General features: G+C 35.4%; 1 protein-coding gene across 1 annotated transcript; it reads left to right on the top strand.

Moving 5' to 3' along the window:
- Window positions 1–41,281: 41,281 nt before the first annotated feature.
- Window positions 41,282–49,043, top strand: LOC149568187 (leucine aminopeptidase-like). Its single transcript, XM_089821191.1, has 4 exons — window positions 41,282–42,333; window positions 43,101–43,334; window positions 47,867–48,193; window positions 48,530–49,043. Exons 1-4 carry the CDS (start codon window positions 41,350–41,352, stop codon window positions 48,824–48,826), a joined length of 1,842 nt encoding a protein of 613 aa, XP_089677317.1. The 5' UTR covers window positions 41,282–41,349; the 3' UTR covers window positions 48,827–49,043.
- The last annotated feature ends 23,046 nt before the right edge of the window (window positions 49,044–72,089 follow it).

Genomic DNA, 72,089 nt, shown 5'->3' with positions numbered 1-72,089 from the left:
GGATGATATCAAAAAAGTAAAGGAGAAAAAGAAGTAGAGGTGAAGGATACCATTCTCATCCTCGTCATCATTGAGCTCAGAAGATGGAGGAGCACTGCTTCCAAAAGATGCCCAAGTAGAAGGAGATCTCCTCAAAATTTAGGCAAAAATAGACATGGGTGTTGGAAAACTAGGAGAAATGAGCAATGAAGAACTTGACCAACATTTCAAACTAGTCAAGCAGTCCAAAGATTTAAAGAAGTCTAGAAAGAAATAACAATGATCTCAAATGATCATCAATTCATGAGAAGTTATCAAAGCATTGGTCATTGCTGCCAATTACAATAAAGATATAGATCTCATAAGCCAACTTGAACAACTTTTCAAGACGACAAATTTGGACAAGATACACAAGGTGATTCTCTTGAAAAAAATAAAACATCACACAAAGGAGATTATAGTTGAAAAGGACAAAATAGTGAATCTACTAGAGCATATTTCAGCTATTATATAGAAAATATCCAATCTCCAAAGTTACATCCTAGATTTAGAAAGTACATTGAAGAAATCTCATGAGCAGCTATATGATACACATATTTTATTTGATATCATCACAATTTATACAACTAAGTACATCCGTCAACTACAAGAAAAGTGAGACATGATCAAGAGGATCCAAATGGAGGAACATAAGAGAACCTTCACCTTCTCGAAGATACAATTCTTCCTATCCCCACTTATAAGAATCATCAAAGAACATGTAAAGGAAAGAAAGGTACAGTTCTCCATGGGGTCCATGGATACCATAGATGACATGGAGAACAGGTTAGAAAAGATCAAATCCTTTATACTATCTTTCCAAAACCTCCAGAGCTCATGATAGACAAAGTTGGATGCTACAAAGACATGGTACCCAAATGTTGACTAGGTGTCATTGATGAGAAAAGGGGGAGATGAAGATGAACACCGAGGGGAGGTGAAGATGAATACCTTGATATGCAAAGGGGGAGATATGATATGCAAGGGGAGATACAAAAAGAGGAATGAAAAAAGGGGGGACATATATAAGGGAGATATATGGGATACTCAAAATAGAAACAACATATTTAGAAGAAAGGGGGAGTATGAAAGATAAGGAGAAGATTGCCATAAAATACACAGATACAAAGAAATTCAAGCAAGACAATGTTAAGAAGAACACATACAGAGATAAATAAAAATAGAGGGAGTCACAAGGATAGTGGTAAAGAAAAGTAAGTATTTTTTATTAAGTCCATTTATCAGTGAGGATTATACCAGTCTCATAACTTGCACACTAAGATGATCAAATCAAGAAGGATTATAGTTTTTTCCATCAATACCAAAGGAAGGGATTGTTGACCCCACAGGTCTCATTGGTATTACAAAGGTAAATTTGTATTGTGAACATTATACACACCAAAGTATTTTCATTGTTTGGGAAGTGTTCAAGTGATGTATACCATCTCATGGCTACCAATAGACATCTACACTGGTATGCATGGAGATTAAAACAAGAAAATGTAGTTATAGTTAGCACGATAAGTCATCATTGTAACAAGGTAGAAGTAGACATGGTTTGCATTGTGATAGGATTAACATTCTAACAAAATGAAAGAAAGAAGAAAGAACAATGTAGTTGAGACAAGACCTAGTGTAGATTGGAAGGGCTACCAATTTAGGACCTATGATATAAGTGGCATGGGTTGTACATGAACTACTCAGTAGAGCAATTCAAATTTTGAATTCACCATTTTGAGTAGGATTTTGTTTTAGGGTTTTGACACCTAGAGAAGCAAGAAGATATAATATTTTAAAAAATCATTAAGATGTGTATATGGAGTGTGTAGAAAAAGACAAGAAGGGAAAACAAAAGGGAGTAAATATGATAAGTGTTATTGTGCAATAAAAAGGTGAACATCAAGCTAATGCAACTTGTTGCACTACAAGCAGGGAAATGAAAAGAAGGAATGAGGTGATACATAATACATCATAGAGAGCATCTACAAGGAAAGAGAAGATTAATACTTCTTCTGGATATGGGCTAGAGATCTATTAGGAAAAATGTGTCATGTATTTTAGCTCAACACTTTGATTGATTTCTAATCACTATGTAAGATCTTAATTAGACATGCATTAGTAGTAAGCATGTTGTAAATCCTCTAACTAGGTGCCTCTTAGAAGGGGTACTAAAATGTTGACATTAAGGTCAATTTGTCTATATGTGACTCAACACTTAATCAAAATGGTTACATTTCTACCGAGCTTATCATTCAATTCACAATTTTTGCCAAGCTACACAATGCTTACCAAGCTTCAAAGACAAAGTTCAGTGCAAAACAAGCGTACCAGAGGCTACCAAGCTATTTAGTAGAAGTGAAGAATATTGAAGTGTTAATTGAGCTCTATAGTGTTAATGATGTGAATCTAGTGTTGACCAAGTCATCTAGTGTCAACCAAGTGATTCAACAACTACCAAATTTCTCAATGTTCACAAAGTTGCATAGTGTTGATCGAGTTCAAGCTACTTGGAATTGATTAGTATGGACCAAACTTCAAATTCAACTGAGTGCCAAAGTTTTTCGAGTATTGATAGTGTTTTTCATGTATCAAAGTATCACTGAGTTTGTATTCAGAACCCAAGTTACAACAATTGGGCAGACTTTGTGAATTATGATGAAATTGGTATTGTATCTGACTCCAGTAAGTTATTATTTGGATTGATATATATGCAATGCATTGTATCATATCTAAATGTGTAATTGAAGAATATTATGAAGTGCATAAGTGTGAATTCAAGAAGGATACAAGTAGTATAAGAGACAACAAATATTCATTTATCACAGTCAAGTGATCATTGTAATTCAAGGAATCTCAACTAGCAAATCAGAGTTGCAAATTAGAGATCAGCCACTAGTTCATCCTAACAGGTGCATCAGCCAAATCCTTTAACAGGGTAGACTTAAAAGTCTTTTTTTAAATCTCTTAACCGAGTGCATACTTCATTGTATGTTTGTAAATCCTCTAACAAGGTGGACCTCACAATCCTTATTGCTCCTAATAGGGTAAATCATTAGAAGTGGTCAATTGTAAGCCTTAACAGGTTGAACTTTATAATGTTGTACTAAATCTTGTGGGAATCATCCCCACCCCAGTTTTACTTTCTAATTGGAAGGTTTTTGGGTCACCATATCTTGTGTCAAAGTGTTATGATTGTTTTATTGCTTTCATTCTTTCATGTATGCAATTAGATCAAAATATTATATGAAGGGTTAATTGGTGAAGTAAGATAAAGTTTTATTGGTTCCTGATTCACCCCTCCCCTCTCAGTAACCTTGCATACCTTATATTTCCAACAATTGGCATCAGAGCTTTTGGTTCTCACATCAGAAGTTTAACATTTTGAGAAAAGATCAGATTGTAAGCCTTAACAGGTTGAACTTTATAATGTTGTACTAAATCTTGTGGGTATCATCCCCACCCCAATTTTACATTCTAATTGGAAGGTTTTTGGGTCACCATATCTTGTGTCAAAGTGTTATGATTGTTGTATTGCTTTCATTCTTTCATGTATGCAATTAGATCAAAATATTATATGAAGGGTTAATTGGTGAAGTAAGATAAAGTTTTATTGGTTCCTGATTCACCCCTCCCCTCTCAGTAACCTTGCATACCTTATATTTCCAGCAATTGGCATCAAAGCTTTTGGTTCTCACATCAGAAGTTTAACATTTTGAGAAAAGATCAGAAGTAATGGGGGTATACAAGCTAGATAAGGATATTGACAGTGAAAATTTGGATCTAGAATTGGCCATTGGACAACTCAAGAAATAAAAGGAGCAACTCTCTCAATCATTGAAAAGAAGGAAAGATCTTGCAGTACAAATGAATGACAATCTCTACATGAAGAAAGAATTGAAGATATATGTCCAAAAAGAAATTCAGATGAAGTTGATGAAGCAATCAAAGACCTGTTAGAAAAGAATTCCAATCTTCAAGAAGAAGTCAAAAAGCTGAAAAGAGAGCAATAAATCGAATCAGTCAGATTATGTGAAGTCATGGAAGAAAAAGACAAAGCCAAAGAAGAGATAGAAGAAAAGAACAATGAAATTCAACAACTATCCCTTCAACAAACAAAATTTATTGATCAACTCACGAATGCAAATAAAGAGCTTGTGAATCTAAGATTAGAGAATGAAAGACTGCAGAATGGTCTTAGCATTGAAAAGAAAACCTATGAAAGAATGATGAAATATCAGGAAAGCATGAACCAATTGAATGAACAAAGACAATATAGACACAAAGGAAAAGCTAAAATAGGATACACAGAAGAAGGTGAATCATCTCAGCAAGGAGCTCAAAAGAATAAAAGACCCACTTGTAATCATTGTGGTAAGATAGGTCATACATCAAACAAATACTGGAGTAAATGAAAAGAAAAATTTAGTGGAAAGTGTTAGATTTTCAATAAGCATGGTCATGGAGAAAATGAATGTAAAGAAAAACCAAATTTTGAAGGTAATAATCACAATTGCAAGAAACAAGGACACAAATCTTCAAAGTGCAAAACCAAGAAGTGGAACCCAATAGAAAAAAATGTGAAAACAATATTTGGATGGGATTACAATACATGGTGTAGATGTCACTACTATGGTGAATTTGGGCACATTGGATCAAACTATGTGAAACATCACATGAGGAAAAGAGATACTACAAAAAGATATTTTTTTTGTACAGAACTTGGACATCTTTCGGAATTGAAGATGAAAAGAAAGACAAAGCTAACAATATTAGAAATAAAATGAGGCATCAATAGGTACCAGAATCTCCAAAGAATGCAAGCCAAGATCATGAAGTGAATGACACCCAAGTCAACGAGTTGGGTGGCTCAATCATTTTAACATAGTCCCTTATGGAGATCACTGGAATTGTGATTCAAAAGAAGTCATCTAACATCAGTTCCAGTCAGCAACAAGAAATATTCACATTACCATTCAAGATGTATAGGGATCACCAAGCATGATAAGAAGCAAGAGACCTTATCGAGTAAGGCTGGGTCGTAAGACCTTACCGAGCAAGGTTGGGTTGCACATTGTTTCTGGTTATAGACACAGATTTGATAGTTCCTACCAAGTGTTGGTGACTCTACCAAGCTATAGATGTCTCTCAAGCATTAAAGAATAAATTAAGTGGAGGAAAACCTATCATCAAGTGAGTATGAAGTATGAAGAATTAATGGTGATTGAAAAGAGGAAATTCATTCAAAGGAAGAAATCAATTGCATTATTTCACTGCAAATTTTTAGAGCTATTTGTGAAGAGCAAATTTAGAGCCCCTGAGTGATTTAAAAAAAATTTGTTGAGCATTCTCACATTTTCAAAAACCCTACCAAGCAATGGCATCTTCAAGGAGTGAAGTCAAGCAAGGTTCTAAAATTTTGGTTCGTGGAGTCAACTGTAAGGCACCTAATTTCAAGTTGAATCCAAAAATTGTAGTGGCTCTCAACCAAACTGATGCATAGTCTCAAATTTCACCCAAGGTATTACTCGTGCATGACATCTATTCATTCTACCACTATTCTATTTAGAAACTCAGAACCCTAGAGATGAATGAAGCATTTAATCAATTATGTGTGGATGGTGTATCGAAGCCCCAACATCAACATTTGGAAACCAAGGGTTTCACGCATATTTCACATATACCAAGAGATTTTTAAGTCAAATGGATTAGATTTATTCTAAGCCATGTTCACAATGGATAGTTGTGGTTGGACCAACCCATTTATATTATGAAGAAAATGATTCATAGAATCATTGTACTTCCAATGCTAAACAAAACAAAGACAACTAAAACCCTAGGTCAAGTCAAATTGGCTAAGTAGACTCTTGACGAGTAGGATAGATGAGGCATGAAGCTTAGTGGTGTAATAGACATGGAGCTAAATTTTGGCATACATATGATTGCACACAAAATATATAGTTCTAGTCGGTTGAACATCATATCATGTGAAGTTGTTGATCTTGCATACAAGGTAGTGAAGAATAATCTATCCTTCGACCTTGCCAAGTTATTGTTGAACCAATCCAACAAGAAGATGGAGAGAATCTAAGTGTCAAAGAATAACCCATGTAAGTTTGGTTCACTTTTGACATGTTTATTCTTCTTTATTCAAAATTTTTTCCCTTCCAAAGGTTCAATAGTATAGAGGAAGGATGTTCTTGTTTTATATCAAATCAATGAATATATAGCAAAAATGGGTAAGAATTTTGACAACATAATGGATAATTATTTTGAAATCATTCAAAGAGAAGATGCAAAATAGGTTTAGGATACCCAAGATTCTTGTGGAAGAATATGATTAAGATATATGTTTCATGGCTGACTGTGACAAAGTATACATTTAGGCAATCAGACCTAGGGTAGCAAGGGTTAAGCCTCTAGACTATGAGGTTAACATTGATGACACCAAGGATATTATAGGAGCTTTGTCGAATGAGCCTATGGATCCTAAAGCCACCTACTTTGAAACATATGATAAAGGAAAGGAAAGAATTGAGCTTGAGATCAAGCTACCTCAAGCAGTAAACAAGGGAAGGAAAATGATAGAAAATTTAATGACAAGCACAAAGCAAGCAAGTTCTACTCTCATGCTAACATAAGGAAAAGGAGATGATGTAGAAGATGATGATAAAGAGGATGAGGTAAAGGAATCTAAAGTTGAGAAGGAATAACCTCCCAAGAAGAAGGGGAAGGTCATCATAACCAGATCTACCAAATCCCCCCCTACTGTATTTACTAGAAGGGCAACCAAATCTTTAAAAAAATTGAACTCAGGTGAAGATCAAGCTGAGCAGATAATCTTCAAAAGATTCACACCTACACTTCAAGAAAGATTGAAGAAAATGGAAGAAGGAACTAGCATGGAATTTTTCAAATTTCTCAAGTATAAGACAAGGAATGAGGAAGAGAAAAGGTAGATTGAGGATAATATTATGACTAAATTGGGCAAATGGAAGTATTCACCAAATGAGCTTGCATAAAAAATTCCTGATGAGCTTATGAAAGTAGTGAAACCTACATGGGAAAATGCAAAGAAGACTACCAAGGACATCTTTGAACAAACTTTGAGGCAACTCATGATGAGTCTTAGTGAGAAGGAAGTGAAGGAATCCTTAAAGAAAAATGAGAAGAAGTTCACTCTCAAGTTAAATATTTACATGATATTGCTTAAGGATATTGAATCTATGGTGAAGATAGCTACAACTACATGGAAAAACATCTATCAGTTGCATCAACCTAGTGACTTTTTTGTACATGTTGATGACAAGGAAGGTGAAGATGAGGAAGAAGAAGTAGAAATAAAAGATTATGTCAATTTGGATGATGAGGAGGAAGAATAAGAAGCTATTGGGGGAAGCCTTCCAAAGATACAAAGCATTGAGGAAACTAATGCAGAGAAAATTGCAGTAGCAATCATGGCCTCATTTCCTCACTCTCCAAACAAAGCCTTAGTGCAAACAAGCTCTGAGAAAGATTCTACCACGTTGGTTGTGGATACCACTATACCAAGCACCCAACCAAGCTTTGGATTTGTTATACTAAGTGTTACACTGACTAAAGTGTCCAACACTTCATCTACTAAGCAACAAGTTCCTCCATCATTAGGCTTGATTGAGCAACAACAAAGGTATTCCTGTTGTTAGTGTCATTTCTACATTTGTTGCTAGTCCATCAATTTCTATAGTTGTTTCTATTCCAAGTATATCCATTGCTTGTAAAATGAAAGCTGAGAACCAATCTCAATTGAATATTGAAGTCTTAGAGAAGGGTAAACCAATTGATTCTACCATTCTAAAGGAAAAGGGTAAAAAAGAAGTAGAAGCAATTGATCTGGATGAGGACATAGTTATTCCAAATTTGGATATCTCTACCCTCAACCCTGATCAAATGGATACCATGGGTGAACTAATGAAGAAGAGAGCTAAACAACAGAAGTATAGAGAAGAAAAGAAGAAAGAAAATCAAGTTCTTGAAGACATAAAGAGCATATTTATTGATGCTTTCAGTATTGAGGTTGATGGAAAACAACCCATTGTGGACCAATTAGAAAAAATTGTCCACAAATACAATGAAGACTTAAATGGATAAGATAAACTGCTACACAAAGAAGAAAGAAAGTTTGAGAATAGAGTGTTGGAACAAGTTTCATAGAGAATTGCCATAGATCAAGTAGAGTTATCTACTATTCTTGGTTCGCTAGAATCAACTTTTAGTAATGTTGTTTCATTATTTGTCAATTTGAGTGACACATCTATCTTCACAAAGGAAATCAGGGATAAATTGTCCAAGATAGATGAAGATATGAAGGAAAGTGCACACCAACTGTCACTTGACCCAAGACATAGATCTGCACATTACTCAAAGATTAGATATCTGACAAATTTGCAGGCAAAATTATTTAAGGAAGAAGCCAGAACCCAGGCCACACTTGCAAAAATTTAGGGCATGATTCTTCCAAACATGGATGCATTGCAGAAATACATTACACATGCAAAGACACTCATCCATGATAACAACTTCTCTATAGTTGATCACATGATGGAATTATCAACAGAAGTTCATATTGCTTTGCATGCAAGTAAGGTATTATAGGAGAATTGGGACAAGACTATGGTACTAATTTTGAAGGTTCATTCTGATTTCTTGTCACATTTTGGTATTAACATATAGATATTATACACCTTTGGAATTAATGTCAAAAAGGGGGAGTAGTAATATGTAAAGAGGGAGAAGATAATCTAAAAGGAGGAGAAGTATACTATACTCTAGTTGTATGTATATAGGAGAGATATATGTATGGGGGAGTAGTATAGTAGTATGTAGATACTTGTATAGATAAGGAGAAAATATCTTTACAAAAGGAATTTTGAAAAATCAAAAAATAGAGTATGTTACTGAGCCACAACAACTGGAAATCAAAATCAAGTTGAAGACACAAAATGATGTTAAAGGAAATTTTGACTTATAGTTTTGAATGACCATATTTTTGTTTTGATAAGTGTTTTTGTCACTAATGCCAAAGGGGGAGATTGTTGACATTAAGGTCAATTTGTCTATAAATGACTCGACACTTATTCAAAATGGTAAGATTGCTACCAAGCTCTATAGTTACTACCAATATTATCATTCATTTTGTAGTGTTTGTCAAGCTACACAGTGCTTACCAAGCTTCAAAGACAAATTTTAGTGCAAATCGAGCATAGCAGAGGCTACTGATCTATTCAATGGAAGTAAAGAAGATCATATTGTTAACCGAGCTCTATAGTGTTAACAATGTGAATCTAGTGTTGGCCAAGTCATCTATTGTCAACCAAGTGATTCAACAACTATCAAATTTCTTAGTGTTCACCAAGTCACACAGTGTTGACTGAGTTTGACCTACTTGGAAATGATTAGTATGGACCGGGCTTCAAGTTCAACGCAGTGCCAAAGTTTTTGCAGAGTTGACAATATTTGATGTGTATCATAACATCGTCAAGTTTTTCTTTAGAACCTAAGTTACATCAGTTGGGCCGACTTTGTAAATTATAATGAAATTGGTATTGTAGTTGACTCCAGTAAGTTGTTATTTGGATTAGTATATATGTCATGCATTGTATCATATCCAAATGTGTAATTGAAGAAGATTATGAAGTGCATAAGTGCGAATTGAAGAAGGCTACAAGTATTATAAGGGACAACAAAGATTCATTTATCAAAGTCAGGTGATCATTGTAATTCAACGAATCTCAACCAAAAAATCAGAGTTGTAGATTAGAGTTCACCCACTAGTTCATCCTAACAGGTGCATCAGTCAAATCTTTTAAAGGGGAAGACTTTACAGTCTTTTGCTAAATATCTAAACCGAGTACATACTTCATTGTATGTTTTTAAATTCTCTAACAAGGTGGACCTCACAGTCCTTATTGCTCCTAATAGGGTAGATCACCAGAAGTGGTCAATTGTAAGCCTTAACAAGTCAAACTTTATACTATAGTACTAAAGCTTGTGGGTATCATCCCCACCTTAGTTTTACTTTCTAATTGGAAGGTTTTTGGGTCAACATATCTTGTGTCAAAGTGTTATGAATGTTTTATTGCTTTCATCTTTCATGCATGCAATTAGATCACAATATTATATGAAGGATTAATTGGTGAAGTAAGATAAAGTTTTATTGGTTCCCGATTCACCCCTCTCCTCTCAATAATCTTGCCTAACTTATATTTCCAACATAAAATACTTTAACAAGTTAGTCTTAGTTAGCTAATTGTAATCCTAATGAGTTACAAACATTCCTAACTAGATGTTTTCTCAAAAGAAACAAATTTCAGCTCTTAACCGGGTAACCTTTTATAAATAGTAAAAGGATAGTGGGTACATTATTCCCACTATAGTTTTCATCCTCTCATTGAGGGTTTCCACGTGCAAATATGTGTGTCTTTTGATGAGTGATTTTGTGTGAGTTTACATATTTCTATATTACTGGACTTTTATTGTGTTATTAGTTAAGTAGTAGTCATTCAGCTTGGTTAGAATGATTAGGGGGTTAACTAGTTTTGGAGTTTGTACTTATTCAACCCCCTTCTCAGTACCAAATGGGACCATCAATGTGTCCATACTTATTGCATGTGTGGAAATAACCATAAAACTTCTATTGCTTTGGAGATTTTCTATATTTGGATCTACACTCAAATGCTTAATGACCATACTTGTTGCAGTTATAATAGTGACCATCAAATTTAGGAGTAATGGATGACTTATGACTTTACTCATACACAAATTTATTTTGTGGTCCAATTTTCCATAGTGATAGCATGTTGGATTCTTAGGTTTTAAAGTGGCATACACATTTCTCTTTTCTACCTCCTTTGATGATTTTCCCTTCTTAGTTGTAGAGTTCTCAAAATATCCTAATCCACTAGTATCCCTCAATTTTCCTTGATTTCTCAATTGTTCATCCAATTTCCTTATGCGTTCCTCATATTCCTTCATCATTTCATTGGTTTCTTTTTTAGTTTTTAGCTCATTCTCGGGTCGTTCATTTTTTGATCTCAATCCAATGATCCCTTCCATATTCATTTTAATCTCATGATTAACACCAAACTTAACTAATTTGTCATATCATAGTGATTTTGTCTCAAACTCTTTATTTCTACGTCTTTCTCATCTAGTCATGCACTATTTTTTGTTTTCACCTTCTATCATTTTCTTGTCATCTTTACCTTTTCTCTTTTTGTACCAATACTTCACATTTTCTCACCAAGTGAGCTTCTTATTCTATCTTCAATGATTTTACTTGCTTAGTTAGGGTTTTTTTCTTTTCCATCAAATCTGGTATAGAAAATTTTGATTCACTAGACATGCTTCCCTCTAATTATTCTTCAAATTATTCAACCTGATCTTGAGTATCTTTCAGTTGATAATCTAAATAATTTCTTTTTCTTAGTGAATTCTTCAACTTCTCTTTAGTTCACCAATATGACATTTTACAATTTTCATATCTATGTTCAAATTCTAAATCATCATTTCATATCTATAGCTTTCCATCTCTTTGAATCTTTTCTCTCAAGTGGTTAAAATTCTCAATAAGAGAACTAGGCTTTGATATCCATTTTTGGAAAGTTAAGGTTTTGGAAGGGGGTGAATCGGTACCTTCTAAAAAATTTAACATTCAATGGTATATTATCCCTCAAATATTTGAAATCAATTTGCACAAATAAACCTAATAACATTTGTTGAATGAAAGTAAACTTAAGTAAATAACTTCAACCATGAAGACATTATGCACATCCTAACATTTGACACAAAATTTTGGTCATGCAATAACCCTTGGTCAGAGGGAAAATTGTAGTGGAGATGAAACCCACAATCCTTCACTACTCCAGCATAAAGGTTGCTCAATTAGAACATATAATTATGTCACTTTTGATGACTTACCCTATCAAGAGTAATCACCACTGTATTTCAAGTACTTACAAAAACTATTAAAGTCTACCTTATGAAAGAATTTTGCAACTCTCATTAAGTGTACACTTAATTAATAGATTTACAACATAAAGTTTTGTTAAGGTCTACCCATGCTTTGGGATTTATGAATACAATAAGCAAAATATATTCATGCAATATATGATATGAAATAGTGCATCTACATGTATTCTTGATCAAACTCTCTATGTTATGTATTGTTTCTTCACCTTTCAGTTAATTGATTTCACATTTTCATTTGTCTATATTGCTCGGTAGAACTATTTTCTCTATCTTCTATTTTTCTCATGCTTACTCCCACTAATCTTGACTCAATCAATACTTATATACTACTTTATAGATTGACCTAATTAGGGTTTGAATCCTTCTATAATGCTTGGCAGATTGGATCTATGATCCACATTTATCTATATCTTCCAAGAAGTGTATTCTTAATATCATTCATTCAATCCTTTCATTGGGATCATATAAAATGTGGTTTTATTCCCAATAAATCTTACCTAACTCCTCCTCAATCTTCATAAACTATTTTTTAGATTTGCAAACATTTGCATTCATCCCATGTCCCTTAGTTGCCTTTGTTCATCTAATTAATACATGTTGTGCTTAGTAAAATTATGCTTGATTAGCATACTACTTGGTAACCATTCTTATTCAATAATATTTTTTCTCGGTAATATTATTCACTGACCTATCATGTCTTGTATTCACTGAATGACTTCTTATTATTCTAAGTTGCTTCATCGACCTATATTTTATCTTACCAACCAATACTTATTGATTTCTTTCACATTCACTTACTTGATTCTTTACTTCATCATGGGATAGCTTTTCACTAATGATAACATTAATTTAATTAGGAGTAACAAATATTAATAAGGACTCCTTATGAGAGTTACCCATTAATCTTTGTAGTAATGTAAAGGGGTCCATTATGCTCCTCAATAATCTCTTTAGGATCAAAATTAATACAAAGTTTAGGCTTAGTCTTAGGTTTGGTTTTGGGATTAGGTTGGTCAATAAGATTGAAAATTTTGTTAAGCATACCATGCATAACATAAGCATTAACAATCACAAGGTTGTTAGGTTCAACAATATTGGTGGAAGAGGAAGGCAATAAATTGGTTGGCTTGGTGACATTGGTAGAATGAGAAGGAAAATTATTGGTACTAAAAAAATTGAAGAGGTGGTGCAAAAAAATTATTTCCTTTATCATTAATAACTTTAGAAATTATAGTATTGAAATCTATGAGATCTCCGACAAGATGTTTCAACCTATAGAAAAAGGCTTTGGGATCATAGGAAGTATACAATTATTTGGAAAGGTCAATTGTTTTGATAAGAGGAATATTAAAAATATTATCATTAATCAAATTCAATATTACATAATACAATGATTAAAAAAGAAGTGTAAAATTAAGACTTGTTTTAAAAATGTAAAGGGGCCACAACAAGTAATGTAGTCGCCACTTGTGAATCAACATTCTTTAATTAATTATTATTGATCCTTATGAATCCTTTGTTTGGCTTTGAAAACTTTTTTAATAATTTTTGAGTGAAATCATTCTTATCAATAAGAGCAACTGAAGTGGATGACTCAAACTAACTCACTTGAAGCTGATATTATGGAACATTTCCCACAATTAGGTAAAAGAAGTAAACAATTAACTTATCTCTAATGTATTTTCACAAATTAGAAATAAAAATTCTTTGAAAATTCATATCAAGAACATGATAAGATATTTAAGCATGAAATTTTTTAATATACCAATAAAATTGGTCACTTTTTCCTTAGCACCTTGCTTACAATGAATCAAATTAGTTAAAGAAATTTGAGGACCAATGTTATTTTTAAATTGTTGAATGAAAACATTAGAACTAGTTATTTTATAAAGAGTCAATTAAATTGGGGATACAGAAGAAAACCATTGCAACATGAATTTTTTTTAAAGAGACAATTGAATTGGGGCTAAAGAACAAAACTATTACATCAACTTATCACTAAATATCCTAGAAAATAATTTAGCAATAAGTCTATGATTATTTTACAAATCAATACGCAATGTTTGAAATATTTTCACATGATTCAAGGATCACATTTTCTATTCTACATCTCTAATTATAGAATTTCCATGTATTAAGGAATAATGATAAAATGATGCCTTGGGAAAAGTGGGCTAGCAATACCACAAGAAAGAACCGTGTATTTAGCTTGAGTCATGGAAGTTAGTTGTTGTTGTAAAGGTGAAACACTTTGGGATAGGTATTAATAGTTTCTTTGGTAGATAGGTTGGTATTGGACATATGGGAGGGTGACAAATATGAAGTACACTAATCATCAGAATATGAAGGATGAACATTATGATAAGTCATGAAAGGAAGTTTGATAGAATTCCTTCAACACTATAATGTATACATGATTGATGTTTTAAATAGATGTCGCCATTATAGTGGTGTATGAGTAGGAAAATTATGTAATAACTTTGGGATAGGAATACAATTTTCAACATGTCGATCATTGGGGTTAGAGATATTAGGAGATTTGGATAAGTATAACATGAGATATTTCATGCAACAAACCTACACCATTTTTATCATTTGAACCATCCTTCTCAACCCTTCAATCAAACATATTGCCTCACTAATGTTATTGACATATCCAATATTCAATATTTTTCAAATTATTGACATGATTTTTCACTTGGCTAGGAGAGGCTCATGTTAATGAGTCATCCTTATCATATAAAGTATGAGAAGAGTGATTTTCAACAATTTTAGGTATTTCACATTTAGACATAGAAATTTTACCTAAATGTCCGTGAAATATGCTAGTCGTCTTATGTTGTATGCCTTTAAGGGAAGCCATAAGCATATGACTTCTTCTCACATGGATACTAGATTAGGGTTCATGGTCATAAAAATCATGCAAAAAGATATAAACGAAGAAAAAATCCAAACAAAAAAAATTCTCAACAAATTGACCATTTAAGCATTGTACAACATGAAGTATATTTGAATCTATAAATGCATAATTTATAACAAGCATATAAATCCAACTAATTATATTTAGACATTAAAATTAGATTCTTAGATGTAAGAAGCATTAGGTTCACCAAATTTGATACAGGAGCATCTTGGGTTGTTTGATTATCTTGCTCATTTGGGTAGGAGTTTCTCAATTACTTATGTGGACCTTTTCGGTAACTATTGTTGTTGTTGGCTTGGTGGAGTCATTTTTCCTACTTTTACCAAGTTTTCTTGTCTTGGCTCAGTGTACATATTTTCCAAGTGATCTATTGGTTCATTCCCTAAGTGATTATTTCTTCATTCATCAAGTGTGCTTAGTGGCTTATCTAAGTCTATTCGGTGATGTCTTATTTCTTTATTCACCAAGTTGTCTATTTGGTTCTTCTTTGAGCACTAACTTATGCATTTAATTTATGGTCCAGAACCAATATGTGGATCGATCATTAGGAAGTGTGTGGACCTATTTTTGGCTTGTTGCTTTCTCCAATACAGATCTAGAATCTTCTATAAGTTATCTAGGAAATTATAAATAAGGGGATAGAGTCTTAGGTTTAGGGTGTACTTTTAGGGTATGATTTTGGGAAAGTTTAAAAGTTTCAAAGATAGTAGATTATGCATGATTCATGAGGAAACTATTTTGTAATTGAACCTTTATATTTGGTTGCAACCAAGAAGGCCTTTAATCTTGGCATGTATGGAGTAAATTGCTAAGTCAATAAAAGATGTATTATTGTCTTGCCTTCTGGTGTTGTCTCCTAGTTATTTTGCTTCAGTTGTGTTAACTCAGCAAGGTTGCATGGTAACTGAGTGATCCTTTGGCCCTAGTTATCATCCTACCTTGCATCAAGTGGTATCATAGTGAAGTTTTTATCCTTGTGGAGTTTGGGATTGTGTAGAATCCTAGTTGGATTAGTTTTACAGTGACAAATTTAAGTTTTGATCTATATCTTATAGAGGGTTATGGTCTTTTAGGAACATATTGTCAAGATGGTTCAAGGTAGAGGAAATGTAGACAATGTTATCATGGACATGTTGAGATAAGTTGCAGCTTGATTAGATGTTGTTGAAATAGCCCAAAGGAGAGGAGTACATCTTGGTGATGTTAGCGATGATGAAGCAGTGGTGGCACCTAATCCTAAACCTAAAGTAGAAGAAGATGAAGAAATGATGATAAGGGTTTTGTCTAGGAAAATTTAGAAGCCTATTGTTGAAGTTGCTAGTTATGATGAGAAATTAGATACCAATGCCTTGTTAGATTAGGTTTTTAAGATGGAGAAGTTATTTGAGTATGAAGGAATCCCTAATAATAGGAAAGTGAAGATAATCGTCACCAAGTTGAAGGGTCATGCTTCACTTTGGTGGAAACATTTTTTCAAATAGATAGACAAAGGAAAGGAAAGGAGAAGATCAGAATTTGGATGAATATGATAGGTAAATTGAAGAATAATTTCTTCCTTGCAGATTACTAGGTTAATTTTTTGACGAGAATGCATAACTTGAGGTGGAAAGGCATGATTGTAAAGGCTTATACTAAGGAGCTCAACAAGTTAGATATCAGATCTAGACATGTGGATGACAATGTTGAGAAAGTTTTCAGATACCTAAATGGATTGAGGATTGTGATTCAAGAAGAGATTAATTATGTAAAAATGGATAATGTGGAGAAAATGTACAGTATGCTTTGAAGGATGAAGAATATTTGACAAAGAGACAAGAACAAAGACACAGAGGTAGAGGAGAAAGATTTCAAAGAGGTGGAGGTAGATCTTATGGAGAAAATAATAGATCTTATAGTGTAGTGAAAGATAAAAGAAAATGTGGATGAAAGGATGAAGATAAAAGAAAAATCAAGTGAAAAGCTCATAGTTCACACCAAGGAAGAGGTGGTTCTTACCGAAGAGGCTATAGTAGAGAAGGTTTTCGTGGAACTTGTTTTAAGTGTGGAGAAGAAGGGCATAGGGATTTTGAATGTACTCACTCTGAAAATAAGATTGGAAATAGTAGTATAAATACCTTTGAGTCCACCTAATGAACTTGAAAAATGGAAGGAATTTGATGATGAGGAGAACTTTGGGGGGTGAGAAGGATAATGTGGAACCCCTTTTAAGAAGAAGTCTATTCAAAACTAGATGAAATATTACAGATAGATGTTGTAAGGTAATCATTGATAGTGACAACTCAGATAACTTGGCATTAGACAAATTTGGTTGACAAGTTGTAGCTACAGAGGCTAGAGCATCCTAAACCATACCATATTGTGTTGTTCAACAATGAGCATAAATTATTGGTAAGTGAAAAATGCCTTGTGACATTCAAGATTGAGAGATACTATGATGAAGTCTGGTGTGATATCATACCAATGGATTATTGGCAAATTCTTTTGGGTAGATTTTGGCAAGTATGATAGACAAGCAGGGTAGAATGGAAGATTGAAAAAGTACAACATTTGGGCTAATGGAAAGTGATAAGTATTGCTACCTTTGATAGAGAAAATAGAGGAGGACCATTATATGACAATTAGGGTTTTCCTAGTGAATGAAAATCATTTTGTCAAAGATGTGAAAACTCAAAATATTTGTTTTGTTGTGATTCCTAATAAATCAAGTAGTGATAATATTGATCGAGTTCTCGCAAAAGTTGAAGAGTTACTCATTGAGTACAAGGAGATTATTAAAGAGAATATACTTTTGGTTTACCACTAGTAAAAAGTATAAGTCATCACATGGCCTAATTCCTAGAGGTAGTTTTCCAAATAAAGCACTTATAGATTGGCACTGACTGAGAATGAAGAAATTAATAGGTGAGTGCATGCATTATTGTAGAAAGGTCTGATCAAAGAGAGTTTGAGTTTGTATGTAGTACCTACTATATTGGCACATAAAAAGAACAAAAAATGAAGAATCTGTATTGGTTCCATAGCAATCAATAAGATAATACTAAAGTATAGGTTTCCTATGCTGGGGATAGATGATATAATGGATTGTATGAGTGGTGCAAGATATTTTACAAGGATTAATTTGAAGAGTTGAAATCATTGGATTAGAATTAGAGAAGGTATTAAATGGAAGACTTCTTTCAAGACAAGAGAAGGTTTGTATGAGTGGTTGCTTATGCCTTTTGATTAAACTAATGCATCAAGTACTTTTATGAGGTTGATGACTAAGGTTTTAAAGAAATTCATGGGTAAGTTTGTGATTGTATGCCTTGATGATATTATGATATTTAGTTTGTTTAGAGAAGAACATTTTTCATATTAGGTAAGTATTGGAGAGATTGAAAGAAGATGAGTTGTTTATCAATATGAAAAAGTGTTCAATCATGAAGGAGGAGATTGTGTACCTTGGCTTTATGATTTATTCTAATGGTTTAAAGATGGATCTTGAAAAGGTAAAATAAATTCTTGATTCGCCTACACTTGAGAATATTAGGGAGGCTAGGTCATTTCATGGATTGGAAAGTTTTTATAGATAGTTCATTAGAAATTTCAATTCAATTTGTAATGTTATTATTGAGACAATGAGAGGAGATAAAAAGGAATTCAAGTGGATACATGGAGCTAATAGGAGTTTTGAGATTTTAAAACAAAAGGTTGTTGAATTACCTTTGTTGGCTCTTCCTAATTTCAATAAAGTATTTCAAGTTGAATGTGATGCAAGTGGTTGTGCAATTGGAGATATGTTGAGTCAAGAAGGTACACACATTGCATTCTTTTGTGAGAAATTGAATGATGCTAAAAGGAAGTATTCTATGTATGATCAATAATTATATGTTATTCTTCAATCTTTGAAGAAGTGGAGACATTCTTTGGTACCTAATGAGTTTGTGTTGTATATTGATCATATGTCTTTACAGTATTTAGGAGATCAACATAAATTGAATCAAAGGCATATGAAGTGGGTTGAGTATTTGTAGAATTTCACATTTGTGATGAAGCATAAGAGTGGAGTCACTAATTGAGTTGCAAATGCATTGAGTAGAAGGAGATCTTTATTGGTTGAGATGAAGATTGAAGTTCCTTGTTTTGATGAGATGAAAGCTTTGTATGAAACCGGTCCTAATTTTTTTGAGCAACAGAGAGCATGCAGAGAAATAACTTTATTGATCAATCGAGTAAGTATGAATATTATTTCATTCAAGAAGGTATGTTGTTCAAAGGAATTTAGTTATCTATAGTAGGGGATCTATGAGAGTAAATTTGATAAGGGAAAAGTGTAGCAGTGGCTTGGATGGACATTTTGGTATTTATAAGACATTTAGTTTCTTAAGGAGAGGTATTATTGGCCTTAGTTGTATAAGGATGTTTAGAATTTGTAAGGAGTTATCAAGCTTGTCAAGTTGCAAAAGGAGCAAGTCAAAATACTGGATTGTATACACCTATATTCTCACCTAAGAAACCTTGGAGTGATATCAGCATGAATTTTGTTCTTAGCTTACCAAGGACAACAAGAGGGAATTATTCAATATGTGTTATTGTGGATAGATTTTTTAAGATGGCAGATTTGATACCTTGTAAGAAGACATCAAATGCACTACATATTGCAAATATTTTCTATAAGGAGATTGTCAAATTGCATGGATTGTCAAGGAACATTATCTCTTGTAGAGATATTAAGTTTGTTGGTTATTTCTAGAAGACTTTGTGGAAGAAATTGGATATTGTGTTCAAGTTTAGTTCTATATTCCATCCATAGACTGATGGATAGAAATAAGTTGTAAAAATAAGTTTGAGTAATTTGTTGAAATGTTCAGTTAGAGATAAACCAAGTAATCGAGATTTAGTATTTGGCACAAGCCGAGTTTTCTATAATAATTCTTTGAATATATAAGAGTATTTGAAAAACACCTTTTGAGATTGTTACAGGAATAAAACATAGAGGTATATCAGATTTGAGGGATATTGTTGGAGAAGAGAAGAGGAGTTTTGAAGGAGAAGAATTTGGCAAAGTTATGAAGTCTTTGCATGAAGAAGTAAAATATAAGTTGGAACAGAGTAATTAGAAATATAAGGATAATAAAGATAGATCAAGGAGACATAAGATTTTTGAATTTGGTATGAGGTGATAGTTCATTTGAAGAAGGGTATATTTCCTGTTGGAAGATATAGTGAGTTGAAGATGAGGAAGTTTGGTTCTTGTAAGATCTTGAGGAGATTTTCTAGTGGTAATGCTTATGAAGTTGAGTTACCTAATGACATTGATATATCACCTACATCCAATGTTGTTTATGTGTATGAGTATTAACAATCTAATGAAGAAGTTGTTATACCAAGTGATTATCCCAAGAAATAGATGGAAGAGGTTGAACAAATTCTAAACCAGAGGGTTGGCAAGAGCATACAAGGAAAATATTACATGGAGTATTTGGCGAAGTGGAAAAATGGACCTATTGAAGATGTTGCATCAATTTCTCAATCTTAGTTGGATTCAAATTGAATTTTGATACCTTTATGATTTAGAGAATCATTTCTTTCAACCCCAGGTGTCAGATGCAAGAGCATCTTGGGTTGCTTAGTTATCCTACTCATTTGGGTTGGAGTTGCTTGTTTACTTTTGTGGACCTTCTCGGTAACTATTATTGTTGTTGGCTCAAAGAATTTAGTTTTCATTCTTCCACTAAGTTTTCCTATCTTGGATTAATGTGCATGTTTACTGAGTGATCTGTTGCTTCATTCTTTGAGTGATTCTTTCTTCATTCACTGAGTATGCACAGTGGCTTATTTGAGTCTATTTGGTGATGTCTTGTTTCTTTGTTCACTGAGTTGTTTGCTTGGTTCTATTCAAGATATGGCTTATGTATTTAATTTATGGTCTAGATTCAAAGTGTGAGATTGATCGTTGGGAAGCGTGTGCACCTATTTTTAGGTTGTTTCTTTCTCTAATGCAAATCTAGAATCTTTTGTAAGCCATTTTGGCAAGAATAAATAAAAGGGTTGAGTCTTAAGTTTAGGGTGTTATTTTATGGTATTTTTTGGGAGAGTTTGAAATTCTATAAGATTGTTGATCACGTATCATGCATGAGGAAACTATAATGTAATTGAACCTCTATACATTTGCTCACAATCAGGAAGGCCTTACATCCTGGCATATATGAAGTAAATAATTGAATCAATAAAAGATCTATTGTTCTCTCTCCTTCTGGTGTCATCTCTTGGTTTTTCTTCTTCTATTGTGCTAACTCAGTGAGGTTTCATGATGTCTGGGTAAGGCATTGGCCCTAGTTATCATCCTCCCTTGCATAAAAATTGTAAGCTTTGGTGATATAGGTCTCAAAATGCCTAAAACATAGCAACGATATGATGTAAATACATGTTAATGAAATGCATACAAATTATATCTAAACATCCAAAACAAAGTGACATAAAACATATTAGGTTCACTAAACCTTGAGTTCAAAAAAAGGCAAAATAGGATCCACAAGGTTATGCATGCAAATGAGAATTTTACTTCATATGTATCCTACTGCATTAGATGGAGAATGATCCACTAATCTCAAGATAACTCGATTAAGCGGTCTCTAAGTGTGTGTGGACTATGAATATGCAATTATAAATGAAGAATGAAATAATTAAGGCAAGCCTATGTGGCTAATATGCCTAATATGCATGTGACCTTCATTGTATGGATAATATGCATGTAGATGCATATGATTTTCATTGTGACAATTTCAGATAATAGATTCAAATTTATTTTTAAACCAATAATGATATCTTTCTACATGTAATACACAACATTTTGGGGATGGATTCTTTAACATTGAGCATAGGTATAGGATTAATATTGACATTGCTTCTTTTTTTTTAGTAATGTTTGACTTGGAAAAGGAAAATGATCTACTATAAGAGGAATAAAAAAAAAATGATAATGAATAGTTTTATAGGAGAATTAGATGATACAATCATTGAGGTAATCTATTGAGTAAGCCTAACAATGGTTGATTGGACAATGTTATTCAAAACCAAAGTAGTTGTTGTACGTGACAACCCTTGATAGAAAGAAGGTGGACAAAAAATGAGGAAATGAAAAAGAAGATGGTAATGAAGGGTATCAAATTCTTAAAGTATTTGAAGACCAATGATGACAATAAATGAATGGAAAAAATGAAAGATCAAATAGTGTTATTGGCATATAAGTAATATGATAATAAAAAGATAGTTGTAAAAAAATGATAAATCATAATTTATCAAAGATAATATTTTGAAATGAATATAATATATTAATATTATTTTAAATATGATTTTTTTGTTTGATTTACTAGTCAAATAAAAATTTGATCAATTAATTTTAATAAATTTTACCAATTAAATTTCATTTATGTATCAATTAAAAAGCTTTTTTACCTTTTCCATCCTAGTCCATTGGACATTTAAAAAAATTTCCCCTTCAACTTTCACAAATAGGGCAAGAGCACCATTTTGCCCATCTTTTAACCATCATTCATTTTTTTCTCACTCAGTGCTCCAATTAATAAATTTAAGGAAATAATAGGATATAATCATAAATCTATTGAAAAATTTCACATGTACAAATAGTTTCTCACTTATACTCCAAACTTACAACATTTAAACTTTAATTGGAAGAGTTGTGCAATTTTTTTGGTACCCAAAACAAAGGACTACTTGGATGTTGCACATAATTATTGAGGTGGTTGTAATGCACTGTAATAATTGGGACATCTTTAAGTAGGCATGAAATGGCACTTTAAAATGACCACTTTTTAACCCTTGTACACAGATCCCACATCATCCATTTTTTGGTTCACTTTTTATAAGGATACTCTAGTTCCTTTATTCATAGGACATTAGAAGAGTGTAAGAGAATGAGACCCAAAAGAAAGACATTAAATACCTCCTTAAAAACCTTTGTTTTGATGATGAATGCAAACAAGCTATAATGTTCTGCCATAGAACCTGACTAGACTTTACCTAAGTTATCATCACCTTTTATCTAACTCACAATTAGAGCCAGCCTACACAAGGCTCTGGTCTATAAACATATGATCCCTTGGAAACCACTTCTTGGCCCCAACAACTATGGTGAGCCACTCACCTAGGGTTTCTATTGTACTCAAAGAAACTAAAACACAAACATGTCTCAAATGAAGAAAAGCATCACATCTCAAGGAAATAGCATGCCCCTAGTCTAAATTGAAGTAACAACAAAGTTATATTGAAATCAAACTCATGTGACTAACCAAAATATTCAACTCTATGCAAAATAGACAAAAACCCTTAAAACTGCACTTTTGTTCTTTATTCCTACGTATACATAATTTTTGGCTATGCTTTTGCTATATCTATCCATATGTTAAGAAGATAGGCACATATGTATATTAAAGTTATGCATTCATTACTCTTGTGCTTATGTCAAGCAAACCTATGCATATATAAAATAGGGTAGCGCTTTCATATGGTTCTCACTAGATTTGTGCTTTAATCAAGTTGAATTTAATATTTGTGTGATATAATTACACATCTATACATGGAAACTGACAATGGGTTGACAAATGGTCATGCACAAGGTTTTTCATTCGTACAGTATACATGTGCATTGGTTCCAAAAGACTCAAAAAAATATAAGGCATGTTATGGGTTAAATTTCCAGATTAGACATAGGAGAGTTACTTTTCATAGATTCTCATGGGTTGAATCTCTAGGCTCAAAATCTTTCCCATACCCAATATCAAGAAATATAAACCATAGAAAACCATCCATCATATCTTCCCTACTTGTTTTCCTAAGAAGGTTACAGGATGTCAGTAGGTAGTTGTCCTATGGCTCCAAGCTTCCCTAGTTCTCTCCTTCTTCCTAAACTCTCTGAAGATTCCCTCATCCAGATTTCCTTTTGAATGATATTTTTTACTATAGTTCTGCCTTATATTTTTCTATGTTTCCATTCTTGGGAAGGATCCTATTTTATGGGAATCAAGATGTCATTGCATTGGTTTCATCCATTGAAATCAACATCCTAACTAAGGTCTAATTTATTTAATCAACGTATTTATTTATTGTTTATAATTTGTTGTCTAATTTCCAACTAGTTTCTAGTTAACTTTGTGGTCCTGGTGTTCAAGCTCAAACATATCTCATGGTGTAATGGCTAAGTCTTCCCCATCACACCCAAGAGGTCAAGGGTTCAATGCCTATGGTATTTTACCAATCCTAGCTATAATTTAATCATAGGTTGGAATACACTTTCTTCCTTTTAGTTCATAAAGTGTTAGGTGAATGAATTGGTTGAGGGTGAAATCAAAAGGTAGTAGGTTATGGGTTCAAACCTCACAAATACTTTTGTTTTACTTTTTTTTCGTTCTATTTATTTTATTTGTTTTATTTTATATTATTTAATTTATAAGACTTTTATAGAACTAAATATACAAAAGCAAAAACCACACACATATAACAATCATATACTCATTTGGGTATATATGTGTGCACCCATATATACTTAGATAAATATATTTAATAAACCATCATCATGAAACTAAAATCACAATTATATCACAAATAAGGATATCATTAAACCAATTAGAGATACAATCTCAAGTCCCTTGATATGGGTAGTTGACTCACTAATAGGTCCTCTAAGCCCAAGGTGTCTATATGGACCATGATTTCATCTCTAAATCAATAGATAATATAGAGTATTTTAGTACCTATTCTTGCACACACCTACATCATCGACCAAACCAACATGCATACATACAAGTAAAATAGTGATCATATAAAAGCACATCAAATAGTAATGTAGACACCTGATAGGCTAGTACAATAAGTTTTAGAAAACCATAGAAACCCATATCTATAACATCATAAGTAATATCTATATCACACCTAATAATAGTATATACAATGTATAATAGAAAATATAGTTCATCATGTGAAATATTATCTAGCTTCCTATAACATGCATAAAACATATGAAGTAAATCTAGTGTCTCCAAATCATGTTGATAGGGTGGTATTACACAAGCAAAAATAAAATTGAGAGGAGAAATGAATAAAGAAAAAAAAATGTGTGAAACTTGCTAAGGGATTAAAAAAATGCAAACATAACAAGATTGGAGCTGATTACTTTTGAAAATTAAAATCCCTTTTATTTATGGGAAGAGCTACAAAAAAAGAGGAAGAAGATAGAAATTAACATCATATGACTTTAGCCTCCATATTCTTTTTGGGATGGACTTGTTGATAAATTTAATAAGAAGTTAGTTAGTTGGAAAGGCGTTATCCTTAGCCAACCTAGTAAGGTCCAGCTTCTCAAGTCCACTTTCCAAAATCTTCCTACTTATTGTCTCGATCTTTTTCAAATCCCACACAAATGTACAGAGGCCATTGAGAGGATCTAGAAAAAAAAAATTATGTAAGGTGTTGAAGACCGCCAAAGGCTACCTCTTATATCTTGGGACAAAGTTTTCCTCCCTAAAAGATTAGGAGGCTTGGGGTTAAGAAAGATCATAATGTTCAACTAGACTTTATTGGTTAAATAGATTTGAAGAGTTTTTCAATGTTATAGGGAATGGAGAAATTTTTTTAATTCTAATTATTTATTCAATAACCACTCTTTTCAAAAATAATTGGTCTCTAATGATATCCCTAAGGGATCTTTCATCTAGAATTGTTAAATGGAAACAGGGTAATAATATTTCTATTCTTTTTGGGAGGATAGTTGGTTGACTTATGGCATCTTGGAGAACATAGAACTTTTCAATGTATGGAAGGATCAGTGTGTGACTATATATGGGACAAATGGCTAACTATTGGGAATAGGGTGATTAGATTAATTTAGGTGATATTCTTCCTACTCTTCAGCCTCTAATGACTTTTCTTTATTTTGTTGTGTTAAATAATATGTAGGATTCACTGGTTTGAGAAGCTACAACCTCTGGTGATTTCTTTGTGGCTTTAGCTTATCAGGTGATTTTGGGAGACTAGGGGGATCCTCCTTGTTGGGATAAGGCCTGGATTTTGGCTTTCATTCATAAAGTGAACATTTTTTCTGGACTCTTCTTCATAATATAATTCTTACTATTGATAATTTGGATAAATGTGGATTCTACATTCCTAATATGTGAATCCTATGTTGTCCTGAGATAGAATCTATGAATCACCTCTTTATTCACTGCTCTTTTTCTAGAGAAATTTGGTCCCTTTTCTTGGGAAGGCTTAGCCTCTCTTGGATTTTCCCACATGATATCAAAGTGTGTTTCCTTCAATGGTCTTTTCCTTTTAATACTTTCAAGGATTTCAAACTCTTGTGGTCTATTTCTCTTCCACATATTCTTTGGGGCATGTAGAAAGAAAGGAACAACAAAATTTTAGGGACAAGGCTTTTCCTCCTAAGGTGGTCTATTCTAAAATTAAAAATGCCACTATGGAGAATCTTAATGCTAAAGGGGTTAGTGGTCTCAGTATTAGGATGGTTATTGAGAATATGCAGGCTAGGAATCTTCTTGATAAGAGAAGGTTGGAGATCAAATGGGCATTTCCTCTCGAAGATTGGTGCAAGGGTAATTTTGATGGGTCAACCAAGGGTAACCTTGGGCTAGCTAGGTACATGGGAGTGATAAGAAATCATTTTGGCCATTGTCTAGCTATGCTATAAGTCCCCTTGGCAATCCAGACCAACCACTTTGTTGAGGAAATGGTCATGCTTCAAATTACCAAATTGCATAAGGATAACGGGGTTTCTAAGATTTGGCTAGAGGGTGATTCTGTGAATATAGTTAAGTGTCTTAATGGGTTGTCTACTCCTTCATAGACTATTGAAAATATTATAAGCGAGACTATTGGTATCCTTAAGTCTATGGAAAATTATTATATAACACATTTATATAGGGAATCAAATATGGTATCTAATTCAATTGCCAATGTGGTAGTAAGGTGTGATCAAAAGATGAAATGGTGGGGTAATACAAATATGCCAAGGTTGTCATGTTGAGCATTCATTATGACATTACTAATGGGAAGGAAAGAACAATTAGTAATGAAAATGGAGGTACACAGAACTGACAGATTGTGTTACGCCCTTAATATTGGTGTATATAGGGTTATGAATAGTCAACTTGTGTCTATCTTAATCCTTAACTAATTCATGTTATCATTATTATATTATTATTTAGGTAGGTAGGTCAGCCTAGGTGTTATGTAGGGTTGTGTCTATTCAAACTAATCATAATTAGGTATATATAGGAGGTTGTGAGTCTTATTTCAACATCATAGTGTGAAGTGTGTTCTCATTGGAGATATTTGGAGGTTTCCCCCTCGAAGTGGCCTATTACACTCAATTATTATCAATTATTTATATAATATTCCATATTATTTCTTCTATTGTGCAAGTTATTTCATTACAAGTGGTATCGGAGCATGATCTTGGCACCATAGAGGCAAGATTTTTTTTCAACATTGGGGCAATTATGGGAAGAGCATAACTTTTAGAATTTAGCAATTTTTTCAAATATTTTTAAAGGGTTTTTGAAGACCATATTAAATAATCTATAGTCCAAAATGTAGAGGAATTGGAGCAAATTTGAGGAAATTATTGCATAATTACTATTTCTACACAATTTATTAAGATCTTCATATCTCTCGAATCCTACTGAATTGGAGTATAACTTGCATTGGGTTTTTGAATAGATAGTAAAGGAGCCTAAATTTTAAACCTTGGAGAAATTGGAAAAAAAAGAAGCAAGATACTGTAAAATTAGGAAAATTCTCTCTAAAGACAGCAAATTTGCTAATTTTTTGGGGATTTTTTTTCCGAGTAAGGGTATCTTGGCCCTAGTAAGTTACAATAAAAAGTTAATTACATAAATAGAGAATTCACATTTCATTTGTGTGATTTATTTTAAAAATATTGGTTTCCATCATGATGGGGCCTTCAACAAGAGGCAAAAAGAATGCTACCACACCAGGGAAATCCTCTAATCAAGATTGGGAAGCAACAAAGGATAGTAATTTGAATGAGGAACTTAGTAAGTTCAAGGAAGAGGTTAAGAGGGATATATGTGAACTACGAGGAGATATATTAGATATACGAAGCATGTTAAGCACCTATATGAATGAAACAAGGAAGGAGCTCTCAAGCAATCAAGGTGAAACCTTCAAGTTGACTAATAATGACACAAATTTTACTAATCCTACAGGATCTAGGAATTTTTTTCCAAAGGTGGATATGCACAAATTTGATGGTAAGGATCCTCTAATATGGATAAATCAAATGGAGTTTTTTTTAAAGTACATAATATACCATATGGATAAAAGGTCATGATGGCTTCCTTATATCTAGAACTAGATCAATTCATTTGGAATTGTTGGCTTTGTACTCATAGGAGGAAAAAGGGTCTCACTGTATCATGGTCAATTTTTACAGAAGAACTCCAAGCACAATATAACAATAGTGAGATAGAAAACTTCTTTAACCAACTTGCTAAGCTTCAAAAAATAGGATCAGTCAAAGATTATATTCAAAAATTCCAAAATTGATCCTTAAGAGTGGATAAAATTACAGAGGAGAACTTGAATGATTTATTCTTGGGTGGTCTCAAGGATCACATTCAACATGAGGTACGCATATTTTTTCCTAGCTCAGTAAATGAGTCTTTTATATTGGCACGTAGGGTAGAGGAGAAGTTCTTGATTCATATAAAGCAAGGGGCTAATTTGACAAGAGAAAAAAGATATTAAACACCTTCTCTTCCTCAACCTACTAGGTTGACTCCACAACAAATTGAGGAGAAAAGAGAAAAAGGGTTGTGTTTCAATTGTGATAGAAAATATAGTTGAGGACATAAATGTATTGAAAAGAAATTGTTCTATATTGAAGGTCCAAGTGAGGAAGAATAGGATGAGCCCATATCAGAGGAGGATAGAGAGTCAAGTGAGGAATCACATGATTCTCAACCAATCATTATGCACTTTCAAGTTTCAGTGCACCACAAACTCTCAAGGTAGTGGGTTTCTTAAAGAAGTAGAAAGTAACAATGTTGATCGACTCAGGTAGTACTCATAATTTCATCAACAAAAAGTTGGCAACTCTTATAAAATGTTTTATATATCCAGTTCCAGGTTTTGATTGCAGATAGGGGCACAATTAGTTGTTCAGGGAAATATCATAGCATCAAATTATCCATGGTAGATTATCAACTTGATAGCCCAATGTACGCAACATCCATGGGTGTAGCAAATATTGTTTTAGGAGTACAATGGCTTACTACATTGGGAACAATTGAGATAAACTTCTAAGAACTATTCATGTGATTTCAATCAAAAGGAAAGGTAGTGGAGCTAAGGGGATTGAAGGAAAAATCCCCACAAATGGTAAGCTCTCATCAAATGCAAAAGCTTCTTAAGAAAGGTGTGGATGGATTTGTGGCCCGGCTATGTTCATTAGAAGTCTCTCAATCTAATGCTCTTACTTATCCAAATTTACAAGTAATAATAGATCATCACTCAATGATTCTTGGAGATATGCCTAAAGGAATTCCTCCTAAGAGGGATCATGACCATGCCATACAACTAGTTCCAGGGAGCCAACCACCAAACATCAGACCTTATAGGTACCCACACATACAAAAACGTGAGATAGAAAAATTGTTGAGGAAATGCTAGAGGCAGGAATTATCAAGCATAGCCAAAGTGCTTACTCCTAACCTATTGTGATGATGCATAAGAAGGATGAAATATGGCACATGTGTCCAGATTATAGAGTGCTCAACAAGTACACCATTAAAGATAGGTTTCCTATTCCAGTCATCGATGATATTTTAGATGAATTAAATGGAGCTATGTATTTTACCAAGTTAGATCTTAGATTGGGTTATCACCAAATTTGGATTAAGGATGAAGATATTTGTAAGAAAACATTTTGAACTCATGAGGGTCATTATGAATTTTTGGCAATGCCATTTGGTCTTACCAATGCACCATCTACATTCCAAAGTTTGATGGATTCCATTTTTAAGAAGTTCTTGAGAAATTTTGTGTTAGTGTTTTTTGATGATATATTAATTTGTAGCAAGACTTGGGAAGAACATTTGCAACATGTAGATCAAGCATTACAATTACTCGAAGATCATCAACTCTATGCTAAGTCATCCAAGTGTGCTTTTGGTCTTAAGGAGGTGGAGTATTTGGGACACATAGTTTCACATGAAGGAGTAAAGGTGGACCCTAACAAAATTAAGGCTATCATGGAATGGCCTATTCCAAAAATGATCAAGAAGTTGAGGGGTTTCTTGGGATTGACATACTATAGAAGATTTGTGAAGAATTATGGTCGTATAGCAGCACCCCTTAGCACTCTATTGAAGAAGGATTCTTTTCATTGGAATGAATCTGCTAATGTATCATCTAAGCAATTGAAGAAGGCTATGCATACAACTCCAGTGCTTTCCACTTCTGACTTCAACAAGGAATTCATTTTGGAATGTGATGCTTTTGGAAACGGGATAGGAGCAATTCTAATGCAAGAAGGTTGACTAATTGCTTTTGAGAGTCATCAATTAAAAGGTAAAAATCAACTCAAACCTATTTACGAGAAGGAAATGCTAGCAGTCCTTCATGCAGTTAAAAAATGGAGGCCTTATTTAACAAGTCGACACTTCAAGGTTAAGACAGATCATGATAGCCTAAAATATTTTTTGGAATAAAGACTATCATCAGAAGAGCAACAAAAATGGGTCACTAAGATGTTGAGATATGACTTTGAAATTGTATATAAGAAAGGGAAGGAAAATATTGTGGCTGATTTACTTTCCAGGAAGGATGAAAAGATGAAGCCTTATTGTGTGCCCTTTCAATATTACAAGAAAATTGGGTGGCAGAAGCCAAAGAAGAGTGGTAAACTGATGTTACAAAAAGTAATCTCATCCAACAAATAAAAAGTGACCCTAGCAGTTCAAATAAATTTTGTTTAAAGGGGGATATTCTTTGGTATAACTACATGATTCCCCAATTGGTGGTCATTTAGGATTTTTGAAGACATATCATCAGGTCAAGCAAGATTTTTTTGGGAAGGGATAAAAGGTGATGTTCAAAAAATTGTGGTTGGATGTTTGGTTTGTCAAAGAAATAAGGGGGAAACAATTAAGGCACCAGGTCTCTTGCAACCTTTATCTATTTCTAGCCAATGTTGGGAAGAGGTATCTATGGACTTCATCATAGGGCTTCCCAAATCTAAAGGTCATAATGTCATCATGGTAGTGGTTGATCACCTCACTATATATGCACATTTCATTGCATTATCACATCCTTTTACAACAAGTATAGTGGCAAAATTTTTCTTGGAGAATATCCAAAAACTACATGATATGCCTAAGGTTATTGTTAGTGATCGTGATCCTATCTTTACTAGTCACTTTTGGAAAGATTTATTCTCATGTTTGGGTACTCAATTGGCTCATAGTTCTTCATGCCATCCTCGACCAGATGGGAAAACTGAGGTTGTTAATAAATGTTTGGAAGGATATCTATGTTGTTTCACTTTAGAAAAACAATCACAATGGGTAGATTGGCTTCCTCTTGCAAAATGGTGGTACAATACTTCTTTTATAGCTCATCAAAAAAGTATCCATTTTTGGCACTTTATGGATATCATCCTCCTTCCATCACATCATCATTAGAGGTGTCACCAAGAGTTTAGGCAGTAGAGGACCACTTGCTTCATCAACAATAGGTACTTTTAGGACTCAAGGAGAATTTAGCTATGGCACAAAATTGAATGAAACAACAAGTAGACCAACATCATAGTGAAAGAAATTTTGAAGTTGGGGACTGGGTCTCCTTACAATTGCAACCTTATAAAAAAATATCAACAAAGCAACAAAAAAAGAATAATAAGTTGTCTCCAAGATATTATGGACCATACCAAATCATGCAAAAGATTGGTAGTGTTGCCTACAAGCTTGAGTTGCCACCAACAACAAAGATACATCTAGTTGTTCATCTTTCTTATTTGAAGAAGGTAGTTGGGCATAATATTCCTACTCAAACAATACTACTAGAACTTGATGAAGAAGGAAGAATAATTTTGGAACCAGAGTGCATTCTTCAAACACATATGAAGAAGTTGAGGAACAAAACCCTGATTCGGTATCTCACCCTATGGAAGAACTTACTAGTTGAAGAGGCCACATGGGAGGATGAGGAGCTCATTCAAAAGAATCCACACTTGGTTAGCATTGAGGAAAATACTTCTTTCAAGAGAGGGGGCATGCTACACCCTTAATATTGGTGTATATAGGGTTATGAATAGTCAACTTGTGGCTATCTTAATCCTTAATTAAGTCATGTTATCATTATTATATTATTATTTAAGTAGGTAGGTTGGCCTAGGTGTTATGTAGGATTGTGCCTATTCAACCTAATCATAATTAGGTATATATAGGAGGTTGTGAGTCTTATTTCAACATCATATTGTGAAGTGTGTTCCCATTGGAGATATTTGGACGTTGCCCCCTCGAAGTGGCCTATCACTCTTAGTTATTATCAACTATTTATATAATATTTCATATTAGTTCTTCTATTGTGCAAGTTATATCATTACAGATTTTTGATTACGAGAAGCCAAATGGGGAGTAAGGATGGGATATGTAATTAGTTCTCCATTTCTTTGCATGCTTTTTGGGTATTTTTGAGAGCCATAATGTTTATTTGCATATATCAGTCTCTACTTTTTTGCTAATATCATTTTCTATAGCTCTTTTGTGAGTAAGGATCATAAAAAGAAAATGGGCAGACAACGAAGGAGGTAGGAACCTTCAAACTGTGAAAAATGGAGATGATGCACTAAGGTTTGGAATATCTTAGAGAGAGGTGGTGTAACCAATCTCATGGAAAGACTCCATGGTGGGAATTTGAAAGTTACTAAGTTATTTCTGAGAAAATAGAATGAAGGCATGTTGAACGTGGGAGGTTAGAATGTTACTATCACTGAGGAACTTATTTCCAATGCGACTGGCATTTCAATCATGAGAGTGAGGCCCTAGTCAAGACTAAAGGTAAAATTTATTTTTAGCCCAACCATATCAAGAAGCTCTGGCAGTTTTTTCTACATGCTATTGTATACTATATTACTTTGGATGGTAGATTTAGGAGGGTTTTCTCACACCACTTTGCTATTCTGAATCATTTTGGGCATGCTATTAATATTTCTATTCACTTCTATCTTTACTCTCTGTTGAATGCCAGTATTAATGGTATGAGGGAAACAATTATTTCCAACCCTCCCCTCCATGATGGTTTAATGTTTCTTATCTATGAACACATTAAATTTTAGTTTCTGGGGAAATTTATTGGGGTGAAGGGTTTGCCGAATGATGAAGAGGAGGGCTCAAAGGAATCGCAGGGCTTCGCTAAAATTGGAGATAGTGAGGACATGCATTTAGAGGATGATAATGCTCCTAATATCAAGGGGAAGGAAAAGGGGTATGCTCCCAAGTCTCTTGTGATGTCTACTAAAAAAAAATGAAAGCTTCTCTGGGTATGAAGCATGACAAGAAGGTTGTGGGTTATAATGATGATTACTATGATGATGATGAAGATATGGAGACTAATGTTGAAGAGGTGGGCTATAGTAGGAAGAAGCATGGGAAGGCGTGAGAGAAAAAGAAAAAAAAGGTAATCCCGACTAGGAAAACCAGAGTGACAAAGAAACATCCCAAAGTTGTTATCGCATCTAATGATTACGATGAGGATGATGATGATATGGAAACTGGTAATGAAGAGGAGGAAATAGTAAGAAAAATCAGCCTTTAAGAAAAAAATAGAGAATCTAGAAAGGTGACGATGGAGTCAACAAGGTCTTAGATTCCCCATTGAATCTTATAAAAGACTAGTACAAGGATGGTTCTCTTGATGAGTAAATCAACCAAGACACTAATGTCACCCATGCTGCTAAGGTCTCACATTTTATTCCTTCTAAAGGAAGAAAGACGGTTTAGAAGAGTATGAATATGATCTCAATGAGGCTCAACATTTCTAGATAAAAAAATAATATTTTGGTTGATGAGGTGAAGCCAGATAAAATTAAACTCCATGAGCTTATTGATCCTTCTATGCTAATTCTTAGTGACTATAGCAAAGAGGAAAATATGGATGTGTTGAACAATACCAAAGAAAACATGTTGGATAATTTTAGATCCATCAAATGGTTATTTTATTAGATCATGGATTTGAATGAAAAGATATGGCACAATGCAAGGTAGGATAATCTCCAAAAGAGATGTCCTAGCCCCCAACAAATAACCACACAACAGAAACACAATAATAATGCAACACAAATGCAAGATCTGATACCCAATCACAAGTCTTTATTCATTAAAATAATTGATTACATGCAATATGCCCAGCTGTAAGGCCTTCTGGGTTAGGGCTGAATACAACAACAGTTACAATAATAGTTCTACAAGATCCCACAATATCCAATTCACAACACTAATCCCAGCTAGTCTAGATCTACACTCTAGAAGAAAACCACCAAGGAAATCTCAACTTGTGCTCGCAAGCCCACTAAGCAATCTACTAGCTTTCTAAGCCACAACTACTAACCCTTCAAAGTTTGCTCCTCTACTTCATCCTCTTCTCCAAGCTAGATGATAATGACTAAAGACTCCATAAAGCCCCTTACTTATAGCCAACTAAGCCACAAGTCGGCCTAGTATGTTAAAAATTAAATAAAACCCCTACATTAAATGCATATTTAAGCCACAAGTCAACTCACAACAAACATTAAATACAAAATGTTAACCCTCGTGTTTGTCACAATTAACACGCAATACAACCACACAAAATACTTAGGACAAGCCCAAAGTTTACAACCATGACTAAATGCACATAGGAGAGATAACCAAGACCACACATAGGTCCACAAAAACTCTCAGATCACTCTACGTCATGATCACACACTGTATACATTGAATGTGTCAAATCCAACAAGAAGATCTGCAAGAACTCAAGTCAGCACCAACACACTATCAAATGTCAGCAAACTCCCAAGCATTTTTGTGAAATCAACACATGCTGAGAAACCAACACATGTTGAGCAGCTAACACATGTCGAGCACAATAGTGAGTGTCAAGTAATAGTATCTATTGAGCTCTTTAGCGACCAAACCCCTTCAATGATCGAGTACCTCGGCTAACACTACACCCAATAGCAACCGAGCACCACTCCTTTAGTGATCGAGTCCATAACTCCAAAGCCAAAATCCCTCCAACATGTAGGATTGCAAGCAGGCCTAGGATGCTCCTGCATCAGACACCCTGGGTTCAAAAAGATGTTCTAGTAGCTAGAAGAACATCTTCTGTGATTCAACACATAAATCCCAAACTGGTTATTCACATACATATCCTCCAAGTCCTCAACTTGTACACTCTTTTCTTTTCTCTTCTTTTGATTATCCATTTTCGGTGTACCATAGATCTACCTTCCATGTTGATCTCTAACCCTCTCACAATCCTTCAACTCAACTCGGTTACCAATACTCAGGTTCCTCCTACCAAGCTCTTCATTCTACAAAGGAATCAGGGAATGCTTCTTGCCACCTTTCTCAACAGTAAATACATTCTTGACACAATCATGCACAACCCTACAATCATATTGCCAAGGTCTACCAAGTAACACATGAGAACTATTCATGTCCACGATATCACACAACACTTGATCCTTATACTACCCAATCTAAAAATCCACAAGGCATTGCTCCCCTACTTCTAAAGCATGCTCAAGGATAAGGATGTCTCACTCTCTTCAAACCAAGTTTCTGAACCATCTCCTCAGCAACAAGTTTATCAGTACTACCGCCATTCGCAATCACATTGCAGACTTTACCACCAAACTTACAATGAGTCCTGAAGAAAATAGTCCTTTAAGAATAATCCAGTGTCCTCTAACTAACCCGTACTTGTCGAGCTAGAAACTCTCCTTGCTCAGGTTGACTATCATGGCCTTCAACCTCATTCACAACAACAACTCTTATGTCACTAGCCTTAGGACATTCATAAAATCTATGTCCCACATCTCCACATTTGTAGCAAGTACCCTTAAAATCACCTTTACCTATCCTCTTCTTCTGATCAATAGGTTTTGGTTCATATTCATCACTCAATTTAGCTTTTGCCAAGCTATCCTACTTCTTTCCTCTAGCATTGCTTTGACTTTTCCTCTTCAACTTATATTATGCCTTCAAGGCATACTGATAAGCATCCTCAATCGTGTCAATCTTCAACATACCAACCTTATCTTGGATATTGAATCTCAAACCATTAATGTACCAAGCTACCTTCTCCTTTGAAAATTCTATGTGCCCAGACTGAATAGTCAACTTGTAGAACTCCTTGATATAGTCTTTCACGGTCATATCCTTCTATTTTAGATTCTACAATCTCTTAAACAACTCAAGTTCATAATCTACAGGATTGAACTTAGCCTTCAACGTAGTCATCATCAATCTCCAACAAGTGATCTTCATTTCACCTTCCTCCTCTCTATCTATTTTCAGTTCTTTCCACCAAAGAGTAGCATGTCCTTTCAACTTAGTTTGTGCCAACCTTACTTTGAGTGGATCCTCAATATCCTCAAGCTCAAATTAGTCTTCCAATTCACCATTCCAATTAATCAGGTCTTCAAGATTCAAAGTACTCGAGAAATTAGAAACCTCCATCTTATGCTTCAACTTCAACTAAGATCCAGGTCTAACAAACTGACTAGTCCTAGTTCCAATAGGTCTCTCCACATGATCAGTTTGGTCCTCACCACTCAATCTAGCAACTTCCTCATAACCATCTTTAATACTTGCATGCCTAGGTACACCACCTAAAACACTCACAATTTCAACAATTGTGTCACTCTTCATCAATGTTATCTAAGATCTAAAACTGGCTTTAACCTTCTCCATTTCATATCTAAAATCTACTTTAACCTTCTTTGAGATTCTTTCTTCCACAACATCACTAAGATCATCAATTATCGTAGGGTCCAATTTTCTCAGAGGCATGTTCCAAGATTTTTGCAAAACCTAAGCAAAAAATCCACAAATCTAGAAGATCAATCAACCACAAGATCAACCTTCTCTTCCAGTCTTCACCCAAGTCCTAGTGTAAATTGCCTCAACTTCAGTGATTAGTCCACACACTTAGGAACAACCTTTGCTCTGATGCCACCTGATGCAGTGCAAGGTAGGAGATGTCCTAGCCCCTAGCAAATAACCACACAACAGAAACACAATAAAAATGCAACACAAATGCAAGATCTGATACCAACTTACAACTCTTTATTCATAAAATAATTGATTACATGCAATATGCTTGACTGTAAGGCCTTCTATGTTAGGGCCAAATACAACAACAATTACAATAATAGTTCTGCAAAATCCCACAAAATCCAACTCACAACATTAATCCCAACTAGTCCAGATCTGCACTATGGAAGAAAACCACCAAGGAAATCTCAACTTGTGCTCACAAGCCCACTAAGCAATCTCCTAGCTTTCTAAGCCACAACTACTAGCCCTTAAAAATTCGCTCCTATACTTCATCCTCTTCTCCAAGCTGGATGATAATGACTAAAGAATCCACAAAGCCCCTTACTTATACCCAACTAAGCCACAAGTTGGCCTAGTATGTTACAAATTAAATAAACCCCTTGCATTAAATGCATATTTAAGCCACAAGTCAGCTCACAAAAAACATTAAATATAAAATGTTAACCCTCGTGGTTGTCATAGTTAATGTGCGATGCAACCACACAAAATACTTAAGACAAGCCCCAAGTTTACAACCATGATTAAATGCACATAGGAGAGATAACCAAGAGCACACAAACTCCCAAATTGCTCCATGTCACAATCACACACTATATGCATTAAATGCATCAAATCAAACAAGAAGATCCATAATAACTCAAGTTGGTACCAACACACTGCTGAGTGTCAACAAACTCGCAAGCATTGTCGAGCATCAAGAAACTCCCAAGAATTGTCGAGCAATCAACACATATCAAGCAACCAACACATGCCGAGCAAATAGCACATGTCGAGTAACCAATGCATGTCGAGCACAACAATGAGTGTTGAGCAATAGTATCTGTTGAGCTCTTCAGTGACCGAGCCCCTTGAATGACTGAGCACCTCAGCCATCACTACACCCAATAGTGACTGAGCATCACTCCTTTGGTGATTGAGTCCACAACTCCAAAGACAAAATCCCTCCAACATGCAGGATTACAAGCAAGCCTAGGATGCTCTTGCATCAAGATGGGTACCTTGGAGGGTAGGATGGTTAATCAAAGGAACCTTGATTCTATTGAGAAGGAGAGTCCTATGATGGGCTCCTTGACTAGTATAGCGAAGTTTTACAAACTAGAGGCCAATGCATTGGAATTGGATAACAAGGTGAATAACATTAAGAGAACTCTAAGAGATCAGAGCGACAAAATTTTAAAGGCATCCAATGAGCACATTAAAATTCTCATTAGTAAGTTAGAGAATGTTATAGGGGAAAGACCATTATTACTATTTTTGAGGATCAAAGGGGTGTTGTTGGCAACAAAGATGTGCCCAATAAAAGGACCAGAGCTAGTACTACAAAGATGGTTGCAACTGCCCCTATTGATGTTAGTCAACTCAACGATGTTGAAGAGAAGATGGATCACCTCAAACTATAGGTTGTGGAGCTTCTAAAGAGTATGGGTTAGGTTCCTCTTGGTGTCCAATGTTGTCTATATTTTTTTTGTGTTTTCCATTGGTTGGTTGGTTGGGATGTTGTCCCTTTTTGGCTGGCTTTTGTTCACATGTTGGCTTTGTCTTTTTTGTCTGGTTTTATCTTTAAGGTTTCGATGTAAAGGGTTTCAGGGGCCCTTCAAACCCCATTAGTTTAATAAAAAACATCATATGACTTAATGATTTGAATATGCAAAGATGTTATATGAGTGTGGGCACGATAAGCACAAACCTTTGATAGTCAAGGGCATGACAGGAGTTTTTAATGCAAAAGATATTAGGTTGGTAGGTAGAAATAGCTAAGACATTTCAGAGTTGTAATTTGAATGTCTGAAATGGGGCATTGATGTCCTTGTACCTCACATCAATCATATTTTTTCAATGATGTCTATGAAGAGGGTTTTTTTGAAAGTTGGACATCCAACATTGTGATTCCCTTCCACAAAAGAAATGACATAAACAATCTATCAAGATACCACACTGTTATAGTTAAATTTCTCCTAGGGAAACTCTTTGGTAGTATGATAGATTGCAAATCATCAAGTGAGCATAAATATAAGGTAAAAGAGCTAAGGACATGTTGGTTTTAGTCCATAATTGATCGCGACATTACCCTTAGATATTTGGTTTATTAAAAATGGAATATTCAAGGTGATGAGGCCTTTTTCTATTTTATAGACTTCAAAAAATATTTTGACAGAATAATATGCGACAAACTTTGGGATAGAATGGAAGAACTAGAAATTCCCAATGAGCTCACAGTAGCAATACATAGACTTTATGAGCAAGTGAAAGCCAAAATCATAACATTGAATGGGATGTTTGAATGTTTTGGTAATGATACTGGTGTTAAAGGAGGGTGTATGCTCTCTTTAATTCTGCTTAGTTTCTATTGATAAGCTAGAAGACTGACTAAGCAAGACTAATGGAGAAGGAGTTCAAATAGATAAATATGTGATAAAATTACTTCTTTATGTGGATGAGCTCATCCTCGTTGCTAAAATTGTTAATGGATTATGTTAACACTTGAAGACACTTGAAGCCTTTTGCCATGAGGTTGGGATGCAATTGAATACTAGCAAAACCAAAGTAATCATCTTCTCTTTGAAAAGAAACAAGAAGATGCAAAATATTTTCCTTTTGAAGGCAATCCTTTAGAGATAGTGAGTGAGTAGAAATATTTGGGGATCGATTTTGATGACAAACTCAACTGGAAAACATGTAAAGCAAAAAAATTTCAGGGAGGTTGGAAAGTGCTACATTCCTTACAAAGAAGATGTAGGAATGTAGAGTTATTGGATTGGAAAACCCCATAAAAGTTTTGTGGTTTTTTGGTCACCCTGATAATCCTTTAGGGATGTGAGATTTTGGGTAGCAACACGTCAGATCAGAAATGAAGACAAATATAAAGAATCTAAAAATATCTAATCATCAAAAACCTCAAAATTAATAATATTGTCCCTTATGATATCCTATTGACATAAACAAGTATTTTCTCATTAAAAGCTTCATTGATAGTATGGTTGTTAAGCTACTTAAAGAAAACACAAATTATGAAAAAATACTATGAGCCTAAAATAAATTATGTAGGAAAAACTAGATAAAGAAATAAGATGTAGATGAAGTAATTCGACAAATTGATGGAAAAAAAAGATAATTAGCACACAAGAATGTTCAAATACCAATGAAGAAATATAAAAGTTTGTAAAGGAAAAATTCAGAAATATTATATGGACAAAGAAAATTGGACATTTAAAAAAACATATTATATCAAAGAATTTAACGCCACAAAGATCATAAGGAAAAAGCATAAATAGAAGTAAATATCAAATGAAGAGCAAAAACAATCATAGCTCAACTTTAGTTCTCAACATTTGAGGTGTGAAACAAGTAGACAAATGGTACTTAAGGAAGAATGAGAAGAAATGGTCTACCTATTTTACAACAAAGGTGTGGTAGAAACAAAATGACATTTTATCAAAGAATGTCCAACTTACGAAAACATTTATTCCGACTATATGAATATTTTAAAAGTATTTTATAAATAGATAATTTAAATATTCTATTTGAAAAAACATAACAAAACTTTGTGATTAAAATAGGTACATTGTAAAAAGAAAATCTAAGAAAAAAATTAGAAAATACTTGGAACTTGACACCCTCACACCCTATTCTCCAATGTATTCCACTTGAATAGTCCCTTACGCCTGACTTTCTTGCACTCATTCATTCCTCCTAAGCCACCTCGAGGAACAGAATCGGAACTTGACACCCTCACACCCTATTCTCGAATGTATTCTACTTGAATAGTCCCTTACGCCTGGCTTTCTTTGCTCGTTCATTCCTCCTAAGCCACCTCGAGGAACAGAATCAGTCTCTCCACTTCCAAAAGTAGCCTATAAACTAAGCAGAATCTGCTCTCTCAACTTCGAAAAAAACGATCAACTTATTCGGTGTTTTGCGGCGACAACTTGCTTGGCGATACATTTCTATATATATGTGTGTGTATATATATATATATATAGATGTTTTAATTTTTATCCTGGTGGAGTTTTCGTTTAATGAATTCGAGTCTCTGCCAGAGGAGAAATGGCTCCGTTTGATCCACACTCCTTCACAGACTCGGGCCATCCCTTGACAACCCACATTGATCTGTCTCTGTATTTGGATTTCGAGACGAAAACAATCGATGGGTCTGCAACATATACTCTCCAACATCCCCACACAGGAGATCTCTTCATGGACACCAGATCCCTCACAGTTCACACTGTCACAATTACAGACACACCCTCAACGAAGCCTATGCCTTTTTCTCTACAAAAGCATTCAGACCCCATCAAAGGCACCCTTCTCAACATCGTTCTCAATGACCAATCTTCTTTCCGTATAACATTCAAAACCCATGAATCTGCCTCAGCTCTCCAGTGGCTGAATCCATCACAGACTGCGGGGAAAAAGCTGCCTTATGTCTATACCCAATGTCAGTCAATCCACGCTCGTTCAATATTCCCTTGTCAAGACACACCCAGAGCAAGGATTCGTTATTCTGCTCTGCTCAACATTCCCCAACAAATGAGTTCTGCTATGTCCGCTGCCCACATGGGCAGAGCTGAGCCCTGCATTGGAGAAGCCAATAGAGCGTGCTCTGATGAAAAGTGGGTTGCTCATGGAAGAGTAGTTGAGCGTTTCTCCATGCAGCAGCCCATTCCTCCTTATCTGTTTGCATTTGTGGCGGGAGATATTGCTTCTAGGGAGGTCGTTCCCAGGACTAGGGTTTATTCTGAACCTTCGCTTATTCTCGAAGCTGCGGAAAGGGAATTTGTTAACACGGAGGAGATGATTAAGCAGGCAGAGAATCTGTTTGGTGAATATGATTGGGAAAGATTTGATCTCGTGGTACTGCCCCCCAGTTTTCCTTATGGTGGCATGGAGAACCCTAGGTTGGTTTTCTTGACACCCACTGCAATTGTTGGGGATTTAAGCGGGGGGCATATTGTGGCACATGAGCTTGCTCACAGCTGGACAGGAAATCTTGTCACCAATGCCACAAACAATGATTTCTGGCTGAACGAGGTATGCATCATCATCCTCAGTCGATTCCTTAATGATTGTCGCACAGCCTGTACTATGATCTTGCTTTCAGATCAGCTGCCCCTAGAAGATGGTTCAATTCTCTAATTTCAATTGCACAGGCTCTCTCATCTGAGCATCAACAAGAGTGCCTAGTTGACCATGCAAGCTCATGTAAGATGTGTTATTATGAGACAATTTTTATCCATGTTAACACAACTGATTCCCCTTAGTTATCTTCTTTCATAATGATTCACTGCAGAAACACTTTCTAAAGAAAGTGTGACATTAATACGCGCACACACAAACAAAAACAATCATTTATTCACAAATCTCTCCACTCTGAGTTCACCTGTAAATCTGCCCCTCGATTCCCAAGTTAAAATCCTGCTTCCGTCCGTGTCATCTCTCAATCTTAAAGTATCTTTGTTGATTGCCTTCAGCCTCTTTAGACAATTTGTATCGCGTCTAGTTAAACACAACCCTAGAGTGTACTTTCTATCCGACATCGTCATCTATCGCTATCTTTCAAAGTTTCTATACTTCCTTTCCTGAGCCTGTTGGTAGAGGCCAAAGTTTGAGTACTGTGAAGGACTACCCTGAACTCTAAGCACGGTAGGTTAACTGGGCACAAAGAATTATGGACCTTTCCTTTCCAAGAAATATTTATTTTATGCAAAAACATCCACCCAGTATAATAATGTTAACTCCCGTTCTGAAAAATGCAATGTTTGTGTTTTAATTGTTTACGTTCCGGGGGGTTTGTGCAGGGGTTTACAAGGTATGCAGAGCGAAGGATTGTAGAAGTGGTACAGGGCAAGGAACATGCTGATTTGAGCATTGGGTTGGGATGCGCTGTTTTGAGGGAGGAGGTACAAAAATTCAAGGACAATATGGAGTTTACAAAACTGAAAACAAATCAGGAAGGGATCGATCCTGATGATATTTTCTCCAGCGTGCCTTATGAGAAGGGCTTTCAGTTTCTGTGGCGTATTGAGCGGCAGGTACATATTCCGATCCTTTTCTTTGGGTGCTTACATATTTATCCTCTTGGCAGGAATTTGTGAATTTTTACCTTGAAAGAAGGACCTTCTATTTTTAGCAGTTGCCACTATGGCCTCAAAAGCAATCCACGCTTTACTTAAGCTGACATGACTAAAGCCAACACCAATAGATGATGTCAAATCCTCTTACCATGTATTCGGGAGTGAAACTACTAGCCTAGCAATGTCAAAGTGTTTCCTTCAGTTATTAGGTTTAATTTCTAGGTCAAGAGGATTTCATGGCCTCTTATTACCTGTGATACCCCATCTCAGAATAGTGTTTTTGCCTTGAACCTCAGCAGCTCAAAACAACAAAAAGAACCGTTTGTCTTTGGAGGGCATGTACTGAAGTTTAGGAAACAATTTCAATGTGAGGGAAATCATACCATCTTGCCAACAGTTAAAGGTATGAGAAGCATCATGCTATCCAGCAATGATGAGATCTATGTATGATGCAGGAGCATCGAATCATCGAATTTTCTTTCATAGGTGTTTTAACCTATGTTTGGCAAGATTTGACATGTAACAACCTTATCATATTTAAGTCGATAGGCTTCACTCCTTGAAAAACTTTGAACGGTTTGTTCGGATTTTCTGGCAGTCAGACGTTGGAAAGAAGGAACGACGTTGGGAAACATTGTGCGAATCAGCTCATTTCGTAGTGCTCTTACCATGTCAGATGGCGGTTTGGAAAACATGTCCAATTTACCGCTCCACTGAAAGGCGTTCTTTATTAATCGAGATACGGGGGTCCAGTATGGTGAACGACGCCAGGACTGGAGATACGGGATGAAACCTATGGAGGCTCTATAGAATGATGCCCTCTGAAACAAATGGTTGCTACGAACAAATTTGTACATAAATGACATGAATCTGATAAAAAGATTTCACCGGTAATCTTATACTAGACAAAAGAAAATATCGTTCACTCCTATCTGCATATCTCTAACACTCAAATCACAGTCTTCTTCCATCTACCAACATATAAAATGAATCGGGTCAGTTCATGTAATGCAGATGGAAACACACAGTAGAGATTGTTTAATGTCTTTGGGTTATAAAATTTAAACAATCTAAGTGAAAAAAAATTGAAATTTTATTGGCAGATTCTAAACTGTCCTTGAAAATCTATTGAGAATTGACATAATTTTTTCTGACAAACAAACAATCTTGTGACACAATAGAATTGAAAAGCTAAAAGATTGAACTTCTATTGAAAAACTATTAAAAACTAATTGAAATCTATTTTAGAAACAATCGTGTGATCGTAATTGCATTGTAGATGTGTAGTATTTGTCATGAACTGTGAATGTGAAGTCCAGGGTTGTCTCTGTGAAAGATATAATGCTAGCATTCATGACAGTGAGATTAAGCCTTTCAAGCTCTACAAGGAATTTCACCAGCAACCCTTTTCTCCTTTTGCAATGGATTCGAGTTAGAATGTTTTTATTCATTTCTCGAGCCTCGATTTCGGGTATAAATACTCTTATGCTATCTTCCATAGCTAGGGATGAATAAGAAGAGTAAATGAAGATAGTTTGTCATCCTCGGGAGTTAGAATGTTTTTACTTACATATGATAAATTAGTATATATCTTAAATACATCAGTCGAATAGATATTCACATATATCTATTTCTTAACGTGTATATTAAATACACTACTTAAATATATTAATAATAATAAGAATTTAGAAATGCTTTATAACCACCAGCTATATATTCCATAAATTAACTCCTCAACCCTATTTCATCTCCTTATCTTGGATCCAATTGATCTGCTAGCTTTACAATTGCATCTTAATGAAGTTTATTTCATAATGCAGACCTAATTCACATTGACCAAAAATCCAAAGTAATGTTTTGTATCATTAACGCTTATGCAGCCTGCAAGATTCAAAGAAGAAAATGTAGAGATAAATGCATGTTAGCTCCTTATTTCTATCAAACGATCCATACAAATTCTTAGTTTTACACAAATTACTTGGAATAGGAAACATCACAAATTTCATGTGGAGGAGCTTTGCTTCATTACAAAGTACACTCTTCCATCAAAAAGCTTTTGGTCCCCTATTTGCCCATCACCCCATTTGCCTTTCATGGTGGAACAACTTTAAAAATTTCAATGTCAAAGGTGGACCAATATAATTATTCCTAGCTCGGATTGTAATAGCAGCCACTGCAGCCTTTCGAGAGCTCATAACAATAACAATAACCTTTCAAAAATTTATTTATTCTTAGCTTTCTTGTTCTTATAAAATAATAATAAACCAAATCATTTAGTCTCTATTTTTTTCTTCATTTTAATTAATAATTCAATTTCTAAAAACTAATACCTATTATATTAAACATTTATTAGTTTTATATTCTTTGTGTTATAAACTAATTTAAAAGTATAAGATAGTTTAATTGTTGAATGTTATACATGTCTAAAAAGATTAATATGGGGAGAGAAAGAGGTGATACAAAAGGAGAGAGGGGGTGAGAAAGAAAGAGGAGTATATTAGATAGAGAGAGATAAAGATCAATAGATCAATAGATGGGAAAGATGGGTGATAGATAAATAGATCAAATAGAAATAGACAAAATAAAGTATAGAAGTAGAGGCTAAAGGTCAAGAGATGGGAAAGATGGAACTAGGCAGGGAGAAGTGAGTGCCTATGTGTGTATGTAAGGAAGATATATAGGGATGGGGAAGAGGATGTGTGTATGTAAAGGTGTGTATGTGGGGATGTGTGTATGTAAGAAATATATAAAGAGAGAGTGTAGATAAATGGATCAAAATCAAATATCAAAGTGGAGAAGAACAGAGAGGATGGGGAGATGAGGAGATAACGATAAAGATTATGGGATGATAGATAGATAAGTTGAAGAGGAACAGACAAAATAAAGTATAGAAGTAGAGAGGATAAAAGTCAAGAGATGGGAAAGATGGAAATAGGGAGGGAGAAATGAGTGCCTATGTGTGTATGTAAGAAATATATAAAGGTAGGGATAAGGATGCATATAGAGAAATTATAAGTCAAAAAGAGACAAGCGGATAGAGAAATAGAGAGGGATCTAGATCCAACAATATGTTTCAATATAATCCTTTGATATATATTTCAATATTGGCATAACCCTTGTACCCCTCAAAGGTGCAAGTGCTAGTTATATTTTATTATAACTTTGGGCTGATGTAAGGAAAGGAAAGTAGTTGCCATTACTATTCTCTTAGTCTGAGGTAGGATAAGAGTCAGTAATTCTTCGTAAAATATGGACAGATTTTTTAGTTTTTTTATGGAGGTCCTCTACGTATTTGTAGCTATCCAATATAGGAGCACAAACCTTATGGCTGACCCTCTTCGGCTAAGAGCCAAGGACTAAGGGGTGTATCCATTCCACCAGATTTGCTCGGGGCACGATCCCAGCCTCATCTCTTTTCAATGTCAGAGCTACGCACTCAGCGAGATTTGATCCCTAGTGGGTTCTTTAAGAACCTTTCAACTTTATTGATAAACCAAGGGCCCATTGACAAGAAGAGATATTTTGGTGCGAGACTTGATCCCTAGTGATTTCTTTAAGAACCTTTCAACTTCATTGATAAACCGAGGGCCCCTTGACAGAGAGAGATATTTTGGTACATGCAAATAATTTAATTTCAGAGTCACAGCTGGCGTAAAGTCCTTAGAATGGTAGTAATTATGGTGGCGTTGGAAGAAAATTTTGAAGTCCTATAATTGTGGAAGGAAGTATGGGTTTACAGTGAGCATTCTGTGGGGATATTTTGTTAACTTCTCTTCAGCTTAATGTGTCATGTTGTAGGAGAGTTGGGTGGAAATTGAGCAATCTGAGTGTTGGGGCTGGGAGTTAAAAGTGAAAAATTATTTGAGTAGTAGTATTGTTGTAAATATCTCTGAATCTTTTATTTAATATAAATTTTATTTTGTTTTTGTTTCTCCGTTGTTTTGATCTCTATTGTTCTTTAGGTGAGCTGCTTGCATCATCCACCCTTCATTCGGGTCATGATTCAGGTCTGCATCAATCTACCATGGAATCCCATTCTGTGGTGCGTTCAGGGGAGGACAGGCGGCGGATGATATGGATTTCGTGGTGGAAGACACAAATGGGATGCCTAGAAGTAGTCCTTAAATCCTACAAACAATAGGAAAGGTGGCCGCGGATGGGCAACTGACTTGTGGTTACGTCTCCTTAGAAGAGTAAAAGCTCAATAGAATCCCTCACGCATACCTATGTTTTGCTTGAGATAACATAGGGTGTACCCAGTTCTGAAGGAATGGTGTAATTTATTACTTTAGGGAGATGCAGTCATTATAATCGGACACACAGAGCTTCATGCCTTTGTTCACTAAATATTGTTTGGTATTAATTTGGCAGTAAATGCACTTGATCATGGATGCACTTTGGTCTATCTATTTTTCAAACAATGCTAAGAAGTTTGGTTTTTGACTTTCTGTTTAAGTGTCTGAAAAGGTAAAAGACAATGTGAGGTGCAGGTTGGACGCTCTGCTTTTGATGAGTTCTTGAAGAAGTATATTGCAAACTTCAAGTTTCAATCCATTGACACAGAAACATTCTTAGACTTTTTGAAGAAGAATCTGCCAGGCATAGAGAGGGAAATTGATTTGGATGTTTGGATATATGGCACCGGTATTCCCCCAGATTTTATGGAACCAATTTCTACAATCCACAGTAAGGTTTTGGCTGCTTCGCACAACTTTGTAGTTGGAAAAATGCTCTCTGATGAAGATGTTATTGATTGGAAAGGTTCCGAGTGGCAGCTCTTCTTAAAGAACCTACCTACTAAGCTTGAAGAATCCCAGGTGTGCATGTGCCTTATGTTCTACCTACTTGCTTTTGTGTGCTCTGGATTAATTTTGTCAATGTAATCATCTATATGCATAAACCTAAATAATGGCAAATGATTACTCGAATGTACTCCAAAACAAGTAAAATCAGAGGAAACAAACCAGCATTGCATTCTTAATTCGCTTGGTTTTGTTTCTGAGTTATATATATATATATATATATATTTCCAAATAGAACTCATTTTATAACCTGATATAGAGTAAATTGGTCTGATGAGAAGTCAGAGACACAACTTTAAACATTATTGGAGCCAGTTGTGGTCATCTAACCGATTTCTTTTTCGAATGCAGATATCAGCTCTAGACGGACGGTTTCAACTTAGTGAAAGCAACAATTGGGACGTCAAAGTGTTATTTCTAACAATTGTTGCATATTCGGGGTATACATCTTTATTTGGGAAAATTGAGATGTGTCTTAAAGAAGTGGGAAGGATGAAGTATCTTAGGCCACTATATACAGGACTGTTGGAAAGCAAGTCTGGGGAAGAAGGTAAAAAGATTGCTCGAAAAGTATTTGAAGAATTCAGAGATTTGTATCACCCTATATCACAGGGAGTCATTAAATCTCTTTTTGACAAATTTGCTTAAAAATAGTTACTCTCTGAACCTGGCTACGTTTTAGTATTTGTCGTAATGATATTCTATCTGATTAGATTTGGCTTGTAGTGTTAAGAAATAAGGGATAAGTTTAAAAATTAAGTTATTTGGTTAAATAGTTGGGAAGTTTAAGTTAGTTTACTATGGAAAACAAGGCTGATAAAGCCATTTGCAAAGCAATATAAAATGAATCTTTTTAGAATAGCAATATATTATTTAATGTTAGTAGTTTATTTTGGCCATGGTTTGATTTGTTTGTTCCACTTCCACACATTACGCTGTATTCCAACATTATTATCAGAACATATGAAAATGGGCTATGAAGAAGTCATTTGTAGTTGATTGCTGATCTACGCAAAGGTTCAGTTAGCAGAGCATTTTAATTTCGAATCATTTCCTTCATATTTCAAGGTAATGAGCCAAGCATTCAGGCGCTGCCACTAGCCACTAGTGAAAATAAAAGAAGACTCGGCATTAAAAGCTGTTTAAAGTGTACAACATGAGAAATAGTTTCTTGCATAAGAGTTTACTATCCTGTGTATGTATTTTATTTTAATATTGCACAGGATTGAAGAAAAGCATGTCAATTTTTGTTTTAGATTTGCTTGGAAGAACAAGACTTTTTAGTTATTAGTTATTGTATAATAAGTGGCAAGTAGATGTAGCTTTTTTGGGGAAGCACCAAAAAGAGAGAAACAAAAAAGTGGAGATCCAGACCAGCGCAGCAAAAGAAAAGTTCAAAAATCATGGAAATTGGACTCAAATATTTTTTAGGTCCATAAGTTGGGAAAAGGCTTTCCGAGTGGGGAATGTGAGCCAATAGTTTTTTTTTCTAAAAGTAATTCATTTTATTTATTTTGGTAAAATGTAGGTAGTTCAGGGGTGATTTATTGTATAAAAAGTACCTTTTATCTGTGTCCCTAAAAATGAGAGGCCTTGGTATACCTTGAATCTCTTTATGGAAAAGGGGGATTTTAATAGATTATCAAGCTTGTTCTGACAGAGTAGTTGTGTGATTTGTAAATAATTGAGTTTGTCTCGGTCTATATAACAATTGTTTTAGTTTGTAGATAATAAAGTTTGTCTCGACTTACAAACATGGTATTCAGTATAATAGATCATTGAGTTTGTCTCGATTCAAAATTTTGTAGATGTCTAGGTATGGATGATAGAGTCGTTTTCTTGTTATTTTTTTTATGATTTAACCTTAAGGAGGGATTATTAAGAAATAAGATTTAATTTAATAAATTATTATGTTGCCTGTGAAGTTTATTCTATGTTAGTTTATTTGAAGCCATGGTTTGATTTGTTTTCACTATATTCCAACATATTGGACGTGGATTAGTAATTTTGTTGAAATGGATCAAACTTGGTTGTAATTATGTAAGTTTACAATTTAAAAAATATTTGCTCAAACCAATCATCAATATTGATAGGATGGTATACATAATATTTCTTTTTAGTTTACATGTAAACTACAATCATAAAAAAATGTGTAAGTTTCAATACTAGGAAAAGGTAAATGTGATTATGCATGTGAGACTTTTGAGCTAAAAAATGACAATCAAGAAAATAGATACTAATATAATTAAAGTAAATTCAGAGTTGCATCTTGGGGGCTTTTTGTGCACATGCATGTGTGTGTGTGTGTGTGTGTGTGTGTGTGTGTGTGAGAGAGAGAGAGAGAGAGAGATTGTGATACTTGATACTTGATACTAGTTGTATTTCTAATGGCTTTAGAACATGCACCACCAACTTTAGAGAACCCCATAACAATACATAGTTGCAAACAAGCGATGGCAAATTTGAACCCTGGTTTGGGCTAGAAATTTGGCTATGGCAGTTAGCGCTTTGCCCCTAGGCCCCTGCAGGTAATTCTAGCAAGTTTGATGGTCAACAAATTGGAGGTAAGGACTCTAGCAATGATGGGGGATCAGGGGGTGATTAAACAGGGTGTTGGGTGAAGATGAAGGCTCAAGTGTTGCCCAAGATGGGGTCCCTCCCCCCATACCTCCTGGGGATCTAGAGGATGATGTATCATGTGCTCAATAGGAAAGGAATAATCGTAATCATCCAAAGGCTTCCCTTGGTCTTCGAAAATGGTCTTCCCTTTTTGAGGTCAAACCAAATGGTAAGTCTTCCTTTTTGCCTGTTACATGTAAAGATGATTTTCAAAAAGGTGAATTTGAAATCCATGTCCCTAACTTAAGGTCGATCACTCAATCTAGGCTATGGAGCTTATGCTAGTGGGAAAAATTTGAGGACCTCGACCCAACATTGAAGTGGTTTGTACTATGCCTAAGGCCAAATAGAATATTAAGGGACAAGTTGAAATTGCAACTCTTCTACGCGGGTTTCTATCTTTTAGCTTCACAAACAAAGAGCATTTGGAGTTTGCTCTTTGTGGTGGTCCTTGGATGTTTGATAAATACTCTTTGGCTTTGAAGAAATGGGTACCCAATATTGATATCTATGATACCTTCCTTCATTCGTCTCTCATCTGGGTGAGATTTCCAAGTCTTCCTTTGGAATATTGGCAAGGATGTTTTTAAAGGTTTAGCTTCTTCCTTTGGAGAGCTACTTTCTATTGATCCCATAACTGCCTCCAAAACCAGGCTGGTTTTTGCTAGGGTTTGTGTTAATGTTCATTAGCTTACTAATTTGCCTAAGCAGATTGATATTGTCTCAAGTTGGGCAAATCGTCGCAAGAAGTGGTCTATGAAGATTTACCTTTTGCATGTGTTATTTCCAAGAAATTGAGACATTGTCCTAAGAAATGTCCCAAGAAACACAAAAAAGAGGCCAAAAAAGTTGTTCCTGAGAAAAAACCAGAGGCAAAAAAAATTTGGAAAGTGAAGGACCAAAAAATAGCGAACAATATGGACACTAAGAATGGCAAGGATAAGTCTTCTGACTCTTATGTGCTTGTTGGGAATCAACAGATAGATAAAGACATTATTCTTTCACCTGAGGAGCAAGAGCAAGCTGATATGGTGCAAAACTTATGAACCCAAACATCCCAGGGATTTTGATTAGAAAGAAGATGGGGATGAAGGTCAAAATGATAATTTGAGTTGGGATATCATTGATTATGAGGAAGGGAACTTTGATATGTCAGTTTTTAATCCTCAGGAATGTGAGCAGGAGGAAGGGAAAATTAGGCAAAGCCCCATTGGTAAACCTTCTATGGTGGAAGATTCCCTTTCAAGCCTAGAGAGAAGCTCTCTCTTTTAGGATGCTCATCAATGCCCACTGTTAGGGGAAAGAAATATTAATCTTTCACTTGACCTAGAGGATTTGGAGTTTATCAAATCGTATATGCCTGACAACATCTTCTCCTCTAATAGGAGCAAGGCCATAGCCAAGGAGAATGCTCCATAATGCTTGGAAAACACATCACGAAGGAGTAGGAAGAAAGGGGAGAAGGATCTTCGATCTTCTACATCTTCAGGGAGATCTACTTGTGGGTCGTATAAAGCAGATGTGGGCTTGACTAAGAACCCTACAGGGAGAAGGACAATTAGGCAGACTAGAGAAATGGAAACCTTGCAAAATATTGTAGATGGTTAACATGCTATCATCCAAGATTTTACTCCAAACAAATGAAGATTCTATCTTAGAACATTAGAGGGTTAAATAACCCTCATAGGAAGGATGTTCTGAGGAACATTATTAGAGACCATATCCCAGATATGGTGGTTTTGTAAGAGACTAAGATGCCAAAGGATTGTGTAGAAAGAATCAAAAATTTCAAAATGGTGATGTGTTGGGCAACAGTGTTGAAGGTGCTTCTAGGGGAACTGTGATTTTTCGGAATCAAAATGTTATCTTAGGTACTCCTATTTATTTTGATGGTAATATATAAACATAAGATGTCATCATATAATAGATAACTTTTCTTAGGTTATTTCTACCATTTATGCTCCCAATAACAAAGCCTTGAGGAAGAAATTCTTGGAAAGGATTGTTGATGCTAGGAAATTTGTTGGATTTTATATCCTAGGAAGCCTTAATGGGCCTTGATCTTAGAGGGACACAGTATACTTAGTCAAATAGAAGGATAGGAGAGGATCTTATTCAAGTGAAGCTAGACAAAGCTCTTATTTCCTACGATTGGATCTAGAGGTATTTTTGTTCCCTTTGTTCCTTTTCTAATATTGGTTCGAAGACATTGTGTTTTGTGTTGATCTAATCTCTGGCAAGAAGAATTTCCTTTTCAAATTTGAGAAAATATGGATTACCTATCCCAATTTTGAGAACTTGTTTAGGGAATGGTGTGATATCAAGATTGATGGCACTGTTATGTTCAGGGTGGTCAAAAAGTTTAACAATGTCAAGAAGTTTGTCAAAGTGTGGAACAAGGCTAATTTTGGTGATATTTTTTTAATCTAGAAAAGATATCCAAATAAAGATGAAAGGTTGTCAGGGTATGATCTAGTTGGAAAGTTATTCTAACCAACTTTATGATATGGAAAATGATCTCCTTACCAAATGTCATGATATCATTTCTAAGGAGGAGATATTTTGGAGGCAAATGTCAAGATTAACTTGGCTGGCTAAAGGGGATACAAATACTAAGTATTTTCATATTACCACTCTCAGACATAGGTTGTCAATCATATTACCCATCTTAATATTGATAGATGCAAAATTAATATAGATGAGGAGATAGCTATGGAAATGATGAATCAATTCTCCTCACTTTTAAATGTTGAAAACTCGCTTAATGTGTATGATCAAGAGAAGCTTTTCTCTGTCATTCTAAATTTAGTTTCACACATTCAAAACAAAGCCTTAGTTGCTATCCCATCTTGCCTTGAAATAAAAAATGTTGTTATGTCTCTTGAAGGTGACAAGATGCCAAGGCCAGATGACTTTCCCACGTTTATTTATCAAAAGAATTGGCATAGAATTGGTAATGATGTTGTCGATGTTGTTAACGAGTTTTTTGGTGCTCATACCATTCTAAAAGAAATGAAATCCACTTTCCTTGTTTTGATTGCCCAAAAATTGGGTGTGGATATTGTTGATTAGTTTAGATCGATTAGTCTCTACAACTCTATATAAGATCATACCAAAAGTGCTCACTTGTCAGTTATTGAAGATCTTACCTTAGTTGATCTCTATCCAACAAAATAATTTTGTCCCTGAGAGGAATATTCTGGATTCTATAATTGTGGTGCATGAGAATGTGCATTCTTTAGTCAAATCTCAGAAACAAGGATTTCTCATGAAACTTGATTTATCTAAGGCCTATGAGAGAGTGGACTAGAACTTTCTTTTGAAGGTTTTAAAGGCTTTTGGGTTTGGTGCTCGATGTATCAAGCTGATTTGTAGTCTTTCTTTGGTTGTGACCATTAATGGATCCTCATCTATATTTTTTTAGGTCTCTAGGGGTCCAAGACAAGGAGACTCTATATTCCCCAGTCTCTTTGTTATCCTTGTTGATTGCTTGGGTAGATATCTGTCAAAGTTGGGTTTTGAAGGGTCCATCCATGATCTTAATTCTTCATCCCATCCTCAATCTTGTACCCATGAACAATTCGTGAATGATACCATTTTGATGGGAGAGGCTACTATCCATGAAGCTAGAAACATGAAAGTTGCTCTCAATTCTTAACTGTTCTGCCATAGGTCAATTAGTTAACTGGAATAAATGCTCTATGTTTTTCCGCAATACCCCAATTGAGCCTCAGTAAAGGATCTCCAAAATTCTTGGCCATCCTATCTTTGTTTTACCAGGTTCTCATTTGGATCTCCCCCTTTTCCTTAAACCCGTAGATTCCTTTTGGATAGGTATCCTAGACAAATTCAATCATAATTTGGCTAGATGGAAGGGAAATCTACTCACTCAAGTTGGGAAGGTTAACCTTCTTAAAAGTTGCCTTCAAAATCTCCCCACCTATGCCTTGAGTCTTTTTAAAATACCAAATACATATGATGCTTTGTTGGAAAGGACTCAAAAGAATTTCTTATGGTCAAGAGTGGAAGAAAAGAAGAGGATGACCCTCATTGTCTAGGATCTAATATGCATACCTAAACAAGTTGGAGGGTTGGGTATTAGAACTATTAAAAGACTGAATAAGGCTTTGTTAACCAAGTAGATTTGCATAATGTACTTTGAGGAAAGATAGTGGAATCTTATCTGGAAAAGGAAATACTTATATGCCTTTCCTTCTTGAGGGGGATTTTTGCTTGCTCCCAACATTGAAGTTGGTCCATATATTTGGAGGGCCATTCAAGACTGTAAACAAGTGACCAATAAGGGGGCGAGGTGGAAAGTGGGAAATGGGAGAAAGATCCACTTTTGGGAGGATAGTTGGATGGAGGAGGGTTCTTTGAGGGAAAAGATTGAGGATTGGAAGATTATAGAGCAATGCAAAAGTATCTCCAGTCATGTTTTAGATTATTGGGTGAATTGTAATTGGGTGAATCTTATGCTAATCAGTCCCAACTTATGGTGCATCCAGTTAAGCCTCAATGCTTGGAAAGTCAATGGGGATATCTCTAATTCTATTATCTAGGTAAAAAGCTCAAATGACCTCTACTCTATTGTGTCAGGGTTGTCCACTATCAATCCTAAGGAAGTGATCCCCTCTTGGGCTTAAAGGTATCACTCCAAAAGTGGGTATTTTCTACTGGATTATGATTCAGAAAAAGAGTATTTCTTTGGATAATCTTTGTAGAAGAGGCTTTAATATCATCAATTAGTGTTTCCTATGCAAAAATTGATGAGGAGACTATCCCATATGTTTTTTTTATTGCTCCTGAACTGCCTCACAATAGGTGTTCCATAGTCATGCGCTAGGCCTGGCTTAGGAATAATCTATTCAAGCTAAGGACTATTTTTCCCCTACCATGAGGTGCATTTAGATTGTCAACCCAAAGACGTATACTTGAAATGGTCGGCACAGTATGTGCACTAGGTACCTTGATGAGTCATTATGTTTGTGTTGTAGGAAAGTAAAAATGCAAAGGAAGGAAACTACACTACTGCTATGGAAAGGAAAATAAAGAATCTATGAATGTTGAAAACACAATGACAAGATAACAGAGATTCCATCTTGACTCATCCACTAGACTGTTCTCGCATATGCTGCAGGAAAATTCATGAAGTGTGATGCTACAGGAAGGAATTAACTAGCTACATCTTACTTAAAATACTGCTAATGCTAGTAAAATGAATCTATTCTATCCTAATCTAATCCACCTTCCAAGTGGGCCCCCTTGGTTGGCTTCTCTAATCTACCAACGCAGGATAGAAGCTAAAGAGAACTAATTCATTTCATTAATCAGTCATTACATTATTCAAAATTGTAAAACACAACTGCAACAAACTATGAATCAGTGTTCTCTCTTACTCGATAAAACTTATTAAAAATCAAAACTTCACACACAGGAGTCGATCCCAACATATATAGGGAATCTACTCTTTATTACATAACAGAAAAGTAATTGTCCTAAGTTAAGTCCATAGGAGAGAATATAGGAGAACAACTGAAAGCGGAAAGGAAGGATAACATAATTGAGGAGGGAGCAATGAAGTCTCAGCATCCGCTTGTTACAACGTAAATGCAGAGAAGGCAATGGCTCGTAAAAGCTCCTCCTTATTCGCTACCATGTTTCCTGGAGTGGTTATAACTTCCTTTTCGTGGTTGTTCCTTGATGCTCGTTTCTCCTTGAATGTTGTCGGCAACCAACTTCTGGATTCTTCCGCTCATCCTTTAATCCTTATCATCAGGTTAGTTATGATATAAGACATTTTTGCAAATAAACATCCATCAAACTAAATTCAAGCATAAGAATGCACATTTGAATATTTATATGAAATACTGCATATTAGATATAATTTAGGCAAAAGATGACATAGTTTTTTCTACCCCATAAATCATCAAAGGTTTATCAAACATAGGCTTATAAGTGTTAAAACAAGGATAAACGGAGTATCACAAAGTATCTTAAACATAACAAAATAAAGGCATTTTTTAGACTCATCATCTGCACCCTGCTAAACTAATGCTTGTCCTCAAGCATTACACTTCTTTGTCAAAGATCTGAGCTCCCCAACTTCTGTCTTTCCCTTTCTGCTACTCTTGAAGGTGTAATAGAATCCTCTGGTCCTTTCCCATACTTCTCGCCTGTGGTCTTCCTGCAACTTATCAAGTTTGTCAGCATCAATATCATACAGGGGCCATAAAAGCATTGGAGGTTGCATGGTCAAAGGACACCATAGCTCTGGCCTTAGTTGCTTTCCCAGTTCTAAATATTTTGGAACTCTATATAGCGCTGCTTCCAAATTAATAGGACTATGTGGCTCTGATTTCTTGAGAGAATCAAGTAACCTCGCCCATCTACTTCTTACTCCGGTCATAGCTCTCTGGAATGCAAAGTAGGGCAAGTTTTCATATTCGGCATACACTTTGGCTCTAGCAGCAAATACCTTCTTTCTAACTTCTGGATTACTCTTCCCATAGGTTAATGTAAACCAGTCTTGAAGCATTTCTTCTGGTTGTTTACTTTCTGCCCTCAAGGGTAAAGGTTTTGTTCTCTCCTCATCTCTGTAATTTACCAGTTGTCTGTCATAATTCGCCTCATTAGACATCCATGACATAAAAGCTTTCAAATGCACATCTCCTATATAGAGCAAAGGATTCCACTCAGTTTCTGCAGGAATGACAAAATTATGAATATACAACTCACACAATAGATTTTGCTGCCATGGTGGTAAGGTTTGATACAGCCCATAAAACTCTTGTGCGGTTTTGAATTCTGCATTTACATTTCTGAGGGTTAACATCAACTGAAACAAAAGATATGGTTCTTCCAAACAAAAAGCATATACTCGAGGAGGTGGTCTGCAAGCAAGAGCTTGATCAGCTAATTTAAGTGCATGTTCCATGCATTGTTTCTGTCTTTCTAGTTGTTCTTTCAATTCTTCAATCTCCTCATTTTGTGATGTTATGATCTTCCTCATTATTTTCTTCTCCTCTTTCCATAGAGCTTTAGCAAATAAATGTTGTCCATATAATTGGAAAAGGAGTTTTTGCAAGGTGACAACACTGTTATCCTCTTCATAATCCTTTTTCTTTTTTTGTTCCCGCCATAGATGTTCCGCCAAACTATTGATCCATGTTGACTTATATGGGACTAAGGCAGTATTCGAATCATGACATTCAGGAACTACTTCATTCTCATGGCTTGAAACACCTGGTAAATCCATTAAGGTTTCGTTAATTTCTTGCTCACATGCTGCAGGAGGATTACCAGAAGCTTCTGTTATCTCAGTGTGAAGGGGAGAATGGTTAGAAATTATCTGCACAGGAGACTCTGGAGTAGGTGCTTTAGACAATATAAGATCTTTAAAAATCTGCCCTCTCATTCTAGAGCTTCTCCGCAAAGGAGTCTCTTCTTGTACTACTATCTTTTGCCTACTTTTCTATTTCGGTATCACTACTGCAGGATTAGTTGTTGCAGGAACCTTCTTTGTTTTCTTCTGCTGCTTAATTGCAGGACTAAGTTTTTGTTGAGCAGTGGTTTCTTCTGGTGACTTCCGTTTCTTTTTAGCTTTACTAGTAGTGGGTTTAGGGATGTCCTATTCAGGTGGAGGCACATTCTCTTGAGTGGAAGCAAATTCTGGTTCAATCCCTTGTGCGTTTTCTGTTTCAGCTCCCTCAATATTTTGTTCTGCAAGCTCACTACTGGGAACTACGTTTTTCTCACCCTGTCGTTCACTAGGTTCAACTTGGGGTTGTAGGGTTTTAAATTTCACAAAGTCATTCCATGTCAAAGGGGATACATCCCTAAGAGACCTTTCTATTAACAACTTAATCAAGGCATGGTGAGTGACAGAATTATCTTTCCTTTCTTGAGTCTCTTCCGCACTAATACAGAGCATATTATACAGAAAATTTGGAAGATTTCTAGCAATATTGTGCCTTATACAACTAAGCAACTTAAAATGGTGTGCATGTAAGTGAGAAAATCTACCTTCACAAGTAAAATACCTGATGACATGCATTGCTAGCTCAGGGTATGGAGGCGGCAAAGACAATCTCTTGCACCCGTGCTTTGTAACATCCAATTAAGGGTCATGTGGGGTAGTGAACTGGGCCCTTGCTGACCTAGCGTCATGCAAGCTCGGATAATGCTCTCCAACAGAAGGTAACCTTGTTACTTCTGCAATTCGTTCTTCTATTGCAATTACTGTCAAACCCCACACAGAAGCTTCACTTTCATCAAATGTCCTGGTGAATTCTACAACTGCTTCTTCATCATATGTCGTTAAATTCAAACAATAACCTAACCACCCACATGCATTGAATCTTCTTACTACTTCTACGTCAAAGAGCAACAAAATGTGCTCAACCGGCTCTTTTCTCTGTAAACCTCCTCCCATTTCTTGATACTTCTTCTGCTACTCCGTTTCTCTCTCCCTTTCTGAATGCAAACTTCAAGACTCTGCGTTATTTCTTAGATGCTTCACCACATCTTTTTGGGAACATTAATTGTCATGACCAATTGTTATGTGTCATAATTAAACTTTAGGTAAAAGTAAATCATGAATTTGCGTGGAAATCATCCGAAAACATGGTTCAAATGCCAAAATTTTAAAAATGGGTCACATCATGGCTTAGCATGAAAAATTTGGCCCGAACAAGGAAAAAAAAATTCATTCAGAAAGTGGGAGTACAACACTTGACATGGCATACTTATGGCAAAAAGTTCTCATTAATAAGGGGTAATGCCAAGATTTTAGAAAATCATCACAGTTAATCAAGCATGTCATTGGATAGTACGACACTCCCCTGCCCCTTGCTAATTTTACGACAAGTGTCCTCACTTGTCAGACTAATATGGGTGAGGGACTAGAATACACCGTAATTATAGAGACTATGTAATATTATATAAAATTAACAAAATCTGCAAACTTATAAATGAACAATAGTTTGAAAACGTTTATACCTGCCAAGTGGATTGCCACATGCTCCAAAAAAAAGGTGGTTAAAATAATGTAAATGGCAGCATCCATCAGCATGTGCAGATTTGATTGAAAACACAAAAACTTAATTATGTAGAAAGTGAGTGGATGGAAGATTAAGAAATGGAGTGGGGTGGGTGGATGGAAGATTAAGATATGAATGGAAAGAAATATCATCAAAAGAAAATGGACTTTATGCGAACATAAAGTTATTATTATGGACATGCAAATTAAAATTAATGTTGAAGAGGAGCAGGCGGAAGGTTTTCACCTTCTGCTGCAGGAAGAGATACTTGAGTTGTTGTTGGATCCGGTTGTTCGAACTGTTGCATGAATTCGGCTTTTGTTTGAGGCTGTTTGTAAAGTTTAAGTCGATAACCGTTGATCAGCATTTTGAAAGGCACATCATCAATTGTGATTAGTTGAACTGTTCTATTGTCAAAGACATGGATGATTTGATATGGTCCTAACCATCGCGTCTGCAGCTTCCCTGGCATATCCTTAAAGCGGGAATCATACAATAATGCCCAGTCACCAGCTTTGAACTGTTTGTTGAGGATATGAGAATCATGCCAATGTTTTCTCTATTTTTGCACTAGTTCAATGTGTTCTAAAGCGGTCTTGCGCATTTCATCCAAAGAATTAAGATGCAGGAGGCGTTCTCTTTGTGCTGCAGGAAGATCAATATCTAAGGTCAAGGCTATTCTTAAAGTCTTGTGTTCAAATTCAATTGGAAGCATTGCCACTTTTCCATACAAAAGCTCAAATGGTGTGAATCCAGTAGTGGTTTTCCAAGTTGTTCTATAAGCCCAAACAGCGTCTTGTAACCGGTTGGTCCAATCCTGACGATGCAAATGGACTGTTTTAGTTAGAATATTTTCCAGCTCACGGTTGGTAACTTCTGCTTGTCCATTGGCTTGTGGATGATAAGGATTGGATCTGCGATGCCTGATGTTATACTGTTTCATCAACTCTGAAATCAGGTTGGAAGTAAACTGTGTGCCTTGATCAGTAACCAATTCTTTAGGAACTCCATAGCGTGTAAAAATCTCTTCATACAGGAATTCAACAACTTTTTCATCACGAGCATGCTTCATAGCCTTAACCTCAACCCATTTGGTTAAGTAGTCAATACAAACCAGAATATAAGACTTCCCATTGGATGGAGGATCAATAGGACCAATGAAGTCCATTCCCCATTTGTCAAATGGTGTTAACACCACTTGAGGATTCAGAGGCATTTCATCTGTTTTGGTTGGACGACCCATTCTTTGGCATTGGTCACACTTCTTTGTATAATTGATTGCATCTTTATGAAGGGTAGTCCAATAGTAACTAGTGGCTAAAATTTTGAAAGCTGTTCTTTTAGCTGCAAAATGTCCTCCATAGGGCTCATTATGACATGCATGCAAAATATCATATGTCTCATCTTCTCTTACACATCTGCGCATAACTTGATCAGGTCCAGTATAGAACAGAAAATTGTCTATCCATGAGAAATGGAAGCTTTTCTGTATGAGCAGCTTTCTCTCCTTATAAGAAAAACGCGCTGGTGTCTTATTAGCTGCAATGTAGTTAGCAATATCTGCATACCATGGAACTTTAACAGCAATATGAAACAAATGTTCATCTGGAAATGCATCATCTACCAGAGTAGTATCAGTATCATGATGATTGATTCTTGACAAATAATCAACTACGACATTTGTTTTTCCGGACTTATCCACTATGGTTATGTCAAATTCTTGTAGCAATAGTAACCATCTTGTTAACCTACCAATTATAGCAGGTTTGTTCATAAGATATTTGATTGTTGCATGATCAGTATGATCATAGATAGGATAACCTATGATGTAATGCTGAAATTTATTTAGAGCATAGACTACTGTTAACAATTCTTTTTCAGTCACTGTGTAATTCAGTTCTAGGCCATGAAGACTCTTACTAATATAATAAATGGCATTTTCAAGATTTGAGTGTTTCTGTGCTAAAACTGCACCTATGGCATAATCAGAAGCATCTGTATATGTGAAAAGGTAAGTTCCAATCAGAGCCTTGTAAAATTGAGGCTGTGGTCAAAAGTTGCTTAAGCTACAGGAAAGCTTTATCACACTTAGGTGTCCAATCGAATTCAGCTTCTTTAGTGAGCAACTTGTACAAGGGACTGGCTATTTTACTGAAGTCTTTTATAAAACACCTATAATATCCAGCATGTCCCAGAAAAGATCTGATATCTTTTAATTTAGTGGGTATGGGTAATGTTTGAATTACCTCAATTTTAGCTGGGTCTACTTGTATACCTGCAGTAGATATGAAATGACCGAGTACCACACCCTCTTGCATAAGCATGAAACACTTTTCACTATTTAGTGCCAAATTATGTTCTTGACATCTTACCAAAAAAATTTCAAGATTTATCATTGCTTCTTCAAAAGTAACTCCAAATGTTGTAAAGTCATCCATATAGATTTCCTACAATCATGTGATATATTAGCAAAAATACTAATTACAACCCATTGAAACGTTGCAAGAGCGTTACAAAGACCAAATGGTAAAACAGAGTATGCAAAAGTACCCCATGGACAGGTAAATGTAGTTTTGTCTTGGTCTTCAGGAGCAATACTGATTTGATTATAGCCACTGTATCCATCTAAAAAGGAGAAGTGCTTCTTTCCAGCTAGTGTATCCAAAACTTGATCTATGAAGGGTAAAGGAAAATGATCCTTTTTAGTAGCCTTATTCAACTCCCTATAATCTACACAAATTCTCCATTTTCCTCCTTTCTTAGGTACTATAACCAGCGGTGATACCCATTTACTATCATATATAAGATAGATAAAGCCAGCATCAAGCAGTTTCTGCAATTCTGTTTTGACTATTTCTTTGAGGCTTGGGTTTATCCTTCTCTGAGGTTGATGAAGTGGTAGACAACCCTCATTAATGTATATCCTATGGGTACACAGTGTAGGGCTTAATCCTTTCATATCACCATAATCCCGAGCAAAAGTCTTCTCATGCTTCTGAAGCAATTCTTTTAATTGTTCCATCTGTACAGATGTCAATTTGGGGTTAACATGTAGTTTATGGCCTATACTCAGTTCAACAGGAATAGTGGATTCTACCATAGCAATTCCAGAGATTGGGCTTCCTTCTAATTCACAGGGAAGTAGTGAACAAAGATTTTCAGGTTCCTTAAGTAAAGTACAACTTGTATCACACTCCTCATATGTAATCAATTCTAATACAGAGCTTTCAGACACATCTTTTCCTACCACACAAGTGTTGGTAAGGATGCTCTGAATTCCTGAATCTTCTTCTTGCAACTTTAGAAAAGATTGCCTATGTAACATCATATGTTGTACTATGGAATTTATCTCTTCTTCTTCATCTCTTAAATCTGGCCAAAAAGATGTACTCAAATCTGGTAATGGTTGTGCAGGAGGATATAGATCAAATTGCTTGGTTGCTTGGCCATTTGATATGGTCATATTCCCTGATCTGCAATTTATGTTTGCATTAGCTGTGGCCAACCATGGTCTACCTAGAATGACAGGATAGCCAGATAGGTTTACTTTAGGGGACAAAATCATGAAGTCCGTAGGATATTCTAGGGAATCTAAGGTCACAACAATATTTTCTATCATTCCATCAGGAATGACAGTGGAACTATCTGCAAGCTGCAGAATAGTTGGTGTGGACCTTAATCCTTCTATTTGTAACTTCTTCATGGTTTCTTTAGTCATCACATTTATAGCAGCTCCCAAATATATTAAGGCATTTTTAACAAATTGACCATTTATGCTGACACTTACCACTGGACTCCCTGGGTCAGAATATTTTGGTGAAAGCACTCTTCCTAACATGATATCAGCTAAGTGTCCAACAACATGAACTATGGTAGGATCCTTCTTCTTCCTTCCAAGTTTCTTTAGACAAGCTTCCTTTATAGCTTTTCCATAAGCAGGAATGTCCTTAATAGCTTGAAACAAAGGTATTTGGACATGCATATTCTTCAACTGATTAACAATGTCAAAGGGTTGTTCCTTGCTTTGTTCAGGTTCCTTTTGTATTAGTTGGTCTGGAAAAGGAGACTCTACTGCTGGTTGAACTGGTATTGGTATGGTAACATTAGTTGGGTCAACAGGTTCATCAACCAAAGGTTCTGATGCTGCAGGAGAGTCTGATACTTCTTTTATAAGAGGTGGCTTTGGTGCTGGTAAGGTCGTTCCAGATCTCAAATGTATATCTACGACATCTAGGGCATAAGCAGGGTACTGCTAGGTATCAGCACTATACATGGGTTGTTGTGGTTCACTATTTGGATTTGGCTGAGGCTATGCAGGTAGCTGTGTTTTCTTTTGAGGTCCACTATTTGCAGGTGGTGGCATTAAAGAAGGTTGTTGAGCTAGAGGGGGTAATTGTGGAGCACCAGTATTTTGGTTAGGCCATTGTTGAGATCCCTTTCATTGGTTTGGAGAATGCCAATTCCCTTCGGGTGGTTGCCATTGGTTCTGCTGGTTCTGGGGCCATTGGTTATTCTGCTAGTTAGGCCAAGGTTGTTGGGAATTTTGAAACCATTGAGACTATTGTGAGTTATTTTGCCCAGCATTATTCCAATTGGGTTGGTTTTGTGGAGGACCTTGGGTATTGCGGTTTTGCCATTGATTACCATATGAATTTGAATTTTGCAAGGGGTCTTGAGGCATACCTTGACGTTGAGCCCATGGTCGGCGTTGAGCAACAAAGAATACTTACTCATCATCCCCATCTATTTTTACATATCCAATTGGAAGATGTTGGTTCTCCATGCTTGCAACCAATTTATAGTGGCAATCCTTCTTTTGCTTTCTGCAATGAGGACAGTACTCAACTAGTTGTAACTCAACCTCTGCTTGCTTCTTCTTTGCAGTCATTGTATCCAACTGTGTAGCGACATCATTACTGATGTCTTGTTTGAAATTTGACAACAAATTGGATATTTCAAGTTTTGAAATGCCTTGACTAATTCCTTTTGTAATCGTAGAACGGGGTCCTCGACCTTTCTTCATGGTTGACCTTGAGTAGTTCTGACATATCTTTTTGAGGTCATCCAATTGAGCTTGATATACATCTCCACCGGCCATCAGGTCCAATGCTTCCAAACAGTCTTCATTCACTCCTCTTAGAAAGACTAGTTTTTGGGAATCTTCAGACAATGTGTGCTGAGGATTCTTTTGTAGTGTATATAAAAATCGAGAAACATAGTCTTCTAATGTCTCTTCCTCCTTCTGTGATATCTTAAAGATATCATCTCCTCTTGTGCCAGATGCTTTGCAATATTCTTTATATTTTTCCAAAAACAAGGCTTACATTTCATCCCAATTCACAGCTGCATTGTCTCCTAAGCCCATGAACCATCGTAAAGTTGATTCTTTCAATATGGCTGGAAATAATTTAAGCTTATGGGCATCAGTGTTGTAGTCAAAACTACGACAAAGAATGTTGAACTCAAACAAGAAGGTATCACGGTCTTCAGTTGCAAGGCCATAGAACTTCAGAAGAGCAGTGGGAGGTATATTCTTGAGATTGGCATTGGTTATGCGACTTGAGAGTGGAAATGGAAAAGTGGGTTGTGCCATGACTGGTGGGACTGGATTATGAGGTTGCTGCTGAAAAGGAATGTTAGGCACTGGATGATTAACAACTAGTGGATTCAAGGTAGTGTTATCAAGAAGACTGGTCACTATTTCAGTGAAAGGTTGGAGACTAGATATATCTAGGGATTAAGCTCTTGATGATAATACTGTTGGGAAAACAGGACTTGTGTCTTCAAAGGTCAACTCAATTTCTTCATTCAAATTAACAGATCCTTGTGGAAGAAATCTGCCATATTCATCTCGTCGTCTTCCTCTTCGATGCATGCAACTAAAATTTTCACACTGGTAAAAAGAACTTAATCTAAAAACTATGACTCAAAAATGCTCCTAGCTTGACACCATCCCCGGCAACGGCACCAAAAATGAACCGCCTCACAATAGGTGTTCCATAGTCATGCGCTAGGCCTGGCCTAGGAATAATCTATTCAAGCTAAGGACTACTTTTCCCTTACCATGAGGTGCATTTAGATTGTCAACCCAAGGACGTATACTTGAAATGGTGGGCACAGTATGTGCACTAGGTACCTTGATGAGTCATTATGTTTGTGCTGCAGGAAAGTAAAAATGCAAAGGAAGGAAACTACACTACTGCTGGGGAAAGGAAAATACTGAATCTATGAATGTTGAAAACACAATGACAAGATAACAGAGATTTCATCTTGACTCATCCACTAGACTGTTCTCGCAGATGCTGCAGGAACATTCATGAAGTGTGATGCTACAGGAAGGAATTAACTAGCTACGTCTTACTTAAAATACTGCTAATGCTAGTAAAATGAATCTATTCTATCCTAATCTAATCCACCTTCCAAGTGGGCCCCCTTGGTTGGCTTCTTTAATCTACCAACGCAGGATAGAAGCTAAAGAGAACTAATTCATTTCATTAATCAGTCATTACATGATTCAAAATTGTAAAACACAACTGCAACAAATTGTAAATCAGTGTTCTCTCTTACTCGATAAAACTTATTAAAAATCAAAACTTCACACACAGGAGTCGATCCCAACATATATAGGGAATCTACTCTTTATTACATAACAGAAAAGTAACTGTCCTATGTTAAGTCTGCAGGAGAGAATATAGGAGAACAACTGAAAGCGGAAAGGAAGGATAACGGAATTGAGGAGGGAGCAATGAAGTCTCAGCATCCACTTGTTACAACGTAAATGCAGAGAAGGCAATGGCTTGTAAAAGCTCCTCCTTATTCGCTGCCATGTTTCCTGGAGTGGTTATAACTTCCTTTTCGTGGTTGTTCCTTGATGCTCGTTTCTCCTTGAATGCTGTTGGCAACCAACTTCTGGATTCTTCCACTCATCCTTTAATCCTTATCATTAGGTTAGTTATGATATAAGACATTTTTGCAAATAAACATCCATCAAACTAAATTCAAGCATAAGAACGCACATTTGGATATTTATATGAAATACTGCATATTAGATATAATTTAGGCAAAAGATGACATAGTTTTTTCTACCCCATAAATCATCAAAGGTTTATCAAACATAGGCTTATAAGTGTTAAAACAAGGATAAACGGAGTATCACAAAGTATCTTAAACATAACAAAATAAAGGCATTTTTTAGACTCATCAGCTCCTATGCCCATGAAGTTTGGAGTCATTTTCTTGCAAGATGGAACTTAAAATAGATATTCCCTGGTAAAGTCAAAGACTTTGTTAAACAATGGATTTGTTCGACAACAAATGACAATGCTAAGACTGTGCAGAATATCTCCCCTCCTCATATATGATAGAATATCTGGAAAGAAAGAAATTGTCGTGTATTCAAGGATAAGGAAGCTCTAACTTGAGTGACTGCTAAGAAAGCCATAAGTGGCATTAAGGAAAATTTCCTTATCATCAAGGGAAAAAAAATCAGCAATGAAGGTGTTTCCTAGGAGTTCCCGCTACATTGTGACCTCAATATAAGAATGTTAAAAAAAAGCTAAGAGTAGGTGTGATCTAGTGTAGCCACCCTGATGAGTGGATCAAGGCCAACTTCGCCACCAAAGGCAACCCCAAGGAAGTAGGATGTGGAGGCATAATTAGGGATATAAGGAGCACTTGTATTGATGTTGTGGCTTGTCCACTTGGTATTCAAACTAGCCACATGACTAAATCCAAGGATTCCTTCCTTTCTATCGAGTTAGGTAAAGCCACTAATTGTAAAAATATCTTGGTGGAAGGTGATTCAAATAATACCATCTACTACTTAAATGGGAAACCCATACCAATGTGGATTGTTGAAACTATCATTAAACAGGTGAGATCAATTTTAAATTCTTTTCATAAAGTCACCATTTTCCATATGCACTGTGAGGCCAACTCGACAATTGATTTCATTGCTGATTTGGGTGTACGGGCAAAGTGGATGGATTTTTGGAAAGACAATCTTGTGAGAGGTTTTAATTTAAAAGAGAAAATTAACGAGGACATGACACAATGTCTTTTTGTAAACATAAATAAATACGATGAATATATTAAAGATGTACAACAATCATTATAAGTTAGCACAGAGGACTCAGGTTGTTAAGAGCATTGATGAGCGATACATTTTTGGGGTTATTTTAGCCTCATTCTCATAAACTTGGGTAGCACTCAAAGCGTTCTATTTTTTGGAGTGGAGAAAGGATTTCAAAATAAGTGCAGATCCATGGGACGTAAACCAAAAAGGAATGAGTCGAGTTCTTGTAAGGAATCAAGAGACATGCCCCAAGTTTGGGATCAACTTGTGAATCAAGGGGTTGCCACTTATCTTGAAAGGCTCCATGGTTTCAATCCTAAAGCTACATTGGCTTTTTTTGAAGGGTAGGAGTACAATTCTTCAATGTATGCGTTCTCTTTCCCACTAAACACTTCATCTCTAAAATTACTAGTTTTCCTTGCAAGGGTCTAAATTTCTTTAAGGAGAGGACGGTCATAGAGGAGGATCTAGAGAAGTTTCCCAAAAATGAAGACGAAAGTAAAATGTTGATCAAGGTGGGGGAATTTTTTTTCTAATAAGAAAATTAAACCTATCTAGAGGCATGTCTTGAGTTGTGTTAGGGCATGTTTTACTTTAGAGGACTAAAAGAAGAGAGTTCACTATTCTAATTTTGTCTTCCTTAATCATTTCTGATATGGGGACAAAATTTATTTCCCCTGTTATGTTTTAAAGTCTTTGAATTACAGGGTGGTTAATCATAAGAAAAGTATTCTCACCCCATTCTCCATGAAGGACTTGTCCTTCTCTTTGTGGAGTATTGTAAGGCTATAATTCCGAAGTCGAGTCTACAAATTAATAAGGGTGAGTTCAAAGAGTAGTATAAAATCCCCAGGGTCTGGTAAAGGTGATGATAGTAATGATTTTGGATGGGCATGGGGGATGAAGAGAAAGCCTTTTCGGTTGATTCACAAGGAGATAGGGAATATATGGACCCTTGGGAAGACAATGTGGAAGGTATGGAGACACAGGATGAGAGTAAGGAGTTTTCCTCTGTTAAGAAGTAGAAACATCCTTCTACCATTGCCAAATCCAAGAGGAACAGAGTTTCTCTATTGGGAAATAAGGATAGAAAGTTTCGGGAGATTAAAAGTAAGCAGAGTGAAGACAAAAAGGAGGCTCACGTCTTTAACATTGTTTGGTACTCTACCTATGAATCTAAGGAGGTACATCCTATAAATGATAAGAAAAGCTTTAAGGATCAAGATTTTAAGTTTTCTCTTAACCTAATGGATTTGCATACCAGAGCTAAGAAAAAAAATGATTTATCCTTAGTGATTGACAACTTGGTGTATAATGAATTTTTCCATAAAAAAGAAGATGGAAACCGTGGAGGATAAGTTACAGAATGAAATGGAGGCAAAGAAAAGGAAGGAGGGTATCTGCGATAACATTCTAGTCCAAATAAAGGAGCTTGAGGGAAGAATTAATATAAAACTAAAGGAGATTGATAAAAGGGCTCATTCTTCTACTTTAAATATCTTAAATGAGAAAGGAAGGATGGACTTTGAGGGCATTGAGGTTAATGTTGACCTCACCAACAAAGGTACAGATCAACAGGATGACACTAATAGTCCAGGGAAAAGAACGAGGAGCAGATTGAACAAAAAGATGATGATCATGGCTTCGAAGTCTTCTAAAGATCTTAATTTGAGGGAGATTCGAGCTCTTAAGGAGTTGGTTTGGGTTTGGGTTCTTTGGTCTCTTTTCATCTTGTTATTTGGTCTTGTGCCAATTTTGGTCATTGGTTTGTTGGATCTGTTGCAGGTTTATTTATTTATTCTAGCACAGTTTTTCTTTTGGATTTTTTTGCCAAACTCTTGTATTCTAATACTTTATGGTTTTGGGTCCCCGTAAAACTTGTTTTTACCTTAATCCATGTTGTTTTATGAGGATCTTTGTAAATGTACTAAGCACTTCCATGATATTTGATATGTAAGTTCCAAAGGTAGCTCTCCTCGTATTAATAAGCATAAGCCATGAATAGACATGTCCCTTTAAGGGACATGCCTATTTGTTAATAAAAAATCAATATTATAATAAATATAACCATTAGTTATATATATTATTATTATTATATTAATTTATCTCATATAATAATGAACATACACGTACACACATCACTCCCTCTTAGCTAGGGAGGATAAACACATGACCATTTATTACCTTAGTATACAAATATCTTTGATCAGAAGATATTCAACATTTTGATATCATGAGTATTGGTCTTCCATAATATCAACATATGATATTCACCAATTATTCAAATAGGGTTTTGATATCACATTTGATACAAAGAGTATTGGTCTCCCAAAATATCGACATTAGATATTCACCAAGTATTCAACTAAGTCGTGATATCACATCTGATATCACAAGTATTGGTCTCCCATAAACGATGGGCGTCAGAAATGTGAGTGTTAATTATGGGCCTCTAAATCCACACACACTTCAATGTGATCATTATTTGTCAATAATATCCTAAAATGAATATGAGATTCTTCATTTGGTATGTCTGCATAAGGCAATCTATTTCCTTCTAACTAGATGGGGTTCTACAATTCACTCTCAGAATTGAGAGCTCAATAACCAGACCAAACTAGTACGAAGGATTTATGAATGCACATGCAATCTAATCTATTTTTTTCATGTTTTTCAAATGCAAAGATATAGAACAGGGAAGGACAGGCAGCGAATGATAAGGATTTGGTGGTGGAAGACACAAATAGGATGCCTAGTAGTCCTTAAATCCTAGAAACAATAGGAAAGATGGCCGCAAATGGGCAACTGACTTGTGGTTACGTCTCATTAGAAGAGTAAAAGCTCAATAGAATTTCTCATGCATACCTATGTTTTGCTTGAGATAACATAGGGTGTACCCAGTTCTGAAGGAATGGGATAATTTTTTACTTTAGGGAGATGTAGTCATTATAATCGGTCACATAGAGTTGAATGCCTCTATTCACTAAATATTGCTTGGTATTAATTTGCCAGTAAATGCACTTGATCGTGGATGCACTTTGGTCTATAAAAAGTACCTTTTATCTGTGTCCCTAAAAATGAGAGGCCTTGGTATACCTCGAATCTCTTTATGGAAAAGGGGGATTTTAATAGATTATCAAGCTTGTTCTAACAAAGTAGTTGTGTGATTTGTAGTTAATTGAGTATGTCTCGGTCTATATAACAATTGTTTTAGTTTGTAGATAATAAAGTTTGTCTCAATTTACAAACATGGTATTCGGTATAATAGATCATTGAGTTTGTCTCGATTCAAAATTTTGTAGATATCTAGTTATGGATGATAGATTTTTTTTCTTGTTTTTTTTAAAAAATGATTTAACCTTAAGGAGGGGTTGTTAAGAAATAAGATTTAATTTAATAAAGTATTATGTTGCCTGTGAAGTTTATTCTATGTTAGTTTATTTGAAGCCATGGTTTGATTTGTTTTCACTATATTCCAACATATTGGACATGGATTACTAATTTTGTTGAAATGTTTTTAATTATGTAAGTTTAAAATTTTAAAAATATTTTTTCAAACAAATCATCAATATTGGATAAGATGGTATACACAATATTTCTTTTAGTCTACATATAAACTACAATCATAAAAAAATGTGTAAGTTTCAATACTAGGAAAAAGTAAATGTGATTATGCATGTGAGACTTTTGAGCTAAAAAATGACAATTAAGAAAATGAATACTAATATAATTGAAGTAAATTCAAAGTTTCATTTTGGGGACTTTTTGCGCACACGCATGTGTGTGTGTGAGACAGAGAGATTGTGATACTTGATACTAGTTGTATTTCTAATGGCTCTAGAACATTCACCACCAACTTTAGAGAGCCCCATAACAATACATAGTTGCAAACAAGCAATGGCAAATTTGAACTCTAGTTTGGGCAGGAAAATTGGCTACGAGAATCAATGCTTTGCCCCTAGGCCCCTGCAGGTAATTCTAGTGAGTTTGATGGTCAACAAATTGGAGGTGAGGACACTAGCAATGATGGGGATCAGGAGGTGATTAAACAAGGTGTCGGGTGAAGATGAAGGCTCAAATGTTGCCCAAGATGGGGTCCCTCCCCCATACCTCCTAGGGATCTAGAGGATGATGTATCACGTGCTTAATAGGAAGGGAATAATTGTAGTCATCCAAA

The sequence above is a fragment of the Cupressus sempervirens genome, chromosome 3, assembly GCF_028749045.1.
Source record: "Cupressus sempervirens isolate cs-2001-9-10 chromosome 3, ASM2874904v1, whole genome shotgun sequence".
In the NCBI taxonomy this organism is placed as follows: domain Eukaryota; kingdom Viridiplantae; phylum Streptophyta; class Pinopsida; order Cupressales; family Cupressaceae; genus Cupressus; species Cupressus sempervirens.
This window is presented reverse-complemented; position numbering and strand designations above follow the sequence as displayed.

Excerpts from the sequence above, each read along its gene's own strand:
- LOC149568187 (XM_089821191.1), top strand. The coding sequence starts at position 41,350 with ATGGCTCCGTTTGATCCACACTCCTTCACAGACTCGGGCCATCCCTTG. Across the intron at positions 43,335-47,866 it reads TGTGGCGTATTGAGCGGCAG|GTTGGACGCTCTGCTTTTGA; the intron begins GTACATATTCCG and ends TGTGAGGTGCAG. Across the intron at positions 48,194-48,529 it reads CTAAGCTTGAAGAATCCCAG|ATATCAGCTCTAGACGGACG; the intron begins GTGTGCATGTGC and ends TTTCGAATGCAG.